The following is a 72,089-nucleotide window of genomic DNA, read 5'->3' on the forward strand; positions in this document are numbered from 1 at the left end:
AAGAGCGAATGAAGACTAAATTGAAGATTGTTCTGTTCTAACAAAACTTTGAGAATTTGACATGTTTAAAAAAAAAATCAATGCCCAGTGGGGATTTCCATCAATCAATTATGATAAAGAGAAAAGGAAGTCCTATCTTTACCCACATCTTTCTGTTGTCTCACCAAGGGCTCTGGTGGTCCCTGGGGTTTGCTGTTCGGGGACAGGCAAGGCCCAGGCCTGTGGGTGTGATGATCCCTGTCTTTGTGCCCAGCAGGCGTGGACCATGTGTTTTAGGAGGGGGGAGATGAGCTCTGGGGCATCATGTAGGACCAGAGCCATTTCCAGTTCTCTGTTGCCTTAGGCACACTCTGATTTTGATGGCCCCACGCTACGTCATGTTAAGAATATTAAAGGCACTCACATTATAGCACAATTTATTTTTTTGCTATAAAGGAACTTCAAAGGACTTTTATGATTTTGCGTTTGAAATGAGATGCTCCGAGTAACTCATTTATTTTGTGATTAGTCATGGTTTCTCAGGTTTCACAGTTAATTGTGCATGGCAACGCAAGAAAATCTAACCTACAAATTGCATTCAAGTGCTGTAAAATTTGAATGCATTCTACATTTAACAAGTAATGACATTTGTGTATATCAATTAAGCATTTACGTGTCTTTCATTTGCACTTTGCTTTTAGTGTGTTGGAGCCAACGAATAGTTTGGATCTCAAGCATCTTTGTGAGCCCTTGTAAAGAATGTGGGCCCCAGGCCCTGTGCCTGGGGTAGGTTGTGGGTAAAAAGGCGTCCTATATGACAGGCTGACTTATGTCATGTCAGGCTGGACACACCTAAGAGATTTGATGTTAAGGGAAGGACAGAGTCATTTTGCTTCGAACTCAGGGCTCACGATCGCCTCCCCATCAGTTCAGGGCCTGATTAAAATGAAGAGATGGTGAGTTTTATAGCCAACTGTCTTGTTCTAAAGGGGTTCTAATGTCAGGACACCAGCCTTTAACATTATAGACCAGAGTTCAGGTCCCAGCTGTGCTCTGGGTAACTGAGGCACATGAAAGAATCCTTTGAATTCTGGGGGGGACTTAGTTTCCTCATCTGTGAAATGGAGTCAATGCTAGAAATCCATCACCACTCCTAGGGCTGTTTGGAGCTTCAAATGGGGTAATCTACAAGAAAGTCACTTATTGAAAGACACCAGCTATGAAGACAGGTTAGGACAGTCATTCTTTTTTTTTTTTTTTTTTTTTTTTTTAAGATTTTATTTATTTATTTGACAGAGAGGAAGAGAGATCACAAGTAGGCAGAGACACAGGCAGAGAAAAAGGGAGAAGCAGGCTCCCCACTGAGCCGAAAACCCGTGGGGCTCGATTTTAGGACCCCGAGATCAGCCGAAGGTGGAGGCCTAACCCACTGAGCCACCCAGGTACCCCCAGGACAGCCATTCTTAATCCTGGCTTTACTTGAGCATCACCTTGGGGGCTTTCGAGACGTACTGAATTCCGGGTCCCCCTGAGACCAATTAAATTGGAATCACTGAGGATAGAGGGCAATAGTCATTTTTTCCTGGTGACTGTAACGTGCAGCTGATGTTGAAGACAGAGGTGCCCAGCAAGGATGTCTGTGCCCAGGGCTGCAGCAGCTGTGCCCGAACCAGACTCATCCTTTGGCACGGGTTTGGCACACTCTGGCTGCCCGGCTTCTTGGCAGTGGGTTCCGTGATTCTGGCAGAATGCACGGAGGCACGTGATCTCCTGACACACAGCCAGGCTCCGCTCCCCAGGCCCGCAGCCTCACGGAGCTGTGTGGTGAGTCTGGGCCAGTGGATGTGGGCCAGGCTGGTGGGCACCGCTTCCTAGCCTTCCCCAGCGTATTGGTTTCCTAGGGCTGCTCTAACAAATAACCGCAGATGGGGGGCTGAAACAACAGAAACGAATTTTCCCATAGTTCTGGAGGCCAGAAATCTGAAACTGAGATGTCAGCAGAGTTGGTTCTTTCTGGAAGCTCTGAGGGAGAATCTGGTCCGAGCTCCTTTTCCGGCGTCTGGTGGCTCTGGACATCCTTGGCATCTTTCGGCTTCCAGAGACATCGTTCCGATTTCTGCTTCCATCTTCCTGCGACTCCCCTCGTGTCTCTGTCTTAAACCTCCCTCTTTTCTAGTGTAAGGACACCAGTCATCGTACCATATAATGCAGAATAACTTCCTTCCAAGATTGTTTATTACGTCTGCAAGATCTTATTTCCAAATACAGTCCCGTTCACAGGTACCAGGGGTGAAGACTTGGATATATCTTTTCAGGGCAGGGGGGAGGACCCTTTCCAACCTCCTACACTCCCAAACCAGCGCAAAAGAAAGAAACCCTCATAGGTCATCCCCCAGCTGTCTCTTCTGGCCAGGTACCTGCTGAACAGAGGGCACCGTGAGGTCTTGGAGGAGGGCGGGGCCGCCGGAAGCCAGGAGCCTGCGTGACTGCGAACTGTGACGCATAGGAGGAAGTTTCCCGAGCTAAACCACTGCAATTTCGCGGTGTTACCGCAGTTGGCCCCTCCTGGCGATCACGCAAATTCTGAGTCTTCCAATAAATTTATTTTCTGTCTAAGCCAGCCTGCGAAACTGAGCGCATCTATAGACACTACGCTTCCACCGTTTGAAACCGAGACCCCCTTCCACCAGCCTCTCCCTCGTCCTCCAGCCAGAGGCTGCTTGCTGTCCGCGCAGGAAAGCGCCTTGAAGACCATCTCTTCCAAAGCTCCTGCTTCAGTGGTGAGAAAATTGAGATCTAGAGCCAAGGTTCGGTGACGAAGGCAGGACCCAGCTTCACCCCCTGTGTTAGTGGCGGGGTGGGGGGGGGGGCGGTCACTGTAAAAACTCTGTGGCTTCAAACAACAGAAATTTGTTCACAGCTCCGGAGATCGAGGGGGCATCCGGGTGTTGGCAGGATCATGCCCGCATGGGAGGGCCTCCTGGCCTCCTCCAGCTGTTGGTGGCTCCAGGTGCCCCGTTGCTTATGGCCGCATTGGGCCAATCTGCCTCTGGTCTCACGTGGTTCAGCATCCTTCTCTGTTTCCTTTCTTTGTATTTTCTCCCCATTTTATAAGGATACCTATCATGGGGTTTAGGGTCCAGTGAGTACAGGATGATCTCATCCTGATCTCCTTGACGTCATTCTATCTGCAGTGACCCTTTTCCCCCAAATAAGATCGCGTTCGCTGATATGGGGTGGGGGTGGGGTGAAGACTCAGCCAAGAGGCAGATGCCCTTTCAACCACCCTCGTCAAACACTTCCTCCAGTCCTCGTGTCTCTCCTCCGTGCACTAACGGCGCATGGTGTGGGGAATACGAAGGACGCGCCCGGAGGTGTGCTAAAGTGATATTTCCATCAGGCGGGAGTAAACTTATTTTGTATGTGATCAGGGTCTGGTGCCTGGCGTACCAGAAACCCACATTCTTAGGGGATGTGAGTGAGTCTTGTATTTCCTGACTTCCCACCAGCCCGGGCTATCATCTGTGTTATTTCACTTGGCTCTCAGACTCCCCAGCTGGAGGGCTGCCGCCACCGTCTTTATACACAGGAAAATCAAGAATGAGATCGTTTGTCCAGCAGACTCTAAGACAACAGTTTGAGTGCAAGTTGATTTAGAGAGTGCTTCCAGAAAGAACTGGGAAGAGAGAGGAGCCGGGAGATGGGGAGCAGAGGGCGCCAGCACAAGGCACACTAATGGGCAGGTTAACGCTGCCAGCGGCTGGACGACCATCCGCCTGGGGGCCTCTGAGCCAACGGTGTGGAGCCCGAGTCAGAGGGGTGAGAAAGCTCTACTCTTTCTCCCCTGACTCCCATCTGATACTGGTCCAAAAGGATCCCTCCCCGGCTCTTCCAGCCTGCTGGTGGGTAGAGTAAGCTCTGGTGGCTGGAGAAAGCCTCAAAAAGTTGCAGGTGTTTCAACTTGGTGCCAAGGGAATGGACAAAGGCTAGGAGTGGGATAAGGCGGGTGCGCAGGCGCTGTTCGTCTCCAGAACCTTGCCTTTGCTCCTTCCACCACGCTCCTCGCACCAACTCAGGGCCAGGCGTGTGGCCTCATGCCAGCCCCAGTGCCTGCTCTCCAACCAGTTCTTACTGAAATGCCCTGCTGTTTGCAAGACTTCCTGAAACCTAAAGGCTTTGAGATCAAGTCCAGAAGATTCTTCCTTTGGATGCTTCTGCAGTGTGTGTTTTTGTGTGATGGGTTCTGTGTGACCCAGTGACATGCATCATACTTGAAATATTTCTACTGCTGACAAAATAAATCAGCTTTCCCTGTCGTAGCGCTCAGCTTATTAGGGAGAAATGGAAAAGGGGCATTAAATATTAATGCTGCATATTTTCCTCTCCCTTGGTGTCTTCTATGCCACTGATCACTGCCCAGCCAGCACAGCCTTCTGTCTTTTTTCTCCTGATGATGGTAGGGGACAGAAGGGTCCTTTGACAAGGCAGGAAGGGACCAGAGTGTAAAATGGGGGCTCCAACTGGTTTTTGAGGTTCCGGCTTTGGAACGTCCCTATCTCCACCAGATGCCAAAGATGCACCAGGAAACTTCTTCTCTAGTGGGAAGCTTGCCACTCTGTTCGTTTAGCTTGGGAGACTTCGCAGTGCAGAGAAAGCAGTTTCTCAAAGGAAAAGTGGTTTCTGACGAGGCCGGCTGGAGAAACGAACCTCAGAAAAGCAGTCGATAAGTCCCAAGCTAACAGACTGAAGAGACCACCGGCTTCGCCCCTTGGGGGTCCCTTTTCAGCAAACATCCACAAAGGTGACCCTCACTGGTTGGGCCAGGCCACTGAGAAGAGGCGTGTCAGCACCTTTTAGGCCTCAAAAAGAAACGCTCCCAGAGACATAGGTGCTTCATGCAGCAAATTTATGGAAAACCCTGTACAGAAATTAAAAAAAAAAAAAAATCCTTCAGAAGGATCCTTTTAGAACACTGGGATGGTAGATTTCTTAGGATTTTTTTTCAGCTAATTTTTCAGTATACAAGTAATGCATTAATCCAATTACATCATTACACATAAGGCGAGAACAGCTTTCCCACTTCCCTTCCTTGGTCCCAATGCCCTCTCCCCACTGCCTCGTAGCGTTGGAAGGAACATAGCAAAGGGTCCAGGGGAGGTTTGTTTGTCTGCTTGTTCGTTTTTGATGCTTCTTCTCCAAAAAGCTTCCGTTAGTTGCAGGTGAAATCTCTGTGATTTGGCCTTGTGACGGCTCCCTCTTGTCCCTAGATGGCCTCCCTCCTCCACTCACGCCATTTACACACAGGCCCGTCACTTCTCATCCGGTGACCATTCCGGCCCTCGGTGGGGGAGCCCAGGAGCTTCTGAGGGCTCTGTGCCCGATGGCATCAGCCGAACCAGCCTGGCTTTCAGCACTTCCCATGACGGTCCCTCCTCGCCTCACCGGCCCCAGTCCTGTGTCTGGCCGGGGCCTTCCCTCTGGGGCAGCGGACATCGGACATCGGGCAGCTTCACTGGGTGATCTCTGGCCCTTTGCCATTCTGTTCCTTTCTCCTTCCTTCCCTCTTGGTCATGCTCTTATTTCAAGACAGCACGTCCTCTGGAAGCTTCCTCCTGTGTGTGCCGGTGCCCCGGGCCTTTCTTCCTAGGACTCATCAGCAGTTAGTTTCATTTTCCCTCCAGCCACAGAGCTTTTGAGGTCCGGGTCCGAGCTTCGGGCACCCACATCGTCAGCGCTGTCGGGAGATTCCTATTTTCCAGACTGGGTCTTGGCACTTCACGCCAGGCCTCTTACTTAACCCCATTCCCGTTTACGGCTAAGGATCTCAGACTGGGGGAGGCTGTGTCCCTTGTCAAAAGTCCTGCAGCTGGTAGGGGTCAGAGGCAGGATTCAAACCCAGGGCAGACTCCCAAGGGTGTGAATGACAAGGACGAATGGGTGACGTGCTCCTGCTGATGAAATTCCCTCATTTTGCTTAGCCGGGAGCCCTTTTCCTAGAAGCCCCATATCCTAATCCATGGAGGATTCCTAGGGGGCAAGTCCTGGAGTTTGGGGCTCTCTCAGCTCCCTCTGTGCCCAGGCCCTCGGCGAGCTAAGCTCTGGAGGGTCTGGGGGAGGGCTGCCTCTCCAGCGGGTGTGGGCCTCCAGGGAGCCGGCAAAGCTGTCAGCAGTTTAGGCTAAATGAGCATCCAAAGGCCAGCGCCGCAGAGAGATCATGGGAAGACATTATCCACGGTTGTTTACAAGTGAGAGTGAGAGACTCCTGAGTGGCTTTCTTGAGGCGGGAAGACATGTCCCTTGAGGGAAAATTAGGCAAATTGTGTTCCTGCTTGGGCCACACGGGCTCAAATCCTCACCGGGGAAATTAACTTGTCACCGACTGGGCTGTCACTTGGGCTCTTTTCATAGCCTCCGTGTTTCAGCATCGTTGCAGCCACAGGGAGATGTGGCGCCGGGTCCTCACACCTCAGCACTTGCACTGGGGGCGAGGGGGCTTCATTTAGGGTATACTTTGCAGGCTGGGTAGAATGTTCCGGCTATTCCCATGAAGGATAATGGTAATCTGTTCCCTCTTCTGCACCTGCCAAAGCTCCATGTGCTCCCCTCCGCTGAGCTGCTCTCACGTTCCGCCTCCCCTGCTCAGAAGGAAGTGCTGTAGTAGAGCGTAAGGGTCTACTGCTGGTGCGCAGGCGCTGTTCCAAGACGATTCACAGACGACAGCTGAAAAAATGGCTCAGTGGTCAAGTAAATGCAGAGAATACTCTTGCAAGTGTCTTGCTCCAGGACTTCTCAGAGCCTTCAGTGTGCTAATGTGCTGAATAACTCTCCTGAAGAGGGTTGACATCACGTCCCTGAAATCTTTTTTTGAGTAAAACATCTACTTCCAGAGAGGAGCGGTCCATTCCTCACACTGACACTGGAGTAGAGAAAGAAGGACAATCCTAGAGCAGACCAGATGGGGTGGGAACGTCTTCCGATCCCCCGCCTCCTCAGCGGCATATCCTCTGGCCTCTGTCTTCTCATCTCAAAGCATGGCGGATGGAATATCTTCAAGGAATTGTTGAGACAAGTAAATGAGATATGGTTCTTGGTGTCTACTGGGAACATGACCAACATTGGACTCTTCTTCCTCCCACACAGAGCCAACACGGTACCCTGTACCACTGCACCTGTCTCAAAGCAGGCTCCAAGGTTGACCTGTGTTGTATCTATTTTCATATGCATTTGTTCCTTCTCACTCAAGATTGTGAGCCGCATGAGGGCCGAGGCTGTATCTGTGTTCTCTGAGTCCCTTCATGTGTCTGTAAGACATCTGACTCCCAGAAGATGCCTGACATATAGTAATTATATTCATATCAAATCTTGTCACCTTTTCAGTTACGTGGGACCCCAAGAGTCTACAGATACCTTAGAGACTCTGCGGAGTGGGATGGAGCCTATGCATGAATAAATGAATGACCTGAGGCAGGGTAAGTGGGTCCTCTTTTGTTTTCAGATTCACTGAAACTTTGCTGTGCATAGATAAATTTTAAACATTGATTTGGAGGAGAGTCAGGTTTTTTTTTTGTTTTTTTCTATTTAGGCCTTCAACTGATTGAATGAGGCCCACCCATAGGAGGGTAATATGCTTATTCTGGCTACTGATTTAAATGTTAATCTCACCTGCCAGCCCCACCCCAGAAACATCCAGAATCCTGTTTGATCAAATATCTGGGCACCCTGTAGTCAATCAAGTGGACACATAAAATTAACCATCAATACTTCCTAGGTGCCAGATTCAATCTTGATCCTTCAACTTGATTCTGCCTATCTCAAGCAAAATGCCATTTTCTCATCACTGAAACTTCTGCCTCTTCTGTCCCTGCCCACGTCCCTGAGCATTTCCTTCTCCTCAGTCTGCAGTAGAGTCTAGGGATTATGAGCTTGTGCTGTGGAGCCTGGTTTTAAATCCTGGCTCCTTTGTTTGCTAGTGCTTGACCTTGAACCTTGGTCTCACTGTCTAAAAAATGAGTCTAATTAATATTTACGGTGGAGAAGTTCTTGGTGCTATACCCGAAACCCACAAAGAATGGCTTCTGTGTCTTCGTGACCTGGTACGGGCGTCTCTACCCCGTCTCATTTTAAATAACCGTGTTCCCCAGAGCAATCTTTTCTTTTTTATTCTGGCCTCTCTTGCTTTGAGAATGCCCACTCTACTGGCTGGGTACTACCCTCTACTGTTGGTTTCCTGTGTAGTCTATGTACATGAAACTTCTATAAATCTCAGATCATTACTTGGTGGCCAATAATGGCCTGGCTTAGAAACTCACAGAAACTTGTATCCAAAGCCATCGAGTAACTTGTAAAACAAATGGTTAACCTCCTGCCTTGCAAAAATCCAAATTTACAATAAAACTTTTACCTGATGTCGAAAAACACAATTTCTGTTTCTACTTGCCTTTCCATTCTCTGCCCCCAGCCCACCCTCTACGTCCCCACCAGAAATCTCTGCAGGGAGAGAATTTCAGATAATGTCACAGGACTTAGATCCAACAGGAAAAACACGAGTCCAGCTCCACCTGGCCCGAGAGTGTTTCCAGAAGGTTTGAAGGCATCGCGGTCTCGTCTTCCAAATTATGCATCCTCCAAAGTATTTAACTGCAATCAATTTTCAAGTTTTGAAATGTTGCCTGATTTCCCTTACTTCCTATAAAGAAACAAGAAACAAAAAGTGAGTGCACGCACACATATTATTCCAGGAGAGCTGGCGTTTCTTACTGTGAGCCACTTATCGTGATCCAAAAGATTTACTCAGAGGCATAATTAATTGGAACTTATTTCAGTGGAACTTACTTCCCTTCATCTCATTACAGAAACAAAGGAAGATTATAGGCCAGGGGATCCGTGAGGTTTCAAGGGAGCCTTACTGATGAATGAAGTTGGAAGGAGTTGACACACGGTCAGAGATGGTTAACATCTAGAAATTCTTACAAAGAAACAGCAATTCTTGCCCATTAATCCCGCCCAGGCTCTTTGATCTTGAGGGGTTCCTCGGCTGCAAGTTAAGTGCAAAGCCACTGTGGCATCAAAGAACCCCAAGGACCTTGCTCCGGAGAAGGGTTCCTCAAGAACACGGAGGATTAAAAATAGCAACGGCAGTAATAATAAAAACAAAAACAAAGCAACGAAACCAAAGTCCAGAAAATGTAAACGAGCAGAGGGTCCTTTAGGATGATGTTTGAGCTGGTGGGTTATAAATCTGCCATCTGTGCGTGTGAGGACGAGTCCCTGTGGATTCACCCCTCAGTCGACGTGGAGATGGACCCAGTCGGGTCAGGGTGGGTCCCAGTTGCCCCTTGTCATCAGGTGAGTCATTAAATGAAGGAGAGAGTTGGACAGGATACAGTTTGGAAAGCACTCAAGAGAGTTTTTGGTAGATGACCTATTGATTTTCCCTCTGTGCTCTGTTTTTCTTAGACTCTCTAGAGCTTTCCAAGGCCCTCAGAACCCCAGCAAGGAAGGCTGTGGAAGTTTGAGTGCCCCAACATTTGTGGCAACAATTCGAGATGCCCTGACATGAGAAGGGGCTCAGGGAACTGACCCTTTCCATTGTATCCTCTTTGGACCCAACAGACAGAGCCCCAAATCTTTTTAACATTCTTTTAACTCTGCAAGTGGCTTTGGGCCATGAAACATTCCTTTAATTCTGGAAATGGGGAAGGGGGGTGCTACAGCTGTAGAATAAGGATGTTATCACCCGGCACCACTGGTGGTCAGGCTTCATGCTCAAAATTGTCCAATTAAAGAAATAAAAAAATGTAAGCTCTGTCGGGAAAAAATGCAAATAAGGTGGCTCGGGGTTAAGATTTTGAGTGGTTTGCTGGTTAAAATTATGCTCTTGTTTATGGGGGAAATAGATTTTCAAAAATCTCTATACAGTGGGGTGAATCAGGCAACCATCTATTATGTTACTGAATAACAACGTAATCCGTCATAATGGCTGGGCAGGCCAAAGCCATCCCAGATTCAGGAGACTCCTGCTTTCTTGCTCTTTCGACTTCAGCTGTTGGAAAACCAAGAGTTTGGGGGCAGCTGTCTCTTTCACTCTTTTTTTTTTTTTGTTCCCGAGGGTGATGTCTCACAGTGCTTTCTTGCCACTTTCCCTTTTGGGGGGCTGGGGCTGGGCTGTAGGAGCGGGCCCTGGTCTGTTTGTGTGTCTGCTATGGTACACCCTCCAGGTCCGTCTTTAGAATTGGGGTGCTTATTGACCCAGTGGCTGGCAGCGGGGACTGCCGGAGGCTCACAACCAAAAATTGTCCTCCATCAAAGGGAGCTGCCTCGTTTGACTGCCCATCCCTGGGCAGCCTGCGTGCGATGGATGGCTGGTCCCTGGTTGGGGGGAGGGGGAGCCGAAACCTTGGTGTCCTTCCTGGATTCAGAGCCAACACCAGGGGGGGCCGTCCCAGTTCCAGAGCCTCAGCTCAGCTCCTTCTGCCTCCGAGATGCTGCTCCCCACTTCTCTCGCAGCCCTTCTGGCGGGGATGGAGGAGGACACCCCCGGAACCCTCCCGAAGGCAGGTCCCCCGGGGTGGGGGGGTCCAGGAAGACGGCCCACTGACCAAATGTCGCCTCTTCACTTCCAGGAGGCGGGAAACGAGATCCGACCAAGGCTTCCCAGAGCTGCTGTTGCACGATCACAAAGGCGCCTGGTTTGACACAGTCACCGACGGACGTTTCTGGAAACAGGGCTGGTTTCCTTCCTCAGGACCCCTGAGGGCGCTGACGGTGGCCGAGCAACCTCAGGGGGTTTGGGACGCAGGAGCGCATTTCCACCCATGTGGCCTGTCATCCTGCTTCAAATTCTACCTTTTTGCTCCTCATTTCTTTTCACCGGAGGGCTTTTTGGGTTTTCAGAGGCTCCCGTTGCAAATCTCTTAAAGAGGCAGTGCGGTGCTGGGGGAGAACCCACGTTCAAGGCCCAGCTCTGCCAATTACTATCTGTGTGATCTTAGAGCTGATGGGGCACACCTGTCTGAGCGAGGAGGCGGGTGTCAGGTCTGTCACCTGCCTACCTGACACAGCATTGGTGGGGTCTGAGGAGGTGCCACGGGGGGCACGGGCGAGGGCAGGGGGAGTGGCCCAGGCTGGGTGGATGGGGGCAGATAGGGCCTCAACCTGTCACGGAGCATTTCGGCTGAACTTAGCCACCTGGCCACAGCCGGTCTTTCCGGAGAGGAGCTCGGAGGAGAGCTGAGAAGGGGCCCTGGGCAAAACCTCTGCTTTGGGGCCCCGGGTGGACTCGAGTTCAAATATCACCTCTACCTTCCATGTGGGCTAATGATTTAGCCTTTCTCGGCTTCAGTTTCTTTATCCATATAATTGTATAATTATTGATGCAGAGGAAATGAAGACATTTAGACACACTGTCCCGAGCAAATTTTAGGAACTAGAGAAAGGCTAGCTTTGAGGAGTGGCAGAGTAGAGTGGACTCCCAGCTCTGTGACATCCTGTCTCGGAGACTCTGCGTGCTTATCTGTAAAATGCAGTCACACTACCTAGTGCATGTGCTGGTTTGGGAAGCAGGAGGGAATGCATGCAGGGGCATCTGGGTGGCTCAGTCGGTTAAGCATTTGACTCTCGGTTCAAGTCATGGTCTCAGGGTGGTGAGATCAAGCCCTGCATCAGGCTCCAAGCTTGTGCAGAGTCTGCTTGAGACTCTCTCTCTTTCTCTCCCTCTGTTCCTCCCACGGAGTGCTTTCTCTCTAAAAAAAAAAAATTCAATCAATCAATCAATCAATCAATCTTTAAAAAAAGAGAGAGGATGTACACGAAGGGCCTGGTAGGGGTGCTGAGAAGCTCAGTATTACTACTATTACTAGTATTCCTAGTTAATTTTATTGTTGTTGTTTTGAAGAGGTTTATCTTTTTACCGAGGGTCCTCCCAAAGTGGCAGCTACACGACGGGCCGATGGAGAAGTTGCATGGACTGTTCTGTAGGGACAGCTCCATACAGAACGCTCCCAGGTCTCTCACTGATGGTGGGAAGTTCCCCAGTGTCTCTGCCTGCCAAGTTATTTGTTATTGGTTTCCTAGCAGGGAAATAATACGGGGAACTTGGCCACCACAGGCTGGAGTCTCACTGTTCTGTGGAAATCACCCGATGCCAAGATCCAACCTGAGCGCCTGGTCCAGATGCCAGAGCCCTGCCAGGCTATAGACAAAGGCTCCTTTGGTCCCTCAGCTGGCATTCTCCACTGCCTTGGCGGGGTGTCTGCTGATGGGTGTTCAAATGTCACGTGACTGTCCCTATTTAGAAATTTCAGATAGAGACTTAGGCTATTTCTGGGCATTGAGTCCCATCCATGACTCTGGGAGGACATAAGAAAAATTACATTCTCACTATAAGATACCTCAACAGATTGCGTAAGTACCAAGGAAATCTGCCTTCCTCTAAGGGAGGAAGCTGGTGTTGGGGTGACTTAGAGAGAAAGCATGGAGCTAGGTCCCTCTCTGGTGGCTCGGGCTCAGGGATTGCTGATTGCAGGGGAAGGAAGCTTCGCTGATTTAGCTCAGATCGAAAGCAGGGGTCCTAATGTGAGTATTCATGGGCAGCTCTTGGGACCCCATTGCAGGATGCTGAGCGGGCGGCAGAGCAAGTGGGAAGTCACCACCTCTCTCGGGCCCCTCGAGCAGCCTGTTTCCACTGGTCCTCAGATACCTGCCCAGCTCACCTCCCCCACAGAAGATGAATTCCCCTGCCAGGCCTACTTACTGCTCCTCCTCACTTCATGCGCCCAGGGCTTTGGCTGACCTTGGCAATGATTCCAGCTCCTCACAGCTCAGTGACATAGTAGAAACCAACAATCAGTTTGCTTAAAAATCGAGGAAAGAGAATCTGATTGGTTTAACTTGGGTCAGGTGTTAGCTCCCAGTCCAATCAGCTGTGATCAGGGAACATGGTCCCATGATGAGGCCATCACAGGCTCTCTAGGAAGGAGACGTAGCTGGTAAAGAAGTCACGAATATTTAGAAAACTTGGCTGAGCTTTCTGGGTCTTACTTTCCCCAACTATAAAGAATACTAATTATTATTGTGCAGGTCATGAAGCATCAGATTACATCATTGTACATATGGAAACAGGCTGACCTCCATACCCCCATTGACCTTGACATCTCCACACTGAACCAATGACCTGTTCAGTCATCTGTGTGCACATAATGACAATCCTAACCCACAGCTCGTCACCTAAAGGAAGTCCATTCTTCAAGGAAGTTTTCTAGGGTATTTCTGGGAACCCCGAGGAGTGTGTGTATGGTCCACAAGTCTACCCAGGTGGTGGACTGTCATCCTTCCCAGCCTCCTTGTTCTGCATTATGGCTTCTTTTGAGCATAGCTAGGCACCTTTTAGCATCCTATTTTCCAGGCTGTTGACACTCAGCCTTGTGTATCTTTATCCCCAGCACGGATGTGAGCTCCGTCCTTCTGTTCCCAAAGCATAGCTTAAAGAGAATGGACATGATATTTACACCTTCCCGGCTTTATTGAACTATGATTGTCAAATGAAAATTGTATATATGGAAGTTGTACAACATGATTTTTTTTTTAATGGAGGTAATGTAATTTCACTGAAGTTTTTAAAGAAGATTTTATTTATCAGAGAGAAAGAGATCATGAGCAAGGGAAAGGGACAGAGGAAGAAGCAGGCTCCCCACTGAGCAGGGAGCCCAGTGTGGGACTCTGACCCATGATCCTGGGATCATGACCTGAGTCGAAGGCAGATGCTTAACCAATGAGCCCCCGGGGCATCCCTGAATGCTTGAGGAAAATAGAATTTAACAAAAAGACAAAGCTTGGCCTTGCGTAGCTTCTACTGGGTCTTCATGAGACCAGAGGACCCAAAAGGTACCCTGAGAATGTTTCTGCTGAGGGGTTCAGGCCACTCTCAGGGAGTGGAAGAGCTTCATCCTATCTAGGCCCCACGCCCCTTATCCCTTTGGCAGGATTCAGCCCAACTCCCAGGAAGCCTGACAGTGGGAACCTTCATTACCTCTGGAGGAAATGCCCACTCCCATCTGTCAGGTTGCTGTCGGACTCCATCACAATCAACACAGACCTCTCTGGCTTCACCAAGTCTGGGCTCCTTCAGTTTAGAAAGCCCCACAGGAGCAACACAACAGGCTGGGCCCAGTGTTGGGGGCCAAGACTGCCTCTCCCTTCTTGAGGGGGTAGATCTTGGCACTCGATCACTTGTGAGCTCATTTTTGGTCAAAAAAACCAAACTAATCTCCCAAGAATATACAGTGATTTTTCAAGCATTAGACACTGAAGTTCCAAGTTTTACAGAAAAAGAATTTCTAACTTTGGGATTCATCTGGAGAGTCTCCAACTGACATTTGTAAATGGTATACATTAGGATGAGAACTCGCCTTACCGGTAGGACCAAACAGGCTCCGTGATGTGGCCCTTTCTTAAACAAAGGGAGTGTCTGTTCCAAAGACAAATTCATTTTTCCCCTTCATAAACTACAGAGACTGTCTGACATTCCCAAAATGGCTGCTTTCCAACCTCAAATATTTAAAGCCCCAGTCTCTTCCAAGTGCCTTGTTCTAATAAATGACTTTCTTTGATGCTCCCAGCAACTTTAGGAGGTAAGGTATTACTTCCTTCATTTTACAAACAAGGAAACAGAGGCTCAGAGGTGGGTGATAATTAGCCTAAGGCTAATCTGTTGCAGGGTGGGTTTCGAACCCAGCTTGGGCTTTTGCCCTACCTCACCTTGTCCCAGGACCCTTTCCAGGTTCAATGTTCTGAATCGGAGGTCCCAGAGATCCTGGGAAGCCCCGAGCCTGGTGTGTGGGAAGGCAGCCTGTGATTCGCAGGAGTGGAGACCAAAGGGCGGCACCAGCTCCTGGCTTTGCGTTGCGAATCAGGTCTGGGGGGCTAATGGGAAGGTGGGCTTTTGTCCCAAAGTCACGAAAAATTCAATACCACGGCAGCGGAGCATTAAACCAAGTACAGGTCCTTGTGAGTCCCATGTGACCTGGCAGCCTGGACCAGTCACCTTGCTCCTGGGCGAAGCCAGGGCTGCAGGAGGCAGCCTGGTCTGGAGGAGACCGGGCAGGGTTCTGGGAGCAGCCTCCACCTGCTCCCCTGACCCTGTGCGTGAGGCACTCCTCAGAGACATGCAGACACCTGACCGCTTGTGTGCACCAGAAAATTTTCTTTTTCTTTTCCTTCCTTCCTTCCTTCCTCTCTCTTTCTTTTCTTTTCTTTCTCTTCTTTCTTTTCTTCCTTCTTTCTTTCTCTCATTCATTCTTTCTTTTCTCCTTCCTTCCTTCCTTCTTTATTTCTTTTTTTGCAAATTAGCTGCTTTTATTCCTCCCACTATTGTTGTTGTTTTGAATAATTTGTGTGGCTTTTGAGGAACCGGCTGGAACTGCTTTGGGCCTTAACGAGCTAGGAAGCGACTGGAGGCAAGGTGGAGCTTTCATTTGGCACCGCAGGTGCTCCCTGGTCATGGGAGCTCCTGAGGGAGGTGCGCTGTGCGGGGCAGAAACAGCGTGGAGAGGGGTGGCCAGAGACCTGTGCTCAGATCCCGGCCGCAGAATGACACTTGGAAACATAAAACCCAAAGTGGAAAGTGAGAAAGAAGTAGAGAAAAACAAACCCCCAGCTCAGCCACCACCACCTGTACAAGGGGGAGCTGACCGTGGAAAGGACTGTGGGATTGTAAGTGGTTAGTAAACCCTGTTGGAAGAGAGGAGGCCCCTAATTGCTTCCCCCGGCAACGGAGGCATTGGGGCCCTGGGCTTGGTCTCCCCCAGGAGGCAGGGCCTGCCAGGGGTGTTTGATTCCAGCTAAAGCCTCCCTAGTTCTCAGGTAACTGCTGTTTGACCTACACCTTCCAAAGCCTGCTTCTGGCTTTCTGACTCAGTGATTCTTGTATCCTGTGGGCAGCCTGGGGCTAGCCTTGGGGATACAGCGGCCAACAATTAGGTGTGAGCTCTGCCCTCCTAAAATTCTCAGCTGGAGGGAAATCCAGAAAAATAAGAAGGCATGGGTACAGAAAGGGGAGACGTTGAGGCAAGCACAGGGGAGGGGTGCCTCACCTAGAGAAGGCCTCTCCCTGGGGAACCAAGATTACTACAGAAATCTGAAAGATGAGTAGAATTTTTCCAGGTTTTGGGGATGGTAGGGGTGAAAGTGGGGATTCCGGGCTCAAAGGAAAACATGTGCAAAGGCCAGGAAGTAAGGAAGAGAATGTTGTATTTGCATGGTGGACATGACTATGAGGAGAGAACTTTCTATCAAAAAATGTGAGTTGAGTGCTGCTCCGGGCTTTGATACCGGAGAGCCAGTCTGCACACTGGATCATGCCTGTCTCCAGCACATGCTTTTCCAACTGTAGACCCTTAGGCCTGCTTCTCTGTTCTCTTGATTCTTCCCATCTCGTACATCGACTGACTTTCTTCCTCAGATTTATTCCATGTGTTAGCAGAATACAAATAACATTGGAAGCGGCAAGAGAGAAGGAAATTAATTTCACTTTCATAAGATTGCTGAAGATTAAGTTGGTTGATGAGATGGCTCCATAGAGGTGAGGACCCAGAATCTTGATCTCTTGCTCCTCCACCATCCCCGAGGAATTGTTCTTGAATGCATGCTCCAAAGTGGCTCCTCGTACGTCAGATTTTCAAGAGGCAAGATAAAGAAACTGAAGAGCACACACTCTTTTCTTTTAAGGTTGGGGCATGGAAGTCACAAACGTCATTTCTGCTCACATGCGGTTGGCCAGTGCTCAGTCATGTGACCACACACAGCTGCAGGGCAGTCTGGGAAACGTAGTTAAGCTGGCTCCCATGTTCAGAGAAAGCTTAGAGGGAAATGGATCTTCAGAGAGCTAGCAGTCTCTTTTCTGTTCTGTATCTAGTTTGTGTTTTTGGAGATTTGTCTTTACAGACTAATATTGCAGTAATGGTTCCTCTTTGGTTTAGCCCTGGGCTTGCCATCTCTCATGTGGACACTAGAAAGGTGGAGAACATCAATCCTGGAAAGCTATCATCCTGTACCCAAGCTAAAACTTACAACAGACAAGGGGTAAAACATTTACTGGATGTTTTAGGCCAATAAAAGTTCTTCTAGGGTCAGGGCAAGGAAGGTCTTCTCACTTTATTGAAAAGAGTTTTGTGGGTTAGGTTAGATTGCATGCAAAGTCAGCTCTCACATGGGTCTTAAAAGCTCTCCATTGAGCAGCGACAATGAAGGCTGTGGACTTGCCTGTAGCACTCAATGGAGGCCCAGCCTGAATTCTTCAGGTTTTTTTCCTTTTAAGGGCAGGGAAGGAAAAAAATAAAAACAAAAAACAAAAAATTGATGGATCACAAGGAGAGCTGGTGTGTGGCGAATGCATTCTCTCAAAAGAAGCTTTGGGAGTATGATAGGTGGTCTATCCCTGAGTGAACGGGTTCAACCAGATGATCCAGATAATCCAATAAAACATTGCTTGTTTTTGTGACTAATCCAACTGCCATACTCCAACCATCATCAAAAGATGGTTCTGAGTCTTGATGTTTACTTGCTGGTTTGCCTACAATTAAGTTTTCATCTCAGCCCTCTCTGCAAGCTGCCTACTCATGTTCCAGACAATAACATACTAAGTAAGAAGAAATTAAGAAGGGAGAAGGATCATTTCATCCACTCCAGACCCAATGCCTATTGGTTGGAGTTTATTGGCAGCTTTGGGTTCTACCTGTCTCATGAGTCCCTGTCCTCCTGGTCACACTAGGTAGCATGAAGGTTTTTTGTGTACTACATGTGTCTGACTCAGATGGAGATGATTTGAGAGATGATCTCCATCCCTGTTCTCCTGGTTCCCAGCCTCCAGGTTGGTGCCTGACCCATGGTAAGTATGGAATCAATGTCTGTTGAATTTATTCTGATAGCCAAGCTTGACTGTGGTTCTTTTTTGGTTAATGAATATTGCCATCATCAGCAGCATGAGTTAGCAGAATACCATGTTTCTGTCATGTTTCTAGCTATGACTCCAAACATCCCCCTCCTCCATGTTCCTTCGAAGAGTCCCTTGCACCCTTTAAAAGTGGAAAGAGTGCTTATCAGAGGCTAGAGGGAGTCTGTGCATCATAAAAATTAACCATATGGAACAATTGGCAATGTCTTGCCAAGTAAACATACATATGCCCCTTAACCCAGAAGTTGCCCTCTTGGATATTTATCCCAGAAAACTAAAAAGTTCTGTTTAGATCAAAACCTGTTCATGAACATTAGTGACAGCTTTATTCATAATGGCCCAAGACCAGAAACAATCCAAATGTCTTCCAGTGGGTAAATGCTCTCTTGTATATCCATATCATAGAATGCTACTCAGCAATGAAAAGGAACAAACTTTTGAGATATACAATGTATCAGTCTGTCTGGGTTGCTGTAACAAAGTTCTGAGGACCAAGGAGCTTAAGCAACAGAAATTTATAGTCTTAACAGTTCTGGAGGCTGGAAGTCTGAGATCAAGGTGTCCATAGGGCCCTTCTTCTGAAGGTGCTTGGGAAGGAGCTGTTCCTACCTGTCTCCTAGTTTCTGGCTGTTCCTTGGTTTGTGACAGCCCAACTCCAATCCTTCATGCTGTTCTCCCTGTGTGTGTATCTATGTCTCAATTTCTCCTTTTCATAAGGACACCAGTTCTAATGGATTAGGGGCCCACCCTACTCTAGTCTGACCTACTCTTTATATCTGCAGGGACCCTATTTTAAAATATCACATTCTGAGGTACTGGGGGTTAGGACTTCGACATGTGAATTTGATGGGTACACAATTCAACTCAACATGTCACAACATGGGGAAGGGTGTTGTGCTTAGTGAAAACAGCCAGTCTCTAAAGATTGCATGCTGTACAATTCCATTTACATAACACAAACAGAGAAAACTCTGGAGATGGAGAACAAATTGGTGGTTGCCAGGAAACAGGAACAGGGGTTGAGGGGGTGAGTCTATAAAGGGTAGCATGAGGGAGTTTCTTTGTAGTGATGGAATGGTCTGGATCTTATTTGGTGGTTGTTATATGAATCTAGATGAAGGTTCAAACTGCATTGAACTACATCCCTCTCCCCAACAACATGCGGGAGTGGGTATAAAAACCGGCGAATACTGGACAAGGTTTGTAGTCTAGGTAACAGTATTGTACCCAGGCTGATTTTCTGTTTTTGAGATTGTACTCATTACATAGAGATGTCACCGTTGGAGGAAGCTGGGCAAAGGGTTCACAGAACTATCTTATCTACCATCCTTCCAACTTCCTATATGTCTGTAATCATTTAAAAATTAAAAAAAATATATAAACTTAATATGATTCCAATGGGAGATGGGAGGGAGGAAATGAAAGACTGGGAGTGCATGTTGGGTTAAAAAGCTCCTCATAGGGCGCCTGGGTGGCTCAGTGGGTTAAAACTGCCGCCTTCTGCTCAGGTCATGGTCTCAGGGTCCTGGGATCGAGTCCCACATCGAGCTCTCTGCTCAGCAGGGAGCCTGCTTCTCTCTCTCTCTCTCTCTCTCTCTGCCTGCTTCTCCATCTACTTGTGATCTCTCTCTGTCAAATAAATAAATAAAATCTTAAAAAAAAAATAAAGCTCCTCATAATCCTGCAAAAGGTCTTTGCCTCCAAAATTCCATGACCTTTGCAGTCACTCCATCTTCCTTCTCTGCTTGTGAGATGAGGAGCCGTGTTCAGTGGCCATGGGCACTGAAGGGCAGAGATCAGAACACAGGTATTTATCTATTTCCCTCTAGACTTCTACCTAAGACTTGATTTTCTAGATTTTCAGATTTGAGATAGGTGGAATCTTGACTGGTATCCCCTGTCAGGACCTCAGCTTCTTAGATCGGCCACTGCCTGACTCATCCACTACATCTCTCCTTGAAGTCCTTGTGCCAGTCACCTCCCTAGGTACCAGTCACCTCCCTGGGCTCCCTCTGTCATGTGGGGGTGTCTTATCTAGCCCATCCCCCCTTCAACTGTGCACAGATTTGCTGCATGCCCTCATCTGGATCAAACTGACCTCCAGAAAGTTGGCTTTGCAGTTCCCAAGCCTTGGTTCAGATGACCCGGATTCCAGGCTGACTCTGCTGCATGCACTTAAGTCAAGTCACTTCTCTGTGCCTCAGTTTTGTCAACTCATCAGGGAGGGAACTATTATTCTATTCTGTTCTATTATCTTTCTAGCTAATCTTGAAGGCTGGACTACTCTAAAGCTCCACCGTTCTAGTTGATGGGAAGGTTTCATGCAAATGCAAAGTTCTGTTATAATGACCTCATAATAACTTAATAATGATTTGTTATTGATCATCTCCCATATGTTAAGTACAGATATTACCTGTTAACTCTTCTAAGTGTTATGGACCTTCTGGCACTATACCAAGCAAGTCCTAGGAGATTGCCCCTCCGACCCTATTCACCCTGACTGCATCTCTAAATGCTACAGGAAGCTTTGTCTCTGAGTGTTGATCCAGGAGACCAAGAGCTTTGTTTGCTTTCAGAAGTCCAGATCAACCTTTTACCCAGGATCCCCAGGGTGGTGGTGTGACTGAGCCAGGTTAACAGGCTCACAGAAACCTATCTCCTCCCAGGTCTGAACTCCATGACATCACCCTTGGCCTTGAAATTGGCCATGGTGAGGGTATTTATACCATGGAAGTCAGCAAACACTATAAACCAGGTCTTCAAGCCTAGGCAGATCCATTACAAATGGGATTTCAGGGGGCACTTTAAGATATCTCTCAATTGCCGAGGCGGATGGGAGGAGTTGGCCATCAACATAACATAGTAATTATGAATGTTCTTGAGAAATGTGCTGTAGAGTTTGCTGTCTGTGTTACCGTGGGCAATTACTATCCTCAGGTCTCCATTCCCTCCTCTGAAAAATGAGGATATTGATGAAGTCTATCTCCTACCCTCAAAACATTTCTCATGTTAGTTTCTCTTTCTTTTTTTCAAAGATTTTATTTATTTATTTATTTGAGAGAGAGAGAGAGAGAGAGAGAGCACAAGAAGGAGGAGGAACAGAGGGCAAAAAACCAGCAGACTCCATGCTGAGCATGGAGCCCAATGCAGGCTTGATCCCACCACCTGGAGATCATGACCTGAGCTGAAATCAAAAGTCAGGTATTCAACTGACTGAGCTACCCAGGCACCCCATAGCTTTTCTTATTGTACTTTTGGTTGCTACTATTTTTTATGAGATGCCTGGTCTGTATAGGAAGGTAAGTTTTAAGCAGTTGACCATCCCACTCTTCTGAGATATAATCCAGTATAATGTTGAGGGGACAGATTCTGAAAATTTCTACCTGGCTTCAAATTCTTAGTCTATTACTTATTAGCTGTATGACCTCAAGCAAGTTACTTAACCTCTCTATACACCAGTTTCCTCATCTGTAGGGTGGAGATTATAATAATACCTAGTTCTTAGAGTCACCCGAAAGATTACATGAGTCAGTATATATAAAGCACATAAAGCAGTTCCTGACTCAGTAAGTACTATTAGGAGTTTGCTATAATTATTCTGAAAGCAATTGTATTGGGTTGAAGATAATCCCCCAAGAATTCATTATTTTCCCAGAACCTCAGAAATGTGACCTTATGTGAAAACAGGGTTCTTGCAGATATAAGTAGGGAAGATGAAAGTGCTGGAGTAGGGTGGATCCTTAATCTAATAGGAGTGGTAAGAAGAGGCAAGCCACAGAGATAGACACACACAGACACAGGGAGATGCTGTGAAGATACACAGGGAGACCAGCAAGTGATGACAGAAGCAGATATTGGCTTGATGTCACCACAAGCCAAGGAAGTCCGGCATTGCTGGCAATAGCCAGGGTCTTAGAAGAGGCAAGGAATTATGGTCCCCTTGAGGCCTCGGAGAGCAAATGACCTTGTGGACACCATGATTTTGGACTTCTAGCCTCTAGAACGGTGAGACAATAAATTTAGTTGTGTGAAGCTGACCAGTTGGTGACCATTTGTAGTTGCAGGAAACTGATACGGTGATCCTGTTGGAAGGTTGAAATGAGGTCGAGATACCCTTTTCCACAGCCTCCTTTTTCAGGCTCACTTAAAAGGGTATTTTTAAATATCCTTTCTGCTTTTGCTCTGTTGGTTCTTTAAAAAAAAAAAAATCTTTTTCTTTTTTTAAGCAATCTCTATGCCCATTGTGGGGCTTGAACCCTGAGATTGAGAGTCACATGCTCTACTGACTGAGACTGCCAGGCACCCCTGCTCTGTTGGCTCTTTCCCCATGGTCAGGGCTCCAGTAGCACCTGAACTCCTTGCAGCTACAAAATGGGGCTTGGGAGTGGCTTGGCCAGGATGTGTGTGAGGCCTGTGGGAGGACCACTCAGGATTCACGGTGTCCCTTCTTGAGGTCTGTGGGTTACCCCCAGAAGCCTCCTAGGATCTACCTCCAAAATATCTTCCCTAGAAGGATGACCAAAAAAAAAAAAAAAAAAACAACCCAGCTTGGAAGCTGAGTCCGAGTTTATGAATCACATTTAGAGGGACTCACTTATTCTGTACATACCTCTTCCCCTCTGAGATGGTACCTCTCTCTTTTAGGAATTATGTTGTGCTGAACACTTTTCATTTTAATGACTGAAGGCAGAGATTTTCTAAGCCCTATTGAGATGTGATTGGCTTTCCAGTAATATGTGCACATTTCTACCTGCCACATTCTGATGTCGTACCCCATGCAAGGGGGCATTGAACCCACATTTACCCAAAAGTATTACCAGCTTAACATGTCCCTGGTTCTGGTCTGAACTTTTATCTTATCTAATTTTAACATCTCAGTGACCTTGAGAGATGGTCATGATTTTGCCCATTTTATGAAATAGAAAACTGAGGCCAAGAAGTTTATGTGAGAGACTCAGGAGCACACAGCCAGAGGTAGGGCTGGGAGTTTTATGTGCCCCTGATGTCTGACTCAAGTCTTAGTCCTTTAGCACTAGACCAGGGTTTGCCAAAGTGTGGCCAGTGGGACCCAGGTCTTGTAAATGCCCATGGAAAGGGGTTCTGAGGTGAACTATGTTTGACAAAGAGTGGCTGCAGATTATAGCTCCTTCCTTAGGAGCCAACTTCCTTAGGGTTGCCAAATAAAACCCAAACCCCTAGTTAAGTTTGAATTTCAGATAAATGACAAAGAATTGTTTTATATGTTCAAATTATCAAGTATGTTCAAATAAAAAAATGGTTCAGATGAAATTCATATAACATTCCATGAACCATTTTAAAGTGAACAATTGGGGACACCTGGGTGGCTCAGTCGGTTAAGCGTCCAACTCTCGATTTCAGCTCAGGGCATGATGTCAGGTCATGGCATCAAGTCCCGCTTTGGGCTCCATGCTCAGCGTGGAGTCTACTTGAGACTCTCTCTCCCTCTCCTTCTGCCCTGCCCCCCTCAAATAAATAAATAAAATCTTAAAAAAAAATAAAGTAAACAATTTCATGATATTTAGTATGTTTGCCCTGTGGTACAACCCCTACTTCTAACTAGTTCCAAAACATTTTCAACACTCAGAAGTAAAAGACCTCATTCCTTAAACAGCTTCTCCACATTTCTCCCTCTCCTGGCTTCTGACAGTCACCTGTCAGTTTTCTGTCTCAGTGGATTTCTCATTTCTTTACATTTCATATACATGGGATCATACAATATGCGTCTGTGTCTGGCTTCTTTCCTTCCGTGTGATGTTTTCAAGGTTCAGCCACTGTCGCAGCATGCTTCCATCCTTCGTCCCTTTTCATGGCTGAGTAATGTTCTGTTGTGTGTGCACACCACAATCTGTCCATCATCTGTTGATGGACATTTGGATGGTGTCTGCTTTTTAGCAGACCATAGCCCATGGGATTTCTTGTGCAGTAATTTGTTTCATTTACTTTCTATAAGAATTTCTCACTAGTCGGGCACCTGGGTGGCTCAGTGAGTTAAAGCCTCTGCCTTCGGCTCAGGTCATGATCTCAGGGTCCTGGGATCGAGTCCCGCAACAGGCTTTCTGTTTGGCAGGGGGCCTGCTTCCTCTTCTCTCTCTCTGCCTGCCTCTCTGCCTGCTTGTGATCTCTCTCTGTCAAGTAAATAAATAAAATCTTTAAAGAATTTCTCACTAGTGATGCTACCAATGAGGAAAACAGTCTCAGAGACTCAAAGTAACTTCCCTTTGGATGAGGCAGTGGGGAGGAAAGGGACGGTCCATAGACCATAGAGACCATAGGTCCATAGAGAGTCTGAGCAGGGAGAGGCAGAGGGAGAGAAAGAATCTTAAGCAGGCTCCATGCCCAGCATGGAGCCTGATGCAGAACTCAATCTCACAACCCTGAGATCATGACCTGTGCCGAAATCAAGAGCTGGACACTTAAACAACAGAGCCACCCAGATGCCCCACAAAGAAAGTTTCATAAAGGTATTACCGATAGAAGTTGCCAGCAGAGGCAAGGACACCAGGACAGTAGGGGGAAGCCCCCAAAGCTTGCAACAGTGGGAAGCCATGACTATCCTTTAGCCTGCGGGAGTGGAGGGAGAAGGATGCTAGGCTCTGGAACGGGAGGGAAGATGGGGTTGCCGGGCAGGAACCAAGGCCTTCAAAGAGAAACCATCAACTGACAAGCCACAGCCTTGGGGGAAAGAATGGGAATCTCAGGATCTCCCTTTCCTCAAGCCCTCCAACTCCTACTTCCATTGGCCAGACCCAACAGACACCCAAGGGTAAGGGAACCAGCCCTCCCACAGACCAGAGTGGGGAAGGCTGGAGAGTGTCTGGGGGACAAACCAAACCTATAGAATACAGCTTTGGTCACAAGCCTGACTTGGGACATGAACCAGGGTCTTTGCACCCCAGACCCCAGGCTTTTCTAGTTCCAAGTGCCGGCTGGCCCGTCTCAAGCACCTCACTGTTAACATATCTCTGTTTCCCTGCAGCTGCCGTTTGTTTGCCCTGTCCTCCAAGGGATCTAAGGTCTGCAGAGGTGCCTGGGCTGCTCCTTGGCCTCCCTTTCCACCCTCTCTCTGCCTCAGCCCCAGGGCCGCTCGGGGCCATGCTGTGCTCCCTGTCTTTGCACACCAAGTAAGGCAGCTCTGGGCACACCAAGCGTTTCTCACTTTCAGACTTTTCCATCCACTGATCTGCTACTGGGAGGCACCTTTGCTCTCCCGAGGGCTAGACCCTGCTCTTGCTGAAGGTCTCCCATGGAAGGCCTTTCTTGGCCCTAACTAGACCTCCTCTTCCCCCCAACCACCAATTTTCCCTCTTGACACCATGGTAGCCTATCTATCTCTGCATCGGGTTCAAATTACGGTGAGGACACGGAGACCTTTGGCCTCACATAACGCCCACCACTGTGCCCAGCAGAGCCCAGCAGAAGGCAAGGCCTGAGAATGTTTGTAGAATCAGGAAGTGGGTGAAGTATTTTAACATGTCAGCTGTTTAGATTTGACCTATTTGCGTTCCTGATTTCAGATAACATACAAAAACATCTCTGAACAAGGACAGAGTGGCACACACTGTGTTCTGTCAGCCGAGGTTCTGGCTTTTCCTCCAGTGTTTCCCCTATAGTTGCTAGAATATGGGGATATCCACCACTCGTGTACTGAATTCATCATGGGCTGCCATGAGTTCAAACTCTGGGGACTAAATCTCCTGGGGACCTTGTCCGTGAGTCTTCTCCCTCTCCATTCTGCGTCCCCTCCCCTCTCCCTGTTTCTCTCCCCATGGCACAAGGCATGCGCCCAAAATATTTAATGATTTTGACGAAATGATGCGGTGCCGACCTTCATTTACTCTACTAATAAGGAGCTCCTTGCTGGCACCTGCTGCTACCTGGTAACTATCGAACGTCAGTGGGTGACTGTGTTCCGAGTCTAATTTCAAAATCGGGTCATCCTATTGTTAGGATCTGAAGTCTCTCTTGTATGTTTAGGGTTGGAGCAGTGACCCAAGGTTTTCATAGCGGGAGAAGATGGCTGTGGGCGCGTTGTGGGAAAACCTCCATGAGATGCTCTGGGACGAAATGAGTGGCAGCCCAAGAGAAGGTGGGTGAGTGCTCTCTGTTATACTTATCACTCCCAAGCTGAGCGGCTCAAGTGATTTCTTTGCTTCTTTGTTCTTTAGGTGCCTTTGTTTTCTTAGCTCTAAATGAAGATGAGTCAAACTGAAGATGTCTTCCAAGGCCAATGGTCCAGCAACCCATCACTGCCTTACCTTTGTGGGGTAGCTCTGCCTTCTTCATCAAATCCAGAAATGTCTGAATAGAGCCATGGCCAAGATACCCAAGGGAAAGGCAAAGCAGGTGGGCAGACGGAAGTCCATTAAGCAAATCCTCTCTACTCCTCTCCACCCATGAATACAGTGCTTCCTTCCATTTCTTCTTTTCTTTCTTACTTTCATCCCAGCCCCCACTCTTTGCTTTCTTCTTCTTTTTAAAGTCAGACAATGAGGGGAACAACTTTCCAGCTCAAGACTCAACACATCCCATTAGGGCTTATGAGGTCTATTCCTTAGCCCTGGACGTTTCAGAATCGATTTGTGTGCTTTGGTTGAAACTTGCCAAGATGGTCCATCCCGCAGGTTTAGCTGTACATAAAGGGGAACACTCTTGTCCTTAACAGAATGCGACTATGGGGATCTTCTGTCGAGAAAACAATAGTCGTTGTTCACAGGGACCTGGTTGTTTATGAGTAATTCATTCACTGTTGTGTTTATCAAGCAAGACTCCTTTAAATCTAAGGGCTCAGGATACATTTAGTTTTGTAAGTTAAACCAAACTCCTTTTTTGCTGTTAAGTGCCTTTTTAAATTCTTGGATAAAATCAATAAACCGTGAAATGTCTCTATTGAAAAATGATATGACCAAGCCCTCCCTGAGAATTCAGGGGTTAAAATGTGGTTTGAGGCTTAAAGGCCCATGAAGGTACTATTGGATTATGGTGAAATCCTTCCGAATGTGAACTTTACTACGTTTTGACTTAGAAATGTAATCCAGCGCCAGGTCCTCAATGCATAGATGTCAAATACTGCTTCTAGAATGCATTAGTGCTGATGGAGACAGCAGCTTGAAAATATGATTCCTTCAGGTTTTACTGCCAATGATCTGGAAAGGGAACCAGTTCCCCACTGGGCACTGGGAGAAAATGGTAACCTAATTATTAATGAGGGAGTGTTAATAAATTAATGTGCGACATGGATAAATTACACATGGGGGATTTTCTTAGGACTCCACCTTCTTGGCTTTGAAATATACATCAGAAGATTTTCTTTTGAACCAAAGTCACTTGAGCTGAGTGTTCACATTTCCAGATGAAGAAAACGGGGCCCATGAAGGAACTGACTTGCCCAAGGTCACCTGGTCGTAATGGGTAGTAATGCCTTACTCAAACTGGGGATACTGGTGTTCAGTAAGTGTGATGTTTAGAACTTTTCAGAAGGGAAGTTTTAGCCCAGAAGTTTTTGTTATTGTTTCACGGTGAAGGACTGTGTGAAGGAGAGGTGGTTACAGCCTCTGGAGTTGTAAAACCTGGATTCAAGGCGCAGGTCTGGCACTTGTAGTCCTGGGTCATGAGGCAGACCCCTGGCTGTTCTAAACTTTACTCTCCTCACCTATAAAATGGGAATGATGGGGATGACAACTGAGGCTGCCTCATGGGTAGTGGTGAGGACTCAGTGAAACAGTGTTATAAGGTTTAGCGTCATATATGGCAGGACATTGGATGAAGTCACAGGGTCATTGTGAGTGCTTCCCACCTACATCTTGACTGATGAAGATTCATACATGGAGTCAACAGTCTCAGAGAGAAATTAATATTCTGTATTGCCATGTATTGCCATTGGACTCTGTATTGAACTTTTACAGGTTGATAGGACATGTGGTTTTGCCCTGTATAGGGAGTTCATAGTGAAATTCTCCGAAAAGCATTTCTCAAATGAGCCAAGATTGATGTTCATAATGGCCAGATGGGCATGTCATAGAAATGAAAGAATTTTTGAATATAAATGCCTGGCACACAGAAATCAACCAACACACGTCTGTTGAATTAAATTACATTAAACAAGGAGGTAGGGAGGTCTTGCCACCAGATTTAACAGAACCCAGGAAACAGATGCTTCACTGAAGCCTCTTATCCCATGGAGTGGGGATGACAAATACCACTTTCAAATTCCATGCCCAGGGCAGACATCACTAATCCATCCCAGCACTCCTCCAACCCTATATTTGTTTATACGGGTGGGTCTCCTGCTAGGCAGTGGGTCCTTGGAGAGTGCTTTATTTCCCACAGATCATATAGAATCGATGTTTAACACTTGCAGAATGGAGGAGCTCAAGGGGTTTAAGAAGTTGCCCAAAGCTACATGGTAAATTTGAGACTAATTGAGTTTGATGCCAATTGAGAAGTAGACGCAGGAGCCGGCAGAGGGAGAGGAAAACGCCATCCTTTTTACCTTCATAAGGAGGTTGGAGGTTATGGCTTGGGTCCATGGTAACCTGGCAATAGTGACCCGTTCCATGATGACACCCAGGTGGAGACCCTCTCAGACACAGGTATGCAAGCCCGAGGTCCAAAGCATGCCTCATCTTAGTGTCCCCCCCAAAAGTAGAACCTAGTGGTTAAACTTAGGGACCAGAAGGACAGAGCTGAAGTGGGACTCTGTGCAAGTGGGTGGGTCCCAAAGAGAGGTGGAGGAAGGGGCGGAGACGCACATGCTCTTTCTCCACCATGTCCCATCGGTTAAGTAGCTCTTCCTCCCTTGGAGGGTACATGAGGGATAAAGAGGCTGGAAGTGGTATGTGATGCTGAGCAGTTTCCCCCAAAACACAAGCAGGAAATTAGTGACCCTCTAACAGGCCTTGGGCAGGACACCAAATACTCACCTGATAGGGGTTTAGCACAGTACTGAGTGCACAGTGGGTACACGACATACCTTGACTTCCAGCCCACACATCACTGCTCTGAAATTCTTGGAAGAGGGCTGGAAATGCTACTTCTTGGAAGTAAATTAAAAGCTTCCAGTATAGTTGGGTCCACTCAGTGTCTCGTCTCCCCTTCCCCTACTTGATCATCTACAAGAAAAGGAAAAGCACGTTTTGGAGGAGCCGAGCTCCCAGCGTGCATGAGGGCACTGCAGCATGTCAAGTAGATATTGACTTTTGAGCTCGTGCTAGCTCAGCGTGATCAATGTGCACCATCCCGACCCTGCTCGTCACCTTGCCCAGCTGGCTCAGCTCACCGCCATGACTTTGGGGGGGGGCACAGGATCGGAGGGTTCTCCACTCCACAGCAGCGTCACAGCCCTCATCTACAGGGTGGAGAGCTGTACTAACACAGCAGAGAGATGCCCCGCAGGGCCGAGGAGGACCACAGTTTCTGCTCTCGCTGGGCCTTTGCAAAGTGCATCTCTGGGCTTCTTTTCTTCTGCAGATCAGGCTCTTCACTGGCAACTCGCCTGCCAAGTTTTCAAGTCTGGAGAAGCAGCAGGGTTGGGGATGTGTTGAGCTATTTGCCTCTGAGGAGCATGTTGTATATTGTGTGTACGTGTGTGTGTGTGTGCATTCACATAGTGCTGGTGGCTGACTCTCCATCTGCTCTATCAAGGCCAATAGCACAGTGGGTAAGAACACCAGCTCTGGTGCAAGGCTATCAAAAGTCAAACTTGATCATCTAACTCCTCTAAGATGGAACAAGTGAGTGGCTATTTATACTTCAGTTTCCTCGCCCATAAAAAGATGAGGATGACACCTGTTTCTATGGTGTTTATGATGTATAGAAAGCACTTAGTATTCAGCACACAAAAGCAATCAAAATTTAGTTTTTCCTGGTCTACAGTTCATACTGTCATTTTGGAAGGAATTTGAGATGTTTTACAAGAAGTACATGCAACCAAACATGTAATTAAACAAAAGTTGTCAGCAAGAGGGAAATGGGAATGAAAGGAAACCATGAGGACTAACAGAAAGATAAATCAGAACCAGAAGGGTAGGCTGTGGTGGGAGGGGCTGGTGGATGAGGAAGCAAAGGAGTAGAATTAAAAATGTCAAAGTATAAGATCATATACAGTTGTTATAATAAGTTGTCAATTTAGTTCTGAGCTTCCTGGCAGCCAAATAAAAAAGAGAAATGAGTCAGACAATGTGGTGCAACTGTAACATTTAGACTGTAGAAGGATCTAGATCTAGCTCACCTACTTTCTTTCCTAGAATTCTGGATTAATCATTATATTCTTTGTGTGTGTGTGTGTGTGTTTGGGCACATACATGTGTGCACACATCAACATGCATTCCATAAATAGCTGTCTGTAGAGTTAAAGTTGTTCACAAATTGTCAGGATATTACCTATTATTCTTAAAATCAGTGATCATTTCATTTTGGTCAAGTCATATACATCCCATTGAAAGGTTACTGTTTTCTATATCTTGTTGCCTATTTGACTTCCAATCTTGAAATAGATTGTAACGGAAAGTTGTTCTTCTTGACTCTGTAACTGAAGTTTCCAAAGAAGCCCACTCACCTTATTCCCACTGAAGTTTAGGCGAGATGACCCAAGACTGTTCATGGTATCATACTGGCCCCTCCTGCTCAGCCCCAAGTTGCTCTGAAAATGATTATGCCTCTCCTGGCCTTCTGAGCCTGAACACACAGCACGGTCTGCTTCCCATGTGCAGCTCTGCTTTTGTGTCTCATCAAGTCGGCAGTCATGTTTGGTCTTACTGTCTCTATTCGTGGGTCCTCCTTCAGGTCTTGGGTTAGAGAGATCTTGGGGCTTTCTGTGGTCGGTCTGAGAATGGAAAGTCACATAAAGAGTCATTTGGAACCCAATCCTGCAACGCCCCCCTCCCCTGACCCTTGGATCAGCATGGGCTAAAGGATTCAGACAAATAGGGTAGAAGAAGATATCAGAAATCCATCTTAATCCTGGAAATAATGCTGGGAACAGAGGTGCGGTAGATGGCTTTCTAAAATGGCGCTTGGTGTTCCCTCTTTCATGTCAGGCAACCACACCCAAGCACCAGAGACTGGCAGCCCAGAGATCGTGAGGGTACCACAATTCTGACCACAGGTCTGCACTCGCTTCAGTGGAGTTGAATGAATTTGGGATCAGAAGCTGCTGTGCTCTGAAATCCATTGCCATATTTTTGTTGAAGCCACAATTCCTATGGACTGCTCCCAGCCCATGATGTTACAGGGACACTAAGGCAGGCAGGTTCCTGGGGGAGTCAGAACTCATTCGATGGGTAACTTGGGCTGAAGGATTCCTCAGCAGTCTTGCCAGGTTTTCCTTAGACTACATGGCAATCTAAGATGTTACCACACTAACTAATTAACTAGCTAGCTAACTAACTAACTTCTTTCCATTGTGGTCTGCTTGCTCTCCCAGTCTCTCCTGGCTTCTCTCATACCTCCTGCCATGAATTCCTTGCAATTTGACCCCATCTTGGTGTCTGCTTCTCAGAGGGCTGAGATTAGCACACCATTTGCAGGGTCAATGGGGCTGGATTTTTTTTTTTTTAAGATTTTATTTATTTATTTGTCAAAGAGAGAGCTAGAGAGCACAAACAGGGGGAGCAGGAGAGGGAGAAGCAGGTCCCCCGCAGAGCAAGGATCCCGATGTGGGGCTCGATCCCAGGACCTTGGGATCGTGACCTGAGCTGAAGGCAGACACTTAACTGTCTGAGCCAACCAGGCGCCCCCTAACAGGACTGGATTTTGAAGATGGCTCCTCCACAGTTCTGACGGTCACATCTGGCTGTTGGAAACATCATCTGGGGCCCTTAAAGAGAGCACCTATACTGACATGAGGTTCCTCACAGCAAGGTAGCCAGACTTTGACGGCTCCAAACGAGGATGCTTCAGGGAATAAAGGGGAAACCAGGTTGCCTTTTCTGTCCCGGGCTCAGAAGGCATACGGCAACACTCTGCTACTTTCTGTTGGTTACAAGTGAGCCACAACCCTGCCCAGCTTCAAGGGGGTGGGGGACATAGACTCCAGCTCTTGGTGGTAGATATGTCAAGGTCACACATAGAATAGGACTTGGGATAGATGATATCATTGGAAAAGACAGTCTGACAGATTAGATAACTTTCTATTGCTGTGTCACAAACCATCCCAGAACTCAGTAGCTGGAAACAGCCATTCCTTTATCCTGATTATCTCTAAATTTTCTGAGGGCTGAGAGGGCTCAGCCAACAGGTCTACACTTGGGGTCTTCATGCCTTTCCAGTGGCTGAGCTGGAGTCCTCCAGAAGGGAAGGCTTCCTCCCGTACATGCATAGTAGGCCACTCCGACAGCGAGCTGGAACCTCAGCGGGAGCAGCTATATGTGGCCTCCCCAGATGGCCGGGGCTTCCTCCCCACATGGCAGCTAATCTCCAAAGACAAACATCTTGGAAGACAGCCTGCAAAAACTGCATGGCCCCTTGTGAGCCAGCCTTAGCAGTCCCATGGCCTCACTCTCCCCCCCCCCCCCGCCCCCTAGACATTCTACTCACCAGAAGCGAGTCACTGACGCTGGCCCATAGTTAGAGGGGCTCCTTGATGGGGACATCTCAAAGACTGTGTGGACATATTTTAACCCACTGCAGGGAGTGCTGCATCCGCCATTTGCCAGAAGTCTTTGGTTCAAGTCCGTGGTAGATGGGCTCCCTGAGGTTCCCCATGGGCATGCTGCCAACCTTTCAGAAGAGCTGTGGAGCTGGGATGGACTTCGAGTTGCTTCACAGCAATCAAAGCTGACCTCATGCCAGCCTGCTTGGCCCTCGTGAGGTCGATGACAGGTTTGTTGGACTTGGACCCCAAGCCCCAACCATGCGGTGAGCTGTGCAGGACGCAGAACTCAAACACCAACACCCATGGCATCGAGCACCACCACTGTTTTCCCCCTGTTAAAGCTCATGTTTTCTTACCACCAACTGTGGATGTATATATTTTAAAAACTCACAGCAGTTCCTCTGTGACTATCTGCTTTCATTCTGCCTTGCCATCCTCCAGGTCACACACGAAGACAGCAAGTTAAGGAAGTGAAATTAATGCAGTGATATTTGCCATTCAGTCTCACTCAGCATCCTCGTTCCCTGGACACTTCTGGGCGGGGCGGGCGGTGGAGAGGAGGGAACTTGAGACTCTGCCTTCTTACTACGTTTCACTTCCAGTCCTCCCAGGGTGGCACAGAAGGGGTCGTGAAGACAGAAAATGTAGACAGCTCAGTGATTCCCTCAAAAGTTTCCTTTCCTACCAGTGGTATGGATGAGTTTTTATTTTTCACTTGATGACGTTAAAAGCAAGGCATTGATTAAGGTAAAATATATTAATGACACCAAGATTCTGTCTTGCTTTACTAAAGTCAAGAAAACTGAAGAAAATATTATTTATTTATTAATAAAATGGATTAATAAATCCATAATAAATAATATTTATTAATAAAATGGATTGAATTAGCAGTTATGTTTTTACGTCGTCTTCTTCTTAAAGACAACATCCTGAAAACCACATCTGAAATTACCTTTAATTTCACAGCGGTGCCATTGTTAGACACTCAAAGGCTGACTCTCATAACATTTACAATGTCATTCCAGGGTAAAAGAAAAGAGAAGTGCTATTGTTTTTTTACTGATGACCATAATTCACATTATGTTAAATGTCAAACAGACCATAACTGCTACAAATAAGCTAATCTTCAGAAAATCTGGCAGAGGCTTCATTAATTTGAAGTCATGTTTTCAGGGTATTTTTTTGGTGGAGATATTTACCCTCTGTGTTAGATATCATTTGTCTTTATTAGCGTTTCCATATGCGTATACAGTTGTATCCAACAGAGAGGGTTCCTAGATGCTTTTATGGGGGTCCCCAGGGCGCACCATACCCTGTGTGGGTTTCTGACGATCCCAAGGGCACTTCTCCAATCCCACCTGCGTTCTGGTGCCTCTGTACTGCTTCTCTGTGCTGACGTCCCCAGGTATCGAGAGCTGCTCTTTCAAAACACAAGGTAGAAGCTGGGGCAAAGGGTAGAGTTGAGTGTATATACCTTCTCCAACTCCACGGGAAGTTCTGGGCCATTCCTAAAAACGCTGAGTGGACATCCGTGGAAAGACGATGAAAGAAACGGACCTTATAAATCTCAGCATTTCAAGGAATTGTGAAACCTATACCCCTCATTCTACCCATGAGAGGTGAAGTGAGTTTCCTTGGGAAGCACCTCAAGGACACCTCAGGGCTGAGACCAGAACCCCAATCCGTAAAGACCCAGGACCTGACTTTGCCCTTGAGCTCAGTTTCTGTGTTTGTGGCTAAAATCCTATCAGACCAGTTCTGTTGTGCTGAGACCTGGATGGGAAGCAGAGGTGGGCACTCTTCCTCCAGGCTGGAAGGCATGAAGTGGAAGAAGAAACACAAAGAAAGGAAGGAGAGGAAGCAGAGACCACAGCCTCACAGAGAGCCTGATCCCCAGGATGCCTGAAAAACAGCGTGTCTCTGACACTCAAGTCAGAATGCAGAAGCCGGGCCAATCGCTGGCAGATGCCATCCCAAGGTTTATTATTCTGTAAACGACGCGCAGCCTGCTTGTGCCTGCCGGTCTGAACTCTGGGCTCTTGGAAATGCCTAAGGAAGAGGGAAGTTTTGAGAGCAAAGTACAGTTTTCGGGAAACATGAAAATGAGCAGCGAGCCCCCTGGGGGCCTGTGTGCGCTTGCCTTCACACGAAAGGCTGTCCTTTCTTGCTGCCTGCAACAGTAGATCATCCTCTCCAGCCAGCTTCATACGCTTTGTTTTCCAGGTTTTAAGAAGAGAATGGGAGGCCTTGTAAAGCTGTGATGAGGCACGGCTCTCGCTGGTGCGCGCACCCTGTGCAGACGACAGGCAGCCTGCACGGAGTCCTGTCTGACTGTGCAACACAACTGTTTTAAGTGAGCCCTCTGGGTAAAGTTTGCACTCTGACACCTGACAGCCCGGGTGCCCCCTGTTCTCGCAGGACGCCCTGTGGATGGCGGCCCAGCCTCATCTGTCTTCCCACTTCCGGTTCCAGTGTGCCCAGCGTGAGCTGCACTGCCCTCCTGGCCACCGGCTCCTGCCTTCTCCCTGTGGTCTCTGTGCTGAGATGCCCGCCCTCCTGTCGCTTCCAGCTGCTGAACTCCTACTGATCCTTCAGGACTCTACTTCCAGCCGCCTCCCATGCAAGCCATCTCTAACAATGCCCTCACTCCCCACTGGGATGAAAGGGAAAGAGAGGAACCAGACATCCTCAGACCCGCAGAGTTAAAGGTTGACGCTTCAGCCAGCAAAATATTTTCAAATGAACTCACAGCCCTAGGACAAACACCAAAACGAGAGCTTGGCCATCATGCATTTACTATGACCTCTGAATAGTGTATGTTCTCCTGCTTGAGTCCTTGCCTATGCACAGATTTTGCAGGTTCCAATACCCTAAGGTAGTCCCACGAAGGCCTGCTAAGTTTAGATCTAGAGTCTATAGAAAGGGGCAGGTCTGGAAAAAGATTGTGTGCGCTGCTGTTAGTATGGGGAGCTTCTGGGAACCAAGCTGATTAAACACACACACATGCACACACACACCCACACACCCACGCGCCTAACCGAGTTTCTGATAGAGCTGGACTGCCAAAAGTGCCACCTGACTGAACAAAAGGGACAGTGATTATTCAAGATGTCAAACAACCCTTAGGTATGCACTTGCATGGGCGGGAGAAGGTCACAGAGAAAGCTGTTTGACCCCCAGGATGGGCAGATTTTCCAGAGTCGGGTAATGGAAAAGGAAGAGAGAGTGTGCTCAGGAGCCATGGAGAACAACAGGCGGCGGAGACTCTCCCAGGAATCACATCCAAGGTTTAATGGAGAAAGGTTCCAGCCCCTCCTGTAGGGCTTCTCAACATTTGCTGAGAGAGATATCAGCACTGCACTGAAGCATGCTTGGTTAAAGTTCTGCAGAGAAACTGAACAAACAGGAGACATTATATATTATAAATACATAAATATTATAAATATATAAAAATTATATACATATTGGCTCTATCTCACTCTCAGGAGAGAGAGGGAGAGCCAGAGCCAGAGTCAGAGAGAGAGAGTTGGCATATGCAATCATGTAGGTTTAGCAAGGCCAACATCTGTAGGGTAGACCAGCAGGCTGGAGACCCAGGGACGAATTGCAGTTCAAATCCAAAGGTAGTCTGCAGGCAGAATTACTTGCTTGGGAGAGGTCAGGCTTTGTTCTGTTAAAGTCTTTGACTGATTGAGATGAGGCCCACCCACACTGGGAGGGATAATCTGCTTTACTCAAACTCTACTCATTTTAATATTAATTTCAACCAGAAACACTTTCACAGAAACATCCAGAATAATGTTTGACCAAATTTCTGGGTACCATGGCCCAAATAAGCTGACATAGCAAATGAATCATCATGAGTACTCACTGAGTGCTGTTTCCCATTCTTTCCTTTCCAGCTGAGGGTGTTTGTTGTAGCTTTTTACTGCTGTAGTGTGTGTGTGTGTGTGTGTGTAGGGGAGGGAGTGACAATAATTTGTTTTTTGGTTTATAGTTCTCAAAGCAAGAGTAACCACATCTAAATCTGATATAGATCATGAGGTCCTTGGCTTTAAGTCTGATGCCATACCGAGTGAGGCTCTTGGAATGGCTTAGGGAGAAGTGAATATATTTTTTTGGTAGGAGAAAAATAAATATTTGTGACCAAGAAGGTAGGCTATAGTAGATTGGAGGATGATACTCTCCCATTCTCTATCATATAGTCCTATCTCATTGTCCTTAGTCCTACCCATTTGGCTTGCTTTGGTCGATGCATATGAGCAGATGTGACAGTGTGCCAATTCTGAACAGAGACTTTAAAAGGTATCATGTGCTTTGATTTGTCCCGTTGAGTATTTGCTGTTCACAAGGAGGTCATGAATGAGAAGACACAGGTTGCTGAGTTAAGCTAATCACAGCAAAACCCAGCAGATCTCAGCAAAGCCACAGCTAATCCACAGCTCTCCCTGCTCCTGAGCATGAAATAAATGTTACTGAAATCACTGAGACACTAGGGATATTTGTTTCTGTAGCAGAAGCTGACACATACAATCAATGTAGCTCACTAATTTGGGTCATCCACATCAGGTGATCAAATCCTCCATTCCAAATGGGAAGACTTAAGAATTATGCAGATACTACCCCAGTTCCTCACCCTATTTTGGCCTTATTAAAAGAACAAAGATATTTAAAAGACATATTAAAGGCTTAAACCATATTCTCAGTACAGAATTTTGGACACTATTATAAGCTCTGAGAATGCAATATGGGTGGCTTATGGATTTCAGTGTAGAAGGAATGAAGGCCTTCTACAGTCAGTGGCTATTAAGCTACTAAACACGCCCCAGGCAGCATTTCCAGTTAAATCATTCTGATGTCAAAGCACTAGGTGACCCAGGATGACCTTCACAGGGAAGTCTCTACTTCCTCTTGCGCTTTGTCCCTCCTCCTTCTGTTGGTGTCTGAGCTTGATAAAAAAGAAAAGAATTTGGGGCGTCTCTTCTTAACTGTGTCAACAAATTCCAAAAGCCATCTTCAATTAGAAATAAAACTTGAGAAAGCACAACCCGAGCCTACATCACTTGGGTAACTTGTTTTGTGGAAATGATAGAAAGCCTTAATTCTCATTCATTTTTTCCTATTTCTTCCTCCAGCTCTTTACTTAGTTTGGGCTGGGAAACTAGTCATTTTCAGTTCTGATCCTGAGGCTCCGTTCCTCCATGTCTGGGTTTAAGTTTCCAGCTCCGTGGGAGGATATGAAATTATTTTTGCTATTAGAACTTGGGTTGAATTTTTTTAAAAATAAATGAGAACATTCATTCTGAGCAATAAAAGACTCAAATTCACAAATACAAGGAGTGACCTTGCACAAACAGTCATGGTGCGGGATCTTATACAACCCATCTGGGTATTTTAAGAGCAGGGCAGACCAAGAGTGTTCATGTAAAAGGTTAGAGAACTGGGTTAAAGAAAAAAGTCTCCTTCTCATCAATGTGACTCATCCATCCTCCCTGGGACCGGCAAAATGACTCAGACTTTCAAGTAGGTGACAATGCTTATAGAAAAATATGACCTAGCGGTTTTCATCAGGACTTCTCAGTTGGCTGGTTGTCACTCTTTTGATTCTCCTGTCCCTGAGGAATTTTGGGTATTTTGGTAGGGTATTTTGGGCTTTTTCACAGAATGGTCCAAAGGACCCTGCTGACAGTTCACAAGTAACCCTCTGAATGTCTAGATTCCAACCTTCACGCTCAAAGGCTATGAAAAGAATTGAAGGAAATTTCTGATTAAACTCCTGGGAGAAATCAAGCCCCAAGGCCATATGCACAAGCCCACAGGGCACGCTTGGAGCTGACCCTGCTCAGATCCAGAACCAGTGTCAGTCTTAAGCTGAGTTCGGCTCCAAGTGCATAGCCAAATTCCCAGGCTCTGTGGCTGTGCCCTTTGCCTCTGTTCCTTCTATCTGGAGGCCAGAGGCACTGGTTTGCAGAAAGGGGCTACCAGGAGGCTGGGATTTCATATCAGCTTTGTTCAGGCCAGCTGGGTCACTTCAGCCTGATTTCTTTTTTGCTTTAAGTTCTTCATCAGCTGAATGGAGATGATCCTATCAGTCTCCTTTGTTGGGTTATAGTCAGAAACAGTAAGATAATGTGCTTGGAGCCTTAGAATGTTATGGAACACAAAGGCACTAAGAATTTCAGCTATTATGCTATTGAAGAGAGGCCCAGCTTATTAGGTATGCAGATGGCTTTCTGGCAATTTCTGCATCTACACGGGGGTGAAGGAGTGGGAGCTCAGATGGCTTGCAGGTGGAAGAAAACAACCCGGGATTTGATTTGGTGGCCCTACACATACCCATGGTACCTTCCCTAGAAATGACAGTTTGGCCGAGGCTCAAGGTGGTGTGCGGTACGCTCTGGCTTCATTGGAAAGCTTGGCACTCTCTCAGTCCCCACTACGGAGCTCAGGCAGATCCAATCTTTGGGTTCTCTCTTTAATTCTCTCTCACTCTCTCTCTCCCTTTCAGCCACAGCCCTGTCATCTATCCAAGGACAAATCCTAGCTCTCTTTCTCACTGGCCAGATGTAAGGAAAGTGTCGCTTCTGTCCAGTTGGGCCCCATTTCGCTGTCCTTAATGCTGGTTAGGCACATCCAAAAGGAGCACAGTTTTGGAGCCAAAGACCTCAAAGAATAAATCTTTGCAGAAGAGCCTTTGTAAAGGGATAGGGAGAGGGATAAATGAAGCCATGCTCCCCACATTAAATCTTTATGAAAATGCTTCTTGCCTTAATATTACACCACATCCTTGCTCCACTGGCTTCTCCCCAACCCAAGCCACTTCTCTCTCTTGTATCACTGCCCACCTACCCATCTCTATCATGTGAGACACTCTCACTCCCCCGGAAGTTCTCCTATCTGCGTACTACCTATGAGGCAAAGAAATGGCATCAAGAGAGATTTGTCTGGTGGTGGTGGTGGAGGGGACTGAAGTCTGGGGATGTTGGGAGAATGTCTTCTTACTGGTCATGGGCAACTCAATCACTTCCACTCCCCACTCCACTTCTGATGGTGGGTTTATTATTTGCTCTGTGGATCCCAACTCAGAGATGACAGGTCCTGGCAGAAAGTTTGATATGGGCAGGGTTTGACATGTGGTCCCAGGACCACCACCTGCAGCCTCCTACCTTCCCACTCTCTTCCCAACTCCACCATTTTGTAAACTGGGTCCGGTGAGGGTCCCGAGGACCAGGGGACAGGTGCATCTGGCACTTAAAGTTAGATGCTTCTTCTTGTCAATCAGCACAAAACCTTACACTAATTACAGCTGACACTGGGTGATACTTTCCAACTGGAATTCTTAAAGCATTTTTATAGACACACTTTCGTTGATCCTTCAACAGCTCTGGGAGGGAGTCTCATCTTTCAAACATTCAACAAATACTTGCTGAAAGCTGTGTTTAGGGTGACTGAGGGGATTCCCGAGACATGGGGTGTTCCCTTATAAAACCAGGACAGTCTCATTTAAACTGGGACAAGTGGACTTTTCTAGGCCCCAGACCTGCCCCCGCCCCCCGCCCTGGATGAACAAGATGGAAACAGCACACATGGACCTATGAGCTGATTATTTTCATGCTTTTGATATTCGGCTGGATATGGAACTGGGTTGCTGCAACCCGAAGTTCAGAAAAGTTAAATTCTTATCTTCATTCTTTAGCTTTGTGATTCATTCATAAGGCCCAGGGCTAGACCCTGCATAGGAAAAGACAGAGAGGTAAATTATCTATTGTCAGGCTTATAAGGAGCTTATGGCCTAGTGCTGGTGGGGGTCAAGGGACATTAGGAAAACAATGACTTGTGGAGCTTTGGGTCAAGTCTTTCAGGTTGTCCCCACTCTCTTTTGGTTTTTCGTGGGTTTTTTTTCGTTTTTGCTTTTGCCTCCTCTTTTGATCCCTCTGCTGGCTCCTTCTCTGACATGTAACTCCCTCCTCTCGTGGCCTGATCCTCTCCTGTGTCTTCAATGATTACCTCCACGTGGGTACTGTTTATTAAGACTCAGATTAAAATAACAAAATTGATTAAATGCCTGTTGTGTCCTTTCGGTGAGAAACACTCTGATCTCAAACAGACCTCCCAGGAAATCCCTCCTGGGGGAGACGATGCGCCGACCCAGAGATACGAGTTTCTGTCTGGTTGTCAAGAATGTCATTTGATGGCTTTTCTGGGACACCAGAGCTTAGGGCAAACTTGGGCAGCAGGAGATAGATTCTTTTGTGTCATGAAGCTTCCTCTAACAGGCAGCCACTTTTCCTGTACTTTTCAGAACAACCAGGAACCTTGCTAATTGAATAGTGTCCCATTATGTGACCAGATCACGCATTTCCAGGAAGGACAAAGTAATCCAATTTATGTTGAAATGTCAGCCCGAGCTGCAGAGACTCTTCTGGTATGAGCTGTAGCGTTTTCTTTGGCTGTTAGCAACCGTGTGGTTGCTTAACTCTGAAAGCTATCTACGGCATTTGGCACAAATTCTCTTCTTGAAGAAGCATGACCCTCAGCTCATTGTTGTTCTGAGGAGTCATGTTTTCTGGTTTTCTCTGGCATCGTGGACTGGGTGTTTGGAGGGGGTGGGTTGATCTCTCTCTCCCTAAAGTACACAAAAAGCCTTGTAGAAAGAATGAGTGCCGTCACCTTTCACTTAGGGTGTGGTTGTCATCCCATGTCCAATTGTTTGACTCTCCAGTCATTCGTTCGCCCACAAACATCCATGGAGTGCGTTCTGTGTGCCAGACATCTTCTGGGTGCTGGGAAGACGGCAGGGACCAAGCCATTCTGACGAGGCGACAGCCGAGTTGAGATCCCAGGGGTACGCAGGAGCCAGGCGTGCAAAGATCTGGGTGCTGAAGGTTCCAGGCAGTGGGAATAGTAAGGGCAGGCTCTGAAGGAGAGAAAAGGCTTGAGTCAGAAAGAAGGACGGTGTGGCTGGAACAGAGTGAGCTTGGGGAGACGAGGTAGTCAATGATGAATCAAGAGCAGTGGACAGGAGCGGGACAACACTGGGACTGCGGGTTTCATTCTAAAGGGCAGTGACAAGGCACTGGAAGATTTTCAAGCAGGGAGAACGAAGGGCCTAATCTGATTTTTTAAAGGAGTCTTCTGGGGGCTCTGTGGGAAAATGGGTTAGAGGGGAGCAAGAACAGATCAGTCAAGAAAAATACTGCAAAATTCCAGGAGAGGGGCGCCTGGGTGGCTCAGCGGGTTAAGCCTCTGCCTTCGGCTCAGGTCATGGTCTCAGGGTCCTGGGATCGAGCCCCGCATCAGGCTCTCTGCTTAGCGGGGAGCCTGTTTCCCTTCCTCCTCTCTCTCTGCCTGCCTCTCTGCCTACTTATGATCTCTGTCTGTCAAATAAATAAATAAAATCTTTAAAAAAAAAATTCCAGGAGAGAAATGATGATGGTTTGGAATGGAGTAGTGTCAGGGCAGTGGGAGAACTGTTGAGAGATATGAGACATATTTGGGAGATAGCCCCTGCTGATGGACCGGATTTGGGGTGCGCAGGTGGAAGAAAGGGCAAAAGAAAAATCAAGAACGAGTCCCAGGCTTCTGGCTTGAGCAAAAGGGAGAGTAGTGACACCATTAGCAGAGAGACTTGGGATGGGGGAGGGGATCCTAAGTGTGGATCACGTCTCCAGGCATTGCTGCCACCTCCAGTATGCTCCTTCTCTTGGGCCAGTCATATACGATCCTCTTGGCTTCATGTTCTCTCATCCCAAGAATAAATTTCCAGTAAACTAGAAGAAGCAGTGATTGAGACCCAGAAATGATTTCCTTCCCAGGAAGACAGGGAGACCAGGAAAAAAAAAAATATTCTGAGCATCTATCACATATAGAATAAACAGAAAATTGCCTAAGATGTCATTTTTGAGGAACTGTTTCAATTTCGTTATCTCTGACCATAAAAACAGCGACGATACCCAGTATGCAGTGTCAGGAATAGCTCGAAGTGCTTTCCGTAGATTATTTTATTTAGTCTTTTCATGTCCCAGGAAGTAAACGAAATTTTACCCCAGTTTTAGATGACAAAATGGAAGCTTATGGAGGTTAAGTAATGGTTCAAGCTTACTCAGCAAGGATATAGCAGAGTTCGAACTGAACCCCAGTTCTGACCCCTGGCCTGTGCCCCTAAGCACCACACATCCAGTTCCCCTTGGACTATTGGCTGAGATCCCTTGCTTATCCTACAGGCTGGATGGAGGTGTTGTCACAGCTGGTGGACACCCACCTATAGGGGGCTGGGTGCATCTACACCCTGTTGACAGTCTACGGTGGTGATTACTCCCCATCTCTCATGGGCAGAACATACTATGGGTGTTAGAGGGACAAGGAAAATACTCTATGAATTGAGGCTGCTGAGAAGGCCTTTCGTTGGAAATAGCTTAGCACCTCCCACCACAGGAGAGAATTTTGAAATGTTTGGAGGCATTTTTGCTTGACCCACCAACTGACATTGAGTGTGGGATGGGGGAGAGGGAGCAGAAATGTTGAAGATCTTGGCACGCCTAGATGAACTGTCCCATCCCAAATGCCAAGAGCACCATTGAGATCCTGGGCCATTGGGTGAGTCTCTGAACTCTAGCTACTGTGTGGGAGGCATTTCTCTTCTTCAAAGAGGCCAGAAAATCTTGATGGTTGTTGGCTGTGCTAACAGAGCCCTGATTTAGGATTTGGACTGATGACCTAGTTCTGACTTCAGAGCTCTTATGAAACCTTGGACAAACCAAGGTAAGTTTGGGGTGTCTGGTGGGGCTGAGGTATATTCTCCCTTTTTCTCCATTTTTTCCCCTCTTTTTTTGCCAGTAAGACGAGTACTTAACTGGGAAGCTACAGCTGGCGTAGTTGGTATTACAATCCACTTGAGAGTCCTTAATGAAGAATATCTGATTATACAAGGAAACTAGAATCTGTTTGTTTTCTGTTCATTTAACTTGATGTTTTAATGATCCTGCTAGTTATTTGAAATATTCTATTTCAATATACCCTTTATTTATTGTACTTGTACCCTGAGGCATACTGGCAAAGAGTGACATGTTTAAAAGTCTGCCCTCAAATAATAAATTTCCCTTGGAAACCAGAAGCAGAGAAGTTTTATATTAGGAATGTTTTAGAATATTTTTAAAAAAAAACCCGTCCACATTGGATTCCAGAGATAAGTACAGGGGGACTTAAAAAAAAAAAAAACCCAACTTAATTTTTAGGTGGCTTTTAAAATATAAAAACCAACTAGAAATAGAGTAATGTTGTGGGTGAGCTAAATGGAGATTCTGGACTTTAGTTCCAGTTGGTTGGAAGTAGGAAATTAATAAATAAGTGTCTTTGAAGGCACAGAATAACTGGTTTTATCCCGCTCCTTCCCAATTTTAGTTGAAATTGGTTAGGACGACTTACATATTTGTTTACCTCTTTATAGGCTCTCTCCCACTCTGGGTCACAAGCTCTCCAAGCACAAGAACCTTATCTGTTCATCCCGTCTTAGCACTAAAAGTTTGGCACATGGTCGTTGCTCAGTAAATGTTTGCTCAGTGTGGTAGGCTGAATGATGGGCCCTGAAATGTCCAATTCCAAATCCTCAGAATTTGCGGATATGTTATGTTACATGGCAAAGGGGAATTGAAGTTACAGATGGAATTAAGTTTGCTAATAAGCTGATCTTAAGGGAGATTACTCTGAGTTCTTTGGGTGGGCCCAATGTAATCATAAATGTTCTGTAAAGTGGAAGAGGAAGGCAAAGGAGGTCCTCTCCTCCAGTGTGTTATGAGAAGAACTCAATCCCTTTTTGTTGGTTTTGAGGATGGAGGAAGAGGGTTACAGGCCAAGGAATGTGGGAAGCCTCTAGAAGTTGAAAAAAGCAAGGAAATGGATTCTTCCTTAGAGCTCCCAGAGAAGAACTCAGTCCTGCCAAATCTTGATCTTAACCCATGAGACTTGCGTTGAACTTCTAAACTACAGAACTGCAAGTTAATACATATGTGTTGTTTTAGGCAACTAAGTTTGTGGTAAACTATTACAACAACAATGGCAATGAATGCACCCAGTGGGTGAACCCCAGCTCCATTTACCCAGCTATATGTAATAAGCATTTATTAGAAGAACTACCATTCATCTCCAGGTTCTGTGGCAGGACTGTGATTAGCAGTGCCTTCTCACCACAGGACCTTTGCTCCTGCCATTCCCTCTGCCTGGAGCTCTTTTTTCATTTCCTTATTTAGTTATCTCTGCCAGACAAGGAAAAGCCTTTCTTAAGCCCTTTCAGTTCCTGAAACTTTTCCTTAGAGGCATTTATATCAATTGGGATATTTTAAAATGTATGTAATTAAGTGTTTTTAACTGTTTCCCTGTGAAATGTAAAAGATAGAGAAAACTAGATAAAAAGTGTAGCTTCATGGCCTATTATAAAGTATGTAACATTGACACCACTATTCAGCTCAAGAAATAGAACTTTGCCAATAGACCCTGAAGCTCTACAGAAAGGGCCTCTTTCCAAAAGTCACCACTCTTCTAACATTTATGTTAATCTCTTCCTTGTTTTATTACCTCCCTCCTTTTCTGTTTTATTACATGAGCTCTTCCTTTTTGTTTCATCTTCATATGTCTTTTAAGTGTTTATTTACCAATAGTTTCCTCCTCGATCTCTTTCCCCTCTTTGCAATTTATTTGTGAACAAACTCAGTTTGTTTGTTCTGTAGAGTTTCCCATAGTCCAGATTTTGCTGACTGCATCGCCTTGGTGTGATTGAACATGTTCCTCTGTCCTCTGACTCTCCTGTAACTGAGAGGGGGTTCTTAAGACTTGATTGGATTAAAGGTCAATTCTTTTCTTCCCAGGGACTGGGGGTCAGTAAGTCTACTTCATAAGAGGTGATGTCTTCCTCCATCAGGAGGCCTGTAATATCTGGTTATCTCTCTCTTTCATATTAATGGTTTTTGATGCTTAACATCTAGATCCATTCATTCATTATAAGGGCTATAAAATAGTGACACTCTCTTTTTCTTTCTTTGTTTTTTTTTTAGGGAGAATATATCTTCTCCGCCCCCCCTTTTGGTTATTTAAGATAATATCTATTTATCTGAGAGAGAGAATCTGAAGCAGACTCCATGCAGAATACAAAGCCTGACACAGGGTTCGTCCCACAACCCTGAGATCATGACCTCAGTGGAAACTGAGAGTTGACAATCCAACTGACTGAGCCACCCAGGTGCTCCTAGTGAGAATATTTCTAAAAAGACAAACTTGTCTTCAACTTCTGTTTAGTTACTCCAAGACACAGTTTGTATTGGAAAGACAGGATGCTTGATGCATTTCTTTTATTTGCTAGGTTTCAAGTGAATGATTAGGCTAACATATTTGTAATTAATTGCTTAGTGTTTTTGTCTCCTCTAACATGTACCCCTAATCCCTATGAGGGCAAAGCCTGGATCATTTTTCATTACCCCAAAACCCCTGGGCCAAATGTAGGCCTATGATGTAATTGACACTTGGTAGGTATTTATTAAAAGAAGGGATGAGTGAATAGAATAACCTTTCTTCTCTCTTGTCTCTTTCTTTTCACTGTCCCTCCAGTTTATCTTAAATTCTCCCTTAGCTTCACGTAGTTAAACCACGGTCAAAATGATTTGGATCAAAACCATAAAATTAGTGAGGAAGTACCCAGAGAGGCATCAAAAGGGGCTGAGATATACTGTGGCTCAGAAACAAAAATACTAATTTAGAGCATTTAATGTGAATACCTTGTAAGAAACCCAAATGGGTTTTTAAACAACATCTACTTGATTTTTTTTTTTTTTTTGCTTATCTTCTAAGTGATGTCACCTTAGGAGGCTTCCTAATGAGATCCCTAAGAAGAGGTAGCATTATTACGGCTAAGAATTAACTGAATGTCTGCCTTTTGAATGGTTCAAAGTGATTCCATACTGAATATTATATTTGTCCTTGGAGATACCCTGTGAGGGGCCCAGCCTAAGAGGTTTAAGAGGGATAAGGATTATCATTCTCTATTTAAAATAGGCCTAAGGCAGTCAAAAGAACTGCCAGTGTCTCCTGGAGGTGGGTGGGTACAATTGGATCAGGTTCTAAGTAGCTGGTAGAATTTGGTCTGGAATGGACCTTGGAAGTCATCCAACAGCACCATCTATCAGGCATGCATTGTCACAATAATACTGGGAATTTCAGTGGCACACAATAACAAGCATTTATTGTTCTCATGTCTGGGGTCAACGGCACTGCTGATCTTGGCTGGATGTATTCACACCTCTAAGAATTGGCTGGTGGGTGGCTGACCAAGGCTGACCTTGATTAGGGAGCCCAGGGTGACTCAGTCTTGCTCAATGTGTCTCTCATCCCCCAGGATGCTAGGTTAGAGAGTACGTGGCAACCCCAGTGCCTCACAAGGTCTCCACTTTGAACCAGCACATTGTCCCATCTACTGGCATTCTTCCGGGTAGGCAAGTTATAAGACCAGCCCAGATTCAAGGAGGAGGGACATGGACTCTGTCTCCGAGGGGGCAGGAATTGCAAAGTCACTTGACAAAGAATTTGGATTTGGGGTGATGGTGGTAAGAATTGGGGCTCTTACTGTAATTGTCAACCAACAAGGAGCAAACCGAGCATCACAGCAGGAACGGCGACGTGCCCGAGGTCGCTCAGCGGAAAGCACAGTAGAGCTCGAGACTTGGGCCTCCCACTCTTCTGGCCTTCCCTTTGACCCCGCAGGCTCCCACTAAAGGCAGAGGGCTGTGATAGGAATTAGCATACATTCAGCAGATAATTCAGCCCAGAAGTAGTGTGTTTCCTTGCTGTGTGCGAAGCACTTAGGGCTCACTAGGGGCTGCAGTGTGTGCTGGGGGCCACCTCGTGGTCTCCAAGGCTGGGCCTTGCTCAAGTTCACCTTCATGAATCCTATGGAGCCAAAGGAATGACCCCATTCCCGGGAGCAGGTCTTCTGTCCTGAGCCATTTCTTCACCCCACTCCAAGTGAGAAGCTCTGACTCCCTGGCAAGACTAGGACAAAGGGAAGTTGGGTCAAGAAGGTTCCCATTCTGTTCCTCCTCTTCCTAATCTTTCTCCTTTGGGTATTTTGCTTCCTCTTTCATTCCCTTTCCAAAACAACTCTTAGGAGAGGTTGGGGGAAGATCAAGTCACTTATAACTGCATGTGAATTTTAGTCAAAGGATCTCTTCTTCCAGTTACCCAAAGGTTTGTTTTTGGCTAGTAGGATTCCAGGCAGGTGGAGTAACAGGTTCCCCACCTGTCCCTCCTTGGCACCCTGGAAGTCATACCCATAGGAGGACACACACTGCCCCAAGACAGGAGACTGCCCCTGGCCTCTAGAATAAAATCCCACATTTTTCTACTTTGAGTGGAAAGGTCATCTTAGTGTCCCTAGAATGATACCCCTTCCCTTATCACCCAACAGGTGGTTCCAGCAAAAGTGGGTTTTTGTACCAGAGTTTCCCTCTGGCTCAAGGGGAAAATAACAGTCATTTTTGGGGTCTGTTTAGTCTCAAAGGGAAACAACTTACTAATTAGGCTAAGAGTCTTTACAAAAATATGTTTTCGATTCCACTGATGGTCAGTTACAAGCGATAACACTGTTAAATGTAGTGCCTAATAAATCTGGAAAAACTACCCAATAAATGTAAGTAATAACAATGATTAACAATAAATTAAATGCAGAGAACCAGGAATGTACCACATTATTTTTAACTAGTTTGGGCCATCGGGTTCTGATTATTCAGTTTGTCCTGGGCACCTGGAGTTTATTAGCGTGTAATGCAAACTGAACGGGCCCTCAGAGAGGCCACTGAAAGGACTTTAGTATAAAACAATATACAAGTTTAATAGTGGTAACTGACCTTGCTTTCTTTTACAAAAACATATCTTTGTAACTCGAGCCCCAAGGAAATGTAATGCTTTTTACCTAATCCTGATTGTTAATTTTCCTTTTATTTAATTTAGGAGGTTTCATTTGTTTCGCAAGATAGGAAGATACAATTTATAGTCAATAATTCTTCCTGCTCTGGAAAGAGATTCAAAATGGCTAAATGTTTCTTTCCTTTTGCCCTGTCTATGGCAAGAAGAGGGAAAAACAGACCAGCAGCCACTTGCTATTAATGGCAGCTGGTTAAAACCCACATTTTAAAATAGCCAAATGAAGTAGGTACATGTGTTTATAATCAAGGTGCATTTGACTAATTTTCCCTAAATCTTTAAATATGACTTGTCCTCAAATGCCAGAAAATTGGGCTCTTTCTCAGTTGAGGACAGGAAGGCCATGCCAGGCTCTCTGATGGAGGAGTTTTTCTATAATTTCCCGGAACACTTATCTTGCAGGTGCTGTCTAGCGGGACTACCGTAGTTCAAGGACAGAACCTGCCCATTTGAGAAAAGTCTCCGTATGTAGATGTCTTTCTCTTTTTGAAGTTTTTCTAGGACATTCTCAATGTTTTCTAGAAGAAGGAGGTATTCAGTGCCCCCCTACCGGGGGTTTCTCACTTCTCCCATCCCACACATTAGTCCCTAAACTGAATGCCGTTTGCAAGAAACAGAATCTTAACTAGGGTCAACTCCTATAAATCTCTGAAACTTGAGGTGCCCCCAGCAAACATGACATCTGGCAAATAGTCCATAAAACTCTGCTTTAAAAATAATTAAATGAAATGGTCACCAGGGAGGGCAAGAAAGGCATGGCCCAGGGGCGTCAACAGAGCGTCGACTCTATTTTCTTTAGCCTGCTGATCGGTATGGTGGCCTCAGACCCCCTGTACCCTTTCGGTGGAACCTCAAATCCCCCATCTCACTGGCTAACAGCCTTCATTTTATAATCAAAACCATTTTTGTTCAGAAGCTAGTCTTTATCTCAAAAAGACAGAGCGAGTTCAACTTACATTTAGCAGAAGACTTTTGCTCCAGAGGGAGGAGGGCTTGACTTTCTCATCAGAAGGTGGATTGATTTCTCTACCTGTGCTCCGAAGGAGCATCGTGGAGCCCAGCTCTCCTCCCCACTCCCACCGCCCCTTGGCTGGGTGGGTAGGGAGAGGAGGGAGAGAGGGAAGAGATGGCGTTTCTAGAGGCGGGGGGCAGGAATCTCCTTGGGAAAACATGCCTGGTTATCCCAGGATGGAACTGAGAAGTGAGTGTAATTCCTCGTGAAGATCGCCATCTTCTGAATTGCTGAGTAGAAGGGTCACTACCATTCTCTTGGGATTGCTGGGCGGCGGCTGTGTGCTAGAGGCTAACACACATTTGCACGTTGACTCTGCACACACTCTCTCTCAGAGAGAGAGATCACAAGTAGGCAGAGAGGCAGACAGGCAGAGAGCCCAATGCAGGGCTCGATCCCAGGACTCTGGGATCATGACTTGAGCTGAAGGCAGAGGCTTAACCAACTGAGCCACTCAGGTGCCCCTCTGTACACACTCTTAACCCCTCCACCCAACATGCCGTTGGTTCCCCGTGAGCTCTCCTATTCTGTTTTGGAGCCAGCAAGAGGGCAGCCATTTGGAGTGACGATGGGAAGTCACTACGCCCATCTCCTGCCATGGGGACCCTATTGACTGATGGCTCCTGCTGCAGTTTCTTTGGATTCTCTGCTGAGTGTGCGCCACACTTCCTGGGAACTGCTTCCAGCCCGTGACTGAGTAGGGGTACCCTGAGTAGGGGTACCCACGAAGAGGCAGTCGGAGAGACCCCAGAAGCTTTCCATCAGGCAATTTTGCTTCAAGAAGTACCGGTCAGCCTAGCCAAACCCTTCTTGGAACAGCACTGCTGTCTGAGACTTTTTTTTAAAAAAAGATTTTATTTATGTATTTATGTATTAATTTGCGAGATAGAGAGAGAGAGAGTAAGTGGGGGCGGGGAGGGGAGAATCAGACTCCCCACTAAGTGGGAAGCCCAATGCAAGGCTCAACCCCAGGACCCTGAGATCCTGACCTGAGTTGAAGGCAGACGCTTAACCAACGGAGTCCCCCAGGTGCCCCTGAGACTTTTATTTTTTTAAGATTTTATTTATTTCTTTGAAAGAGAGAGAGAGAGAGAGCTCACAAGCAGGAGAGCAGCAGAGGGAGAGGCAGACTCGCTGCTGAACAGTGAGCCCTATGTGGGGCTCGATCCAGCACCCTGAGATCCTGACCTGAGCTGAAGGCAGATACTTAACGGACTGAGCACCCAGGCGCCCCTGAGACTCTTTCTACCAACCTCTCCCTCCTTCCTTCTCTCCTTCACAGGCGGTCAGACTGACACTGTAGTCTGGAGGTTCCCCCCACCTTTCTCCTTCCAAGCTTTCCCCCCCAGTAAATTCCTCACACATCTGGTCCTGTCTGAAGGTCATCTTCTCAGATGATCCAAAGTAACACACCAGTCAGTGTGGCAACACCCACCGCCATGGGTAACAACGGGCTTGGACTTGGTTTTTCGATTATTCTAGGTCTTAGGACAGCCTTGTCAGGCAGACTGAGAGCCCAAGAAGGAAGAAATGTTTCCCTTTCTGAGCTGGATATCTCTGTTGGGAGATCACACCCTATTCCCTGACCCTAACTTTCTCGGCCTTCTTGGGCACCTGTGGTCTTGTCCCTTCTTGTATTCTGAAACCTGCTTCTGGCTTTGTTCCCATCATCACCGTCTACCCAAACGGGGCCCAACTGCCTTTTCTCTTGCTTATGTTAGAGAGTCTCCTCACAGGAGGACCCTGGCTTTGTATTTCTCAAGCTCTGCTCTTTCTTTCTCAGTCCTCCAAAGTCTGACTAGACTGTCTCCCTCCATTTTCAGAGTTAGGGAAGCCCCAGTTTTGAGGACTGACATGGACAAGACTGGGTGCCCCACCGAGTAGATTCAAACCCCAGCTCTGTGACTTAACTGCTGTGTGATCTTGTCAAGTTACTTAACCTCTCTGAGCTTCAGTTTCTTTATTTGTCAAATAACGATAATACTACCTGACTACCTGACTGGCAGGGTTCTTGTAAGGACTAAATGAGGTATTTAATGCAAAGCACTTAGCTCATAACCTAGCACATATAAGTACTCAAAAAAAAAATGGTAGCTATTTCTTGTGGTTCGAGCTGTTAAATGATCTAACTAGCACGTTTGGGGATAAAGATCGGAGTCCTGATCACTATTTCTATGAGTTTTATAGTTTAATTTCTTTCTAAGGAAAAAATCAGAGGGGTTGCTTACCAAATGGTGATAAGGATCTCCATATTTAGAATCACAATTCCTTCCCTGGGACTTGGGGGAGGGGGAGGTGAGCCTTTTCACTGAAGCCCTGAGGAAATCTTGGCAATTTGAATGTAATCTTCAATCTTTCCGTGCAATCCTCTCAAAGAGAGACTGTGGTGGGATGAAGGAACGCCACATTAATAGCTTGCTTCTGGGAAGAACTGGAAACATCTTTGTGGTCCTCCAAGGAAGAGGGAAACAGCACTTGCAGGCCCTCATCTCACTTGACTTTTGGGGATAAAAGTCAGGTTCTTTACCAAAAAAAAGTCTATTAAAGAGAGATACTTGCCCTCACCAGATTGGGGGGTAGGGTGCATAGCATATGTACCTTTTGAAATTTGCTAAACTTCCCTAGGCGAAGAGGATGCACACTCGCCCATAAGACAGAGGACGGTTTTAAGACTTGCCTGTCTGCCTCCCTCCTTCCCCCGTCCGCTCGTTCACAGCCCAGTTTCATGTCGCCTTACAGCCAATAAAATAATCACGGGGAGATGATTCGGTCTCGGTCCTTAAGTCAGGAGAGTGTCCGTGCTATCAGCGACAGAGGGAGATGCACTCTGGGATTAATTGTGAGTGACACTGGATGGGAACCTGGTCCTGGGCTCGGACTGGAGTGGTCCAGCTGTTCTTTCATCCTCTCTCCAGAAAGCCGGTCACAAGTTTCTCCGGCTCATCTGTGCATTCTTGATTCTGCCTCCAACATTTTATTTCTAATTCCCCTGATGGCCCCAGTGAAAGTTCCCGGCAGAGATTGATTGCAGGGCATGACCCAAATTTGTAACTGGCCACAAAACGCTGTAAAGCAAAGTTCACCGAATACCTTCCAGCTGATTGTGATTTTCAAAAAAAAAAAAGGATCTGGACATGTTTTTCTTCTTCTTTATTTTTTTCTTTTTCCACATAAAATATCAGAAAAGAAGAGCTTTTCGCCAAGTGCTGATTTCTGTAACCTCATCTGTAAAACATGCCCGTGACAACACGGACGGCGTGATGCTGCCTGTGGCGGCTAATCGGCCTCTCCAGGAAGGTTTTGTTTGCCAAGATATCACCAGTTACAGACCATGAGGGAAGGGAGGAGGCATGGCAAGGGATGTTAGAGACCTGGGTTCTAGAACATCCTGGAAGGTTTCTTACCCTCCCTCCAGGGCGTTTTCCTCATCTGCAAAACGCTCAAGAGCATTTGTGAAGCTCCGCATGTGCAGAACCCTGAAACTCTTTCCCAAAAATGGAACAAGAGATGGCTTTTCCAGATTTGCACAATATCATTAAATTCCTTGAAGGAAGCTTCCCGACTTCAAGCTTTTGCCCACACCTCCCTTGCATGCCTCTGACACCAGCTTACCTGCTGCAAATGAGCCAGCATCGAAAATGCTAATGAGAACATGAAAACACATGGCCTTGAAGAGAGAATGTACTTTCCTCTGGGGTCCCAGATGCGTATGGCTTTGTCATATTATTGTCAGTGAACTAGTTCCTGGCACTGTCTCCTCACACTGTTCTCACACTATGGAACGGAATACGTCAGAATGTATTTGCTCTAGGAATCAGGCACGTCTGGGCTTGCGGGGGAGGCTGTGGACTGTTCCCTCCCAAGCTCTGTTTTATGAAGAGCTGCTGGTTACAATCTGTCCTAAGGAAGAAAGAGTGAGAGCCGTGTGTGAGGGCCAGTGGGAGGGCTGGGGAAGGCCTGGGAGCCTCTCTTGTAGATGGCCTTTACACTCTACCTCCAGAATCTTATCCTCGTGGAACTGCAGAAGTTGGAGAAGGCAGCAAACAGCTAAGGCCTCAGTGGCATTTGTGCCAAGGGAGTTTGCAGCCCCAGGAGAATGAGTCGTTGACATGGCCTCCTGTTTCAGCAGACTTCGGCAGACTCTGGCTCTTTTGAAAGGCACTGAGACCTTTGGGTCGGGTGCCCTCAGGATCGGCAACACCACCACAGGACCGTGCCTATCAGAAGGCACACTGGTGATGTCCCAGAAGAGAAAACGAGATGACCCACTGTGATGTGGCCTGAGCTGGGGGCACAGAGAAGCAATTACTCTGTCTTGCGGACAAGAGGGAGTCATTGAGAGCTTTGGAAAGAGGGACTCTGGGTCAAAATTGGTCTGCTGGCTGATGTTCTGGCCTGGTATGGACAGGCCGAGTGGAGGGTCAGAGGAGGCTGGAGGCAGGAGCCCAGCTGGGATGCTGTGTGTAATAGTCCGCTGTAGACATCCACATGGAAGGCCTGTGCTAGGCTGAGGTTTAGAAGATCCCATTGGAAAACTTGAGCAGGCATCATGTCCCGATGAAGAGATGTCTCCGAAGGGCATCTTTCTCATCTCCAAAGGACATCTTTCTACCAAGTGAGTCATGGGCTCATACTATAAGGGTTTGCCCCATGCATCCAATGAGTAAGCCAGAGCCAACTGGACAGTTGTCAAGGGTCTGAGCAAACGCTATAAACCCAGGCTATCTCCTTGTCTTAAATGCCAAGCTGCCTGCCCTTCAGGGTTTCTTTAGATTAGAAGGAACAAGAGATGGGGAAGAAGTGGCCTGGGATGAATGGGCTACTTTGGTTTGGCATGGTCTCCTGGGAAATCCCTGGGACCTTCGTTGGGGTAGGAGGTCCAGATGGCTAGAAAATGAAGTTATATGGACAAGAATTGAGGCCAAGAGTTTGGTAGAAAGAGCCATGGGCTGGTAGGAAACCAGGAGCCCTGAGTCCTATTCCCGGCCCTTCCACTGATAAGCGGCACTGACCTGGGCCTCAGTTTGCTCTTCTGTACAATGGGAGCTTGGACCTGGAGATAGAGAAATCCCTTTCCTGCTTACACTCTCTAAGTTTTAACCCCAAGATGGGTGAATTCCCTGTTTGTGGTTAAGGAGAAATGAACTGACCATTTCAGGTCTTTCCAGCTAGAAAATCTGAGGAGAGGTTATGAGCTCAGGCTCTGGGGTTAGAACTGCACTCTGTAACAAAGTGTTTGTGGCCCGGGGCAAGTTCCTTCACCTGTCTGTGCTTTCTTGTCCTCTTCTGTGAAACAGGGGTCAATATATGTACTCTGGGGTTTGAGGTAGTTCCTTGAGCACAGGCCATGGCACACATGAAGCTCTGGGGCACTGATGCATGGGGGTTGCTGGTGTTGAATGCAGCAGCCCTTTGGGTGTGGAGCAAGGCATCCTGATGCAGGATCTCAGAGCTGGAGGGAGCTGGCGGCCCCTCGCACATCCTGCTGTCCCCCAGGGGAGCTGGAGCAACATCCCTGGGCCAGTCCTCTATGTCCTCTGCAAAAAGAGCTCCCATGGGGGGCCGTAGAACTCCTGAGCAAGAGGGAAAATATACCACTTTGCTTTTAATATATTTTTTAAAGATTATTTATTTATTTGACAGAGAGAGACACACAGTGAGAGAGGGAACACAAACAAGGGGAGAGGGTGAGGGAGAAGCAGGCTTCCTGCTGAAGAGGGGGCCTGATGTGGGCTCGATCCCAGGACCCTGCGACTATGACCTGAGCCGAAGACAGATGCTTAACCACTGAGCCACCCAGGCACCCCTGCTTTTAATATTAATATATGTACTGCATAGAATTAGAAAATACAGACAGGAATAGAGAGGTGAAGAAAGCGTCTCCCTACGGTGATAAGCCAAATAAGTCTTTTCCTCTTCCCCAAAGATACCCATGTCCTAATCCCCAAAAGCCAAGAATGTGTTGCCCTACGTAGTGAAAAGGGGTCTGCTAATTACGGGCAAGTCAAAGATCTTGAGAAAGGACGTTACCCTGGATTATATGAGTATCTTCAAGATCATCACAAGGGTCACTGTAAGAGGGAGGCAGCATGGCCAGAGTCAGAGAGGACAGCATGACAATGAAGCAGAGGCCGGAGTGAGGTGCAGTCGTGGACCAAGGAATGTGGTTTGTCCTCAGAAGCTAGAAAAAGCAAGACAATGGATTTTCCCAAGAACATCCAGAAGTCGTCTTTGGTCTTAGTCCAATGAGAGCATTTTCACACTTTGGACTTCCAGAACTGCGAGATAATAAATTTGTGCTATGTTAAGCCACAAAGTTTGTGGTAATTCGTTATGGCAGTAATAGGACACACACACGTACACACACACCAAGGTCACCAATGTAATTTAGTATACGTGTGCGTATCCTTCCAGATCTTTACACACTCACACACTCTCACCACTCTCTCACACACACACACACATACACACACACACTTAGTGTTCATTTTATTTTGTTTTAACCATCATGATCTCATACTGTACATCCTTTTTTGTCACTTGCTTTTTTAGTCAACTCTACCTTTCCATTTTAGTAAATTTTTTAAAAGATTTTATTTATTTATTTGAGAGAGAGAGAGAGAGAGAGCACGCATGAACAGGGCGGGTAGAGGGAGAGAGAGACGCAGGCTCCCCGCCGAGCAGGGAACCCAGTGTGGAACTCCATCCGAGGACCCCGAGATCATGACTTGAATAGAAGGCAGATGCTTAACCGACTGAGCCACCCAGGCATCCCTTCATTTTAGTCAATTGTCATCTCTCCTAAAGCCAGACCATATTTAAATTCCCGTAACCGAAGCGCAAGTGTCATTACAGGCGCCGGTCCCAACCCCTATGTGTTCAGAGCCCTGCACGTAGCATTTACTGGCTGTGACTTCGGATATCTTTTCAATGTCACCGACTGGCTGGAGGGGTCAGGCCAGAGGTTCTGCGAAACATCTGCTCTCTAGATTTGTTCGGTTGCTTGCTTGTGGTGTCGTTCAGGTTCTTCCTCTACACTTCTAGTTCTTGTAAGCTGGGTATTATATCTGAAGGTTTGATGGACTCGGTTATACCCTTGGGCTGAACTACAACATAAATGATGTTGTGTGTTTGTGGTCGCATCACGTAATTGTCAGCTGAGCTACAAAACCGTGTACTTTCCTAGACTGTTTCTAGGACCAGAGTAACCAGGGCCATGTGACGTTTCAGAGGAATGAGTGATTCACTCGGACTTTGTGGTCTAGCCGTTATTAAGGAATACCACTTCCAGGAACGGCTTAAATTTAAGGCAACTCATTTGCTGGTCTAATGGAGCAGAGCCCCAACTCAACTCCAAAGGAGGGCAAACCAGAGGAAATGCAAACTTGCAGGCCACATTCGAACTCATAAATTATTGGGAAAAAACTTGAAGAAAACAAGCAGGTTCAATTTCAACAGACCTTTCCCAGCTAGGTGTACTAACATCTGACTGTTTAGACATCATTAAAATACATTGCACCCAATATGTTTACCGCAGTCATCCATATTACCCGGGCAGGCCATTCATTAGCTTGTCAATTTAAATGGATTTCTATATGTAAGTGACTGTAATGTGCAGAGAACTTTTAAGGAGAAATCTGTTGTGCCAGCGTGTTAGAAAAATGCAAACTACCCAAAGCCTTGTTCGAGGGGACTGTCTCGACCTGAATCAAATGAGGAACAATCATATTTTTTGCCTAAACTATAATTTTATCTTAAACCTTTATGATGACTACTAATAAGAATAATAAAAAGCATTATAAAGGATGTATAGACAAGGCTTATTTAGGTGAAGATTTTGAAGCTGGCATTTATCCATTGGCCCACTGTTGAACTATTGCATTTTGCATACGTGTGTGTGTGTGTGTGTGTGCTTGTGTGTGTGCGTGTATGTTTCCCGTGATCCTACCCAAACATTTCCCTCACATAATTAAATGTATTGATGACATCACAGGAACTGAGCAAACCTTCGGGTTTATATCACTTTTAGGAGATTATAAACTCTAATTCAAGTTTTTAAAGTCTTAACCAAATCTGGGACGCTCTCAGCAGGAGTATAGTGTTTCGAGGGTCATTGTAATGCGTAATGAGAAACTCATTCCACTAGCGTGCATTCCACTAGCTAGCTCTCCCGCTTTCCTCAGCCTGAAAGCCTAAAATGTAGATGCGTCCTAGTGAGAAACTTACAGCATAAAAAAAAGCACGCTTTTGGCAGAACTCAGAAAATAATAATGCTATGTATTTTGCCATTTGGGAAAAGAGATTTAAAGGGGAAACCTTGAAAATGAAAGATACGAGCAGAATGAAACTAACCAAAGAACACTGGGTAGAATTTTTTTTTTTAAAGAAACTTTCCAAAACATATTGGAAGACAGTGTATTCTTCAAATTTCTTCACCGCTCTTTAGCATGAATTAAAAATGGAGAAGGCCCATGAATGGACATCACTTGCTTAATGAGAACACCAGATGCCCGCATTTAGGAAATATAAGGAAAGCTAAACCCTTGTAAAATTTTATATATTATCCCTTTCACCAAAATATGAAAAACAGATTAGAAGGGAGAAGGAAAAGTTCTTCTATAAATAAACTTGGAGAAACACTGGACCAAAAGCAGACACTTGTTTAAATACAATGTCCAAGGAAGAAAAATCGTCAAATAAACAAGAATCCCCACTTTTGACTGAGCGGCAGAACATTCGGCATGTCTAGGTTCTGAAGCACGATTGTCTTCGTCCTGCTCTTGGAGGATGCCTTTCTGAACCCAGGCTTTTTCAGCAGCCACATCTGTTAGGAATAATAAATAAGAGGAGTTGTGGAGCCGGAGCCTTCTTTCAAAGACATGTAGACATCATAAAGACGTTTTTTTTTTTATCAAGTGTCTATCAAAATCCACAGGTTTACGTTTGGCCTAGATCCCTGAATTACTTGTTGCTTTTCCCCCAGTTTCTTTCAATGCGTCTTGGATCCTTCCTTCTCTAAAATCATAAACAATTTGCCATTTGCAGGGTTGTCACTGAACTGTGAGAGAGAGACGTGCCTGTCGGCGAGAGTTCCCGTCAGAGGCCGGGCTGCATAGTTGAGCCGGCCGAGTCTGCGCTCACTGCATCCGGCAGCAAGAAATCTAACTGCGGGGAGGGAGAAAACACATTTAATTCGGGCTTCATGGTTTAGAAAGAAAGAAAAAATAGGCTCTCTGTTCTTGGAAAAGACAAAACAATGCAACAGCGGAGACATGCTATTTTCCCTTAGAATCAATTGGTGTTCGTAAGGGCCTCCAAAGGACTGAACCTGAGACATTTAGTAGGAAAGTTGGCAGAGTGGAGCCGAAGGAGAAGCCCTGGTCTGGGCATACGGTATTTTGAATTTAGTCATTTCCGAGTTATACTATCTTGACTGAGCCCTTGGACCACATGGAACTTCAGTCTCCTCTTGGGTAGATGGGAATGGCATGGCCGGCCCATCCCTTGAAGCCAGCCCTGGAGTGGGGTGCTGTCTGAGACCTGAGGAATCTTCCAGAACCCTCTACTTCTATCCTTTGCTCGTTCCTCACTGGCTTCTGAGTTGCTTCCATCAACTGAGTTCATCCAAACTGAGTTCCAACTCAGTTTGGAACTCTTGACTCGGTGAGCCAGGCGTTGGTCATGTGCAGGCTGTTTGGAAGGGTGCTCCCTGGGGCTCTCCTGGCCATCTACTCCTTGGCCCTTGGTTTCTTCCTTCTGCTCAGTTTGGCTTATATCTTGTCTCCGCCTCTCTGATTCCGTGAAGCTGGAACTCTACAAACAGCTGGACTACCAGCCCCTGCTCACCCTGCTTCTTGGCAAATTCTAGCCCTCTGGGAAGGTAGCTTGGTCATATCAGCTAACATTTACTGGTTCCTCATCATGTGTTTGATTATCTCCACTTTTTAAAAATTATCTCCATTTTCCAGTAGAAGAAACTGGCCACAGAGCTCGTAACAGGCAGAGCTGGGATTTGAACCTAGGTTGGAAGTCAGCACACTTCTGTAGAGTGTCTGATAATCAGTATTGGGGGGTTGGTGGGCTGACCAGTCTCTGCCCCCGCTCCTCAACACTTTTGGTGTCCTCAACACTTTCGGTGTCATGCAAAAACGTGACAGACAATGAGCAAGGCTGTGTCCCAATAAAACTTTACTGGTTGACATTTATATTGAAATTGTATTTAATTTTATTTAATTTTCAGGTGTCACAGTATATTATCTCTCTTTCGATTTTTTGTTTTTTTGCTGATTTAACATTATAAAAATCCCTCTCGGCCACACAAAATGAGACGGTGTCCTGGAGCTGGGTTGTGCGCTGGAGCTACTGTTCCCTGACTGAAGTTCTTATCCCTGGAGTCTGTGACGGTCACCCCCTCAGGATGCTGCCTCTCACTAATACCATTATCACCCCCTTCTACAGATGAGGAAGCTGAGGTCACACAGCTAGCAGGGAGGGGGCTGGGGGTGCCCAGGAAACCCAAGCCCAGCTCCTGGATTTGACCTCTAAGTTACATCACGGAGTTGAGGTACGTTGAAGGGGCCATGCCTGCTGCGTGGCATGAATACATGAATAAAAAGATCAAATGAGGTCATACGCCTAGCATACATAAAACATGATCCTCACTGGAGTTTCGTATTTTTTTTTTAAATGTGTGGAAGCTCTTAGAAACTGTACAATACAAGCAATTAGGCTAGCTTCTAAAAACAAATTTCCTAGTGGAAATGTGTTACTACCTGTCATTCATTTTATAGACATTGATCTACATTTTATAGACATTTATAGACACAGATCTATAGACATTGGCTTCATCTGTGCCAAGACTGGGTGCTGCTGTGTGATGATAGAGATGTCGGGCAACAGCCCTCAGTCTGGGGGGGGAGACAGACGGGCCCAGACATGAAGAGCACCCGAGGATTGACTGCCACCGTGATTGGGGTGCAGTGACAGAACTGTAGCCACACCCCAGGGACAGAGGCCATGCAGGCTGGAGACTGCAAGGTAACAGGAGAAGAGACATGGAGGCTGAGGGAATAGCATGGGCAAAGTCTCTGGGTGCCGGTAGTGTGAAGGATCCGGCGCTGAGTGGTAGCGAAGAGGCAGAGAAGAAGGTAGAGTCGGCTGTACAGGAAACGTATAGTCTATGCCAAGCCCTGAACTTGATCCTCTGGGACCTCGCTCCTTAGACTAGGGGGCATGCACAAAGTCACAGGATAGAGAGGAGGCAGCTTTCCTGGGCATCAGTTGTACTCAAAGAATTTTAGAGAAATATTATCATTTCATTACGTGAAAACAAAAAACACCTGAGAATACATGGAGCAGAATTTTAAAAATCCATATTAAAGTTTAAGATAAAGGATGATATTTTATAGAAATTTGGACTCCATCCCACAGCTCCGTTAACTTTCCTGGTAGAGGGGCTAAACCGGCACGTTTGGAGAGGCAAGCCGTGGGGCCTGGAGAGCCGCTTGACCCCATTAAACCGTGCAGTGACAGAACCGTAAGGCTGGTGACAGCCAGGAGGAGAGACGTGAAGGCAGTCTCAGGGTCTGGAGACGAGTCGGGAGCTGCAGCAGTCACGGTGCAGGGAAGGTAGGATAGAAGCACCAAACACAGAGGAATTTCTATTGTGTCATTAGATGTACATCCCCCTCCACCTAGAAGCAACAGAAAAAGAAATGAGCCCTTGCTCTGCAGCCAAAAGACCAAGATTAGAACCCGGACTTTGACTAACTGTGTGACCTTGGGCAAAGCACTCCATCTCTCTGAATCTCACGTTCTTCATCTTCCAAATGAGGAAAACTCTACCTGTCTTGCCTTCCTCAGAGTCTTTGGATCATCTAAGATACTGTCCACGAGCGCTCTTCATCAAGGATCTGAATACCACCTGTGGGTTTCAAGGGAACAAAGGCCAGAGCCCTTTTTGCTTGGTGACCTCCCCAGGAAAAGGCCATCGCTATTTTTTCCTCCTTTCTCTATTGGAGCTGCGGATCAATTGCAGCTAGGCTAAACAAAAAAAAAAAGTAGTCATACATGATCAGCAAAATGGTCCAAATGATGTCATCCATCAAGATGGACATTGCAATTTGCCAACTATTTTCTCATAAATCAAGCCGTGGTCCCTCAAGGAAGAGGGGCTGGGGTTGAGCAGCCGGCATGGCAATGCTTATCGGGAGACCAGACTCGGGGAAGCCAGGGAAGCGCTCCCTCAAGGATACAGTAATTATTTTCACTCGATGGGAAATCAAGAGGGGCACGATGGGAGGGAGAGCTGGAGAGTGTCTGCCTCACTTCATTACTACTCCCCAGACAAGGGACACAACATATGCTTTTCATTGGGAAGCCAATAATTTTGAATCGTGGGACAGGTGAAAACTTAAATGACATTTGCAAACCTTGATTTATTTCTCTGCTTAACTCCGGAACATGCTTTAGACTCAGCTCTATAAGTTTCCATAGATTAGTGGTCAATGTCAAGAATTTTCAATGACATAGTCAAGCGTTTCCTGTCCCTATCAGTTAATTAAATATTTTGAGTACTAATCTCTTCTTATTGAAATGGTTTCCCTTCTTTCGGTTATGGGTTGGGAAAACAACGATATGAAGTATGTGCTTTATTGAAAACAAAATAACAAAAATAAAAAAGAATACTTTTTCCCCCACGTGCTATTTGACTTGCTGGAAATCTCATTAAAAGTTATTTATGAGCTGTTAGGGATCCCATAAGGATTACACCTAATTCAGTCTGTAAAGCTTTTGAGTTTCTTTTACGTGAAGGACCTCCTTCCCCATTATTCTACTTTGGTTTGCACCCAAATAAATACTGGAGATCAACTTCTTGGCAGAAGAGGGCTCCTCCATCCCTAACCTGACCACGGGCTCACGTGACTCAGGTCAAGTTTGTACCTGCCTCCCCTTTCTGCTGGATCTGATCTGCGATGACCAGTGTAATCGATCTGAGGGCAAACTTATGAAAATGAATGAGTCATCAGCTGGGTTACTGTGATTGTATTGTTGCTGTTGTGAAGATGGTGGAGCTGTAGGAACTATTTCCATCTCTGGGATGTGCGACCTATGCAGTTAACCACAGTTAGTACTCACGGACTATCCCATCTTCCTCTCCTCCTCCTCCCCCATTTCCCTCGGAAACAAGAAAATGGAATTTGATCAGAATGAATAATTTCCAGTCCTTTTATAGGCCTACATGCCCGTTCTCTTGCTGTTTCTCAGAACTTGTCCTCAGGCATCTGACCGTCTGCTCACCAAAGACTGAAATACCAATTTAGGCCTCTTTTGTCCTAGCCTCTTTAACAAAATGTCCCAAATAAAGATGCTTTTAATTTCCAAAGAATCTTCCTTGGGATCATATTTCTAAGACATGGGGAAGAATGTAGGCATTCAAGTAGCCAAATATTCAAAATGGAATTTTGGCAGTTAGAAAATTGGTGTAAAAAGTCAATAGTACCATAACCATCAGATACAAATAAACTCATATAAGCATTAGCTATTATTATTATTATCATCATCATCATCATCATCATCATCATCATCATCATAACCAGTGCTCCTGCTGCCTTTTCTACTTTAAGTCTGGCCAGCAAGCTGCTCATTTTTCTCCGGGTTTTTACATACTCTCACGTACCAGCACATTTCTCTGGTCGAAACACCAAGCTTTATACCACCATGTCCATGGTGAACCAGCACGCAGGCAAATATTTGCCTGCATTGTCATTCTGACCACTGCGGGAATAGCCAACAGTGGTGTCTTCACTTGTAAAACTTTCCCTCTTGCATGTACTTACTGCGTGAAACTACAGACTCAACCTACACTTCTACACTTCTGTGAGAGTTGGTACTATCCCCAAAGTAGTCCAACAATAAAGGATTGGCTGCATATATCAAAGGAAACTATACTTCCCCTTAACCTCAACCATCTGGAGAATTTTAACATTCCATATTCTTTATAAAATCCTACATGAGAGGTCAGTTTAATTTTTAAGAGTCATTTAAACACCCTGAGAACATTGTAAGCCCCCAAACAAGAAATGCTTCCTAGGTCAGACCAGGAAAAACCACATGGGTTCCTTGTATGTTTAGTCTAGTACAGAGGTTCTCAGCCTGAGCTGCACTTAAAAAAATGATGCTTAAAGGCAGACTGACTCTGTCTTTCCCCACCCCCAGAATTGCTGTTTTTTGTTTTGTTTTATTTATCTTGTCTTTAGGATTCCCAGGTCATCCTGATGTGGTTGGCTGGCTTGAGAACCACCAGGCTGAGTTTGATGATAAATACAGGCTCAGGTGTTATACGGTAAGATCCTCCCAGAATGCTCTGCGCTCTGCCCTGGCTATCATTAGGAGCAGGATGAATCCGCAGGGCTCTGGCTTATCCCCGACTCCAAACATAGCTTCAGAATTGTTACCCACCCGTGCCGAATGGGTTGGGTTTCATGTTTTTGGTTGAATTGTGTCTACCTAAAAAAGATGTTGAGGTCCTAACCCCTAGTACTTGTGAATGGGACCTTCTTTGGAAAGGTCTTTATAGGCTGCCAAGTAAGATGAAGTCATTCAGGTGAGCCCTAAACCAATGCTGTGCCCTTAGACAAGAGCACATTTGGACATAGAGAGACAAACACACACAGGGAGAAGGCCATATGAGGATCAAGGCAGAGTTCAGGGTGAGGGTCCACATAGGAGGGAATGCCAAAGATCGGAGCAAAGCACCAGAAGCCAGTGGCAAGGCCTGAAACAGATTTTCTCAGAGCCTTGATGGAGCCAACCCTGCTAACACCTTGATCTTGGACTTCTACCCTCCAGGACTGTGAGGGAATAAACTTCTGTTGTGGAATCCAGCTTTGTTCGTCGACTCCAGCATTAGAGGGGAAATCTAACGCACCTAGGGAGTCCACTTAATACACTTCAACTCCAGGAAGATGAAGTTTACCCAGACCAAGCCACGGCCTTGGCCACACCCTGCCCAGAAAGGCAGCCAAGCTGTCTCCCTAGTTCGAATAGCCTGCAAAGTGAGCACAGGGCAAATAACTGGCTCCTCTGGGGACAACCAGGGAAGACTTCTAGGAGGAGGTGATGGCATTCGATCTGAGTTTTGGAAGAGGAGTATTCTCTGTGCTAAGGGTGAAGGGAAGCAAAAATATGGGAAAAAAGGTATTTTCCGAAGTGAGGGCCTATCTCAGTAGCCCATGAGGGATCCTTTGGGAAGCAAGAAGGAACAGCCTTGGGGTGAGTGCACACGTGCATGTGTGTGTGTGTGTGTGTGTGTGTGTGTGTGGTGGGGAGTTGAGCCAAAGTAACAGTAATAAAAATAATAGTGAACATTCAAAGTCCGCACGCTCTAAATGAAGCGCTACACTAAGTCATATTCAATCCCAGGACTGACCACATACCCCTCAGAGGTCTTTCTTTTTCCCCTTTCTCGGATGAGAGAAAGGCAGCTCCAGAGACTGAGTCAGACCCTCACAGTCAGATGCCACATGCTTCCCGCGGCGCTACGCCCCGCGCTCATTTATACTCAGGAGCTTCTTGGATGGAGGCGGAGATGGTCTTGAAGCAAATGTCCATCTTTGCTTGACCAGCAGCTGGAGCAACCCCGAAATTTCCATCCAGGGGTGGGTCCCAGGCTGTCCCCCACAACCCGGCCATTTCCAGTTGTAATTCCTCTTCTGGAGGTTACCGACAGGCCAGGGAGAGCCACACAGAGCAGGGCGTGCTCTGGGATTGGAATCCAGCTTTGTTCGTCGACTCCAGCATTAGAGGGGGAAAGCAGAGAGGGGAAGGGAAGGAAACAAAAAGCTTCAGCCGGTGAGCAGTGTTTGCAATGTGATCTATGTGTTCCGAGCCAAGTTAGCGTACCCGCTCTGGGGAGGATTACAAATAAATGACGAAACGTTCTGAAACATGGCTTATACCTAATTAATCATGGAACTTAAAGAACAAAGAATACGTTTCTTCAAAGTTTTTAGCGTTTTCTCTATTAAGTGGAGACGGTGGGGGAGGGGAGGGGAAGTCTCCATGCCCCGTAATGGATACACAATGCACTTCATTTGGGGAAAGAAACTCTTAATCTCCCTTGGCCGCCTGCAACCTCTGAATCCTTACATCTTTAATACTTGACGTAGAGCATTTTCATATTAAAGGGACTGAAAGTTTCCAGATCATGAAATATTTAGTTTTTTGTCTCTTGATGGCTCAGCCCATACAAGACTGGTTTTGAGATTATGAGGTCATCAGGAATTTCTTAAGTACCCTGTTATTGTGCCCTGAGATTCCAGTGTCCTTTGTATACACCTCCACTACCCAGACACATCCATGGCCATGTTTTGCTTTGAAGGCGAAGCTCTGAAGGCCAGGTTTTGTGCCACATCCGTGTTATCCCACATGCTCTTAACCTCTGAACCTTGATTTCCAGATTTGTAAAATACGGATAATAATAAATACCTCTCTAATTTATTTTGACAGGTAAGTAAAATTAGCCTACCGCCTACAACATAACCATAACCATAATGGCGTGTATAATTGTATCTTCCAGATATGTTTTTCATCTTCTTCTTATCCCTAGACTTGGCCACGGGGCCATTTTGTTTCTCTAGCCGAGGCACTTCTGTAAGGCTCTGTCTGTCTCACCAGTGACAGATTCAGAAGTCGAAATGACTTTGCACTTGGTTGCTGTTGTTCACTGTTCCAGGAGGAAGCCATAGTCCCACTGTTCCCTCTGGGGTTTTTCCATGGTCACTCCAAGAGTAACATTATGGACACAACAGGAATCAGAGAGATGTGTGTGCTTTCCTTCCAGACATTGTCACTTTCACTCTCCGTGGCTTTTGGACAAGCCAAATAGGCTGCTTGAATGTAGGTTTCCCCTTCCTCTCTGTGGAGGAAGCCAAAAATGCACTATATTAAAGTTGTGAGTAAAACCTGGAACCTGACTCTCCCTCTCCCCAAGCTCCATGTAGCAAATGAGAACAAAGAGAACACTTGGTTGAGAATTTCCCTGAGCCATAGCGAGCATCTTCGAAGGTCTCAAAGTATATTCCTGACCTCCAGCAGCTTAGCTATGGCCATGTAACCTGGGCGTGGTTATTCAAAGATGCCGCCAGGGGCTTTGAATCTAGACAGGGCAGAACAGAGGCTCGTGGTCTGGAGTAGAGTGGTGGCACAAAATGGCCAGTGGTGGTAGTGCCAAGGGTAGCCGCACAACCAGACAATGCCCAAGGCATGACCTCAACCATGTTCTTTGCTCTCCAGCTCCCTCTGTTCTGGGTCATTTTCCATCTTAGTTCCCCAGTCTTCCTGTAGACTCTGTGAGCCATCCAATATCTTCCTTATAAATTCTATTTCTGCTTAAGTTAGCCATTAGGCTACTCTGCTCAACAAATGAGAATCTAGACTGAGACAAAATTAAGATATGCACAACACCTACTCTATGCCAAATATGGAGCAGATGAGGATGCTGAGGCCCAGAGAGTCAAGGTCACTTGCCAAGGTCACCAGGCTGGTCAGAGGTGGTGCGGTGATTTGAAGCCCTGTTTGCCTTTCTACTAAATTCTTTCAGCAAAGAGAGCTAAAAGGTCAACTGAACTTGCTTCGCAGGTGGGGTTTTTGTAAGTTTACATTTGTGACCTGGACGCGACATTTTCTTCCTTCACCCTTGTTCCTACCCACTCCCTGCTCCAAATTGGGGACTACCAGTCTATAAATGGAATCAAAAGTTAATGTCTTGGGGTGCCTGGGTGACTCAGTTGGTCGAGTGTCTGATTCTTGGTTTCAGCTCAGGGGTGTGAGATGGAGCCTCCCCTGTCAGCCTCCATGCTCAGCGGGGAGTCTGCTTGAGGTTCTCTCTCCCTCTCTCTTTGCCCCTCCCCCTATTCTCTCTCTCTCTCTCTCTCTCAAATAAATAAATAAATAAATATTATTATTTTTTTAAAAAGGTAAAATGTGTTTCAGCACTAAGAATCATCACTGGTCTGTGCCTACGAACCAGACAGCTGAGGTGAGGGATAAGGGGACACCAAAACAGTAGGACAGCTTGGCTTTGCGTTCCCTGTAGCTTGTGTGTGTCCCCCGGGAGTGCTTGTGTGTGCCGCTCATTGTCCTGCGTTCCATGGCCCTCCAGTTCAGGCCTTTGGAAATGAAACACACATGCCTTGGACGGCATGGAGTGAGAGCTTGGCTCATCTGGTTTCCATCTTACCCATTGCCCTACACCTGCTATGGCACCAGCAGACGGCAAGGTCCTCACACTCTGGAAGCTAAGGCTGCCATCCGCCTCCAGAACGGCCAGATGACCATGCTTCTCCGCAGAGGTGAGGAGCTTTGCCGCAGACTGGGAAGCCACGAGAGTGGACATCCACACACACATTCCCCTCATCTTCTCCTCTTTCTTAAGCCCAAGGAGAGAGTGAGCAGCTCTCCAGGCCCTTCCCTTCCCTACGGGAGCTTCCCTGGAAGCAGAACATCTACAAAACCATCTTATTCTCGACCCTACACCAGGGTATCTGCAGAGCATCAGTCTGCCCCGAACCTGGTCTTCTTACTTCTTTCTTGCTGATTTTTTTTTTTTTTTTTAAGAAGTCAGTTATTGAAGATATTGGGTAGTAAAAGCAGTTTGAACTTTATTGCTCTCTTTTCAGTCTCAGCTGCAGAAGGCCTGGGTCAGCGATACTGTGTATAAAATATAAAAGCAGTGAATTAAATGCAACTTGATGGTACATGTTGTACCTTAATGAAAACAAAGGCTCGGGGACGCTGTTTGCGAATGTGCTACCCAATAAAGTGTCAGCGAAGGAGCTCATAAAGCTGCCACAGGGATTTAACTGTTGCTAGAACAAGAGGGAAACACCGTTCCATCGGACCGGACACTGAGTGAGGTCTACTGGCTTTATCACCAATGCTGGAGGTTTTTTTTAATTTAAAACACATGGAAGAAAGACACTTGGGTTTGGCACCAAAATGTCTTATGGTAAAGAAAAAAAAAAAAAAGAAAGAAAAAGAAAAAGTATCCAAAAGTGATTTAAAAAAAAAAAAAAACAATGTAAGGGGGAAAACAGATGTAAAGAAATGAAGACAGGATGTCATGGGGTGCGCGCTGGTCTGTTTAAAGCCAAGGCCAAAGGCAAGCGCCGCTCCCCCTGGCAGCTGATAGACATGAGCAATTGAACAGTTCATACCCTCTCTGTTGTCCCTGTCACGAGATTTGTAGGTCGTTCTCAGCCAGCCACTGGGGCTAAAGGGCACAGGTCGTGACCCGCTGATTTACCAAAGTATGATCAACTCACACAAATTACAGGCGTAAGAGTCCTGACAACTTCAATACGATGAGCAAGGAGCGCAATCATTTGTGACATGTGAAGCCAGTGTGAGACCATAATTCTGTCGCTGCGTGACAAAGCATTATTAGCCGGGGCAGGCAGCGGCTTGAACCAGGAGCAGCTGGAGGAGAGGCGGGGAGAGAGAGAGAGAGAGCGCGAGTGTGCGCTCCGTCGGGAAGGCCCGGGGACAGGCTTTCTCTCCCAGAGTGGCCAACAGCAAGGGCCCCTTTGTGGAACGTGGGGCAGCTCAGAGGACAAGTGGCCCTCCTGCTAGCAGGTCGTGGGAGGACAAAGAAGAGGGTGGTGGAAAGGTCAAGGGAAGCACCCCCCGGGGCGGGGGCGGTCTCTGAAACCAAGCTTGATGTTTTTGATGAGGCGATGGCAGTGTTGTTTCCAGTGGGAGATGAGCCTCCGCTCCATCCACCTTCCTTCCCACCGAGTCCTCTCTGGAACCTGCTGCTGGGCGAAGGAGGAGACAGAGTGTGGGCCCTCTCTGTCCCTTCATAGGTTCCAGAGGGGTTCAGTTCAGGGGATGTGTAGGTACGTGTTTCCCTTCTGGGAATGCTGACGGAAGTTTCAGCCCAGGTCTGTGTGAGGCGAGGGTGGCTGTTCCCAGCAACAGGGCGGTGGGGGGGGGGGGGCAGGGAGGCAGGGGTTCTTCAGGCAGAGCTGGGGGGGTCACGTGGCAGGTGAGTGACCCGCAAGCTTATTCATGAAGCGGGACTGTGTTCTGCAGAGGGGAGCTGCCGTGTTTTGGGGCCGTTTTCTAGCCCGGTGCCTCGAACACAGTGTTGGGTAGCAGGTGGTCAGGACGTGAATTCATAGTCCGTTTCAAAGATTGTTCCCTGAGCACCTGCTGGGTGTCCGCCACTGCCCAAACCACAGGGAACCCAAATGAGAAACATCACTGTCTGCCTCCCCACACCCCGCCCTGAGCTTGCGGTCCGTGAGGCCCGGCAGATGAAAACAGATAATAGTACCGCGGGGATGGGGGGCCTGGGGCCGGAATGCCGGGTGTACCAGGAACGCGATGGGCAACTCTTTACAGCAGGGATCCGTACTTGACATCGATCATTTGTTCGTGCCGTTTACTGTCCCTTCTCCCACGACAGAAGCTCCAAGAGGGCGGGACTTTGTCTTGGTGTCCTCTATATTCTAATCGCCTGGACGGGGTTGGCCCAAAGTACTTGCCCAATAAACACATTCAACGCGTGAATGCCAAGCACCGCTCTCGGTGTTCTTGCTTTTAAATACATGAGCCCGTCTGATCCTCCCAATCATCCAGGGTAGGAAGCATGTTGTCTATTGCTGTGTGACTAATCAGCCTAGAGTGTGATGGCATACAATGACAATATTCATTATTTCTCACAGTTGTGTGTCTTGGCTGGGGTTCCACTGGGCTGATTTTTCTTTTGGTCTTGCTTAGAGTTTTTCATGAGGCTGCGTCTCCCTGGGAGCTTGGTTGGGGCGTGAACGTTCGAGATGGTTGCTTATCCTTCCCCTCCAGGGCCCCTAATTATATGCCGGTCTAGTCTCGACTTCCTTACAGGGTGGGAAGAGAAGAAGCAGCAGAAGTTTGAGGCCCAGGCTCCAAAGTCCTAGGACGTCGCTCCTTTCCAATCATATTGGCCCCAACAAGTGCGGAGACCAGGCTGTATTCCACGAGAGGGAAATGGACTCCCCCTCTCTGTGCAAGGAGTGGCACTTGCCCCGCACGGGGCGGGGACTGTATCTGGAGACTCCCTATGATAGTATTATCACCGTGCTTCACAGTAGTGGAAACTGAGGCTTGGTGCGATAAAAAGATGTGTCCGAAAGTACATAGGCAGAACCAGCAGAGCGGCCGGGAAGAGCCTCATCTCCCGTTAGTGTTTTTTACTCGCTGGAAACTCTTCTCAACAGCACCCCTGAATCTTGCGGGGTAGAGCTGGGCTATTCTGTGGCTACTCTTCTGCTTTTGACTTTCTTAGCACAGCGGCCAGGGTTTAGGGGGGATGGGAACCCTTAGACCTGGATTCTCACCTGACTTCTTACAACTCATTAACTGCGTGACCTTGAACAAATGTCAACCATTCTGAGCCTCTTGTCTTTATCTGTGAAGTGGGACAGTACCTTATGAGGTGGCTGCCAGACAGCAGTGGAGGGGGTAGTTATCAGAAGACAATACATGTCAATACTGAATGCAAAACAGGGCATTCAGCCATCGTTCAAAGGTGACTGTTTGAAGATGCCAAGGAAGTCTTTAGTTGAACCAAAAATAAGCCCTCGCAGACTTGTTTCATAATTATATTTAAAGTATAAGAACTCCCAGGTCACTGAGCAACACACCCATGTTTAATGTTAATCCGAAGATACGGTCTGAATTCGGCGAGAGCGGTTTAGGGACTCCCTTGTTGAGGATGTCTTTATCGTGCTCTCACCTGGGAGAATCTGACCAGGCGTCCTGCCATCCTGTTCTTCCTACAGGGAACTTTTCAACACACACACAAACACACACACACACACACACACACACACACACGTGCACGTGCGCACACACACGATGAACAGAATTATATGCTAGGATTTAAGCTATACATAAACCTAAATTACTAAGAAAAAACTAAGGTCAAACAAACAAACACATAAGCATTCCTGCCTGCCCTCCCCCACCCCATCCCGGGCTGCTTGTGTCTCATCCTTGACTCACTGGATTAACCAGGACTCTTAGTTATTAGAAGTGACATGGCAACCCCGACTGCAGCCAGCCTCAGCAAGCAAGAGGGGAATTTATGGTCAGGCCTGGCTGGCTCTGGGAGCTTACACGGACGGCATCGTGAGAAAATCGGTGTTCCCACCATCTCGCTCGGCTGCTCCAGTGGCCGCCTTCCTTCTTGGTGGGAAGCCTCTGCTTTGCTTCCAGTTCCATGATTCAAGGAGGGAGGCCCTTTCTCCTCCTGTTTTTTATTAAAAAGAAGAAAAAAATCCCCAAAGATTATACTCAGCTCAGTTGAGCCCCTGTGTGATGTGACCAATCAGAGTGCTAGAGAGTTTTGTCTGGCTATCTGGCCTGTTCCTGGCCTGCTTCTGTAGCCTGGGGGTAAGAATTCTGGGATGACAGGTCCTGTGGATTGAGAGACAATTCTCAGGGGGACTAGGAACCTTTAGCAGGTTCTCCTCAAAGATAGTTACAATATGGCCAAGCTCTAGATTTACCAAAAGCTCCAGAAAAGAATTCTT

At 46.7% G+C, this 72,089-nt stretch overlaps 1 long non-coding RNA gene across 1 annotated transcript; it reads left to right on the forward strand.

Moving 5' to 3' along the window:
- The first annotated feature begins 12,302 nt into the window (after nucleotides 1-12,302).
- LOC309859139 lies at nucleotides 12,303-26,841 on the forward strand. The gene is made up of 4 exons (XR_014308558.1): nucleotides 12,303-12,381; nucleotides 24,228-24,408; nucleotides 25,922-26,033; nucleotides 26,113-26,841. It is a non-coding gene; the product is annotated as an uncharacterized lncRNA (long non-coding RNA).
- The last annotated feature ends 45,248 nt before the right edge of the window (nucleotides 26,842-72,089 follow it).

Source organism: Mustela nivalis (assembly GCF_964662115.1).
Source record: "Mustela nivalis genome assembly, chromosome: 2".
NCBI classification, from domain to species: domain Eukaryota; kingdom Metazoa; phylum Chordata; class Mammalia; order Carnivora; family Mustelidae; genus Mustela; species Mustela nivalis.